The sequence below is a fragment of the Odocoileus virginianus genome, chromosome 20 (assembly GCF_023699985.2).
Source record: "Odocoileus virginianus isolate 20LAN1187 ecotype Illinois chromosome 20, Ovbor_1.2, whole genome shotgun sequence".
Lineage (NCBI taxonomy): Eukaryota > Metazoa > Chordata > Mammalia > Artiodactyla > Cervidae > Odocoileus > Odocoileus virginianus.
In genome coordinates, this window is record NC_069693.1 from 42,757,740 (window position 1) to 42,829,828 (window position 72,089).

Here is a 72,089-nt window from a genome sequence, read left to right on the forward strand (position 1 = left end):
TAAAAATCACCTTAAAAAAAACACCTAAACACTATTTATTGGATTTAAAATTTTACGTTAACCTACAAACTACACAGGTGAAACTATGGTTACAGAGCAAAATATAAATGTTATCCAACTTAAAAGTAAAGATACAGCATGTCTGAATGTGGGGAAAGTATTTGGAGGGCATTAAAAAGCAAACTATATTGTCTTTGATGAGTGAAAGAAATGGAAGTCTTAAAAAGTGGCTGAAGTCGCCTAGATGATGAGTAAGGAAAAATAGTGATGTAATTGTCTTTGGAGGAGAGAAGATAGAAACTGAAGGCTGATATAAGGGAGCTAAATTTTTCATCACAGAAGGAAGTTGAACGACAGTGTCCAGAATTGATCAACCAAAAACAACTGTATAATTGTATTATTTAGACATATGGAGGAAACTGTTAGAACTAAAAACAGAAACCATTACAGTGGTTGCTTCGATTGCCTATGGCCTTCCCATGTGGTGCGAGTGGTAAAGAACCTGTCTGCCAATGCAGACGGTGTAAAAGACATAGGTTCGATCCCTGGGTCGGGAAGATCCCCTGGAGGAGAGCACGGCAACTCCCTCCAGTATTCATGCCTGGAAAATCCCATGGACAGAGGCGCCTGGTGGGCTACAGTCCAGGGCTCGCACAGAGTCGGACACAACTGAAGCGATTTAGCATGCATGCATGCATATCCTATGGTTAAGAGAATGAGTAGCCTTGAATTGGGGGTGGAAGGTGGCTTCTGTGTGCTGGTCATGCTCCATTTCTTGATCTGGGTGCTTGTTACAAGACTGTCTTTATGAAAATAATCAGCCACACTTATGATATATATGATTTTTCCATTTGTAGGGTATATTTCAACTAAAATTTCATCATTAAAAGTGACTGCCTCTGGGGAGCAGGACTAGGAGAAATGAGGGGAGAGACAGGGTATTATTGTTTTCTCATGATCAGCTCAGCTGATTATTCAACCCAGTTCAATCACTTTTAGGCATGCCAGGTATTTACTTGCATGAAAATTGTTTTTATGCTGTTTTGTAGAGGACCCTCAGGTGACATGGAATGTGAGAAGTTCCATATTCTCTAAAGGTGACACTTCGTGATGTAAGTTCCTAGGGAATGGATACCAGCAGACTTGGGGGGAGTGCTTCCAGAGCCCCCAGCAATTTGGGTAGTGAGATGCTGTCCTTGGAGATGCTCAAGTCAGGATATGGAATGAGCTCTGCCTAGGGGCCCTTGGGGGTAGTCTGGTTCCTGCTGAAACTCTGGTGGCCACACATACTTGGGTCCAGGGTACTGCATTTTTTCTTTTTTTTTTTTCCTCCACCTTTGGTCCAGAAAGAAAACTCAAAAAGTCAAGAGTTCCAATGGAAAAATAGTCCTTACAAATTGGGATAAGATTAGAACTGGAAACAAGAGGGTCAAAGGAAGCCCTTTCATCCACTTTGAGGCTTGAGGCAGGAGGGTGGGGAGGATGGCTCTGGGGAAGAGAATATGCCAGCAGGACCAGCAAACTATGGATGCCTCACCAGCTGAGGACCAACATTTGCCCCTGCAACAGTTGCTGCCCTCCAAGCAGGGGTGAGGTGGATGACTGATGACATCAGGCATCCAAGGGCTGGGAATTTAGCATATCTTCTGCTCTGAGATCCCTACACCAGGGATCAGCAGATTGTGGTCCAGAAGCCAAATCTGGCCCACTGCCTATTTTTGAACAGTCTGTCAACTAGGAATGGCTTGACATATTTTCAAAAAAAAAATATTGTTATTTGTCATTTGGCTGTGCTGGTTGTTAGGGCAGCACTCAGGACCTTCAATCATCGTAGCAGCATGTGGGATCTAGTTCCCCAACCAGGGATAGAACCTGGGCCCTCTGCTTTGGGATTGAGGAGTTTAAGCCACTGGACCACAAGGGAAGGCCCAGCTTGACACTTTTAAATGACTGAAAAATATCAAAATAAAAATAAAATATGCCATGACACATGAAAATTAAACAAAATTTCAGTTTCAGTGTCTATAAATAAAGTTTTATTGAAATACAGTAGTGCTCATCATTTCATTTACACACAGTCTCTGGCTGTTTTTGCTACAACAGCAGGTTTGAGTGGTTTCAACACAAAGCCTGAAATATTTGTTATCAAGTCTCTTACAGGAAAATACCAAGTCCTGTTCTCCACCATGACTAGTCACATAGCATGTGTTCATCCAATACTTTTAACTCCCAAAGTACTTTCTCACTTTGTCATTATTTTCTTATTTAACATGCTGTAGAAGGAATTTGAGGGCTTCCCAGCTGGCACCCGTGGTTAAAGAACCTGCCTGCCACTGCAGGAGACTTACAGACATGGGTTTGATCCCTGGGTCAGGAGGATCCCCTGGAGAAGGGCACAGCAACCCACTCCAGTATTGTTGCCTGGAGAATCCCATGGACAGAGGAGCCCGGCAGGCTGCAGTCCATGGGGTCACAAAGAGTCAGACATGACTGAAGTGACTTAGCATACAGGCACACACGCAGGAGGAATTTATAATCATAGAATTGGAATCAAAGAATTTGCAATCAGGGAATATAACAGGCCCTCATTTGCAGACTGCCCCATCCTGAATCTCCAATTCTACACCTGAGAAAACTGGAGTGCCTCCTAAGAAAGCGCTCCCCTCTGCACTCAGTCTTGGGCTCATGCTCTGTGAAATCAAATCCCCCTCAAGCTCCCTTGCAGCATGAGGTTCAGAAGAGAAACTCAGGGACTCGGGACCAGAACTCAAGCACAAGAGCCTTGGTCCACGCCCCAGATAAGGCAGCTCATCAAACTGCCAATTTGCTGAGCTCATGGAGGTTTTGTTGATGGGAAATTATAATTTCCCCGAGTACTCCTGTTGTTTCCGACAGCAAGTGGGCTTTTCCTTAAGCATGCCCAGTCTTCCCTGCCTTTGCAGAAGAATGCCCCATTCTGATTTTTGGTGCAAAATGACCATAGAGAACTGCCCTGACTCAGTTACTGTAGGGTTTCACAGTCTCTGGGTACAAGGCAGGCTAGGACGAAATGTTGATGGATTCTTTAGTTATCGGGTGAAGTGATGATTGGCGTGTTGCTTGTTTGACAGATTGATTTTTAGTGAGCTGATTCTTGCTAGCTTCCAAACAAAGCTCAAATCTGAGGCTGGATGTTGGAGACCACTCATTTGGGGGATTTTCTATGGCAAATTAAAGCTGAGGAGGGAGACCAGGCCCCTGCAAAGGCCCCAGTCTCTCAGCTGCATCCAGCCAGGCTGCCTATGCTTAGCTCCCGGCTATGTGCCTGAACGTGGCCTCCCAGTAGGCAGGGCTCATCTCCACTCGGCCTGGTGGTTGTCTTGGAGACCAAGAGCTCCAGGGAGAAGAGAGGCCCGTGCAGTCTCCCTGGGCTTCTCTAGGGACAAAAGAAGATTCCCTAAGCAGTGGGCCTTTTTATCCCTTTTTCCTTGCACAAAGAACAGTATCCATCAGATAAATTCACTGAAGCTGGAGGACAGCTGGACCCCAGCTGATCCTGGCAAGCCCCATCTCTGCCACCCCTTACAGTGTGCAGGAAGCCAGCAGCTCTGCCCCCAGGGGCATCCACACCTCCACCTGCCGCCCCATCTGTTAATAGCCAAGTTCTGAAATCAATCTACCTGGATTCAAATCCTGGCTCCCCGTTCTAGGAGAGTCACCTGAATGAAAGAGTTTGCTCCTCTAAGCCTCAGTTTCTTACCTGTGAATCTGTGAAATAGGGGCTATTTTTCAAATGCACCTAAACTCAGAGAGTAGTGAAGTTTCATTGAGATAATGTATGGAAAGCATTTGAACGGTACCGGACCCACAGAAGCAGATACCATGCTGTTAATATTTCCTTTGGGGGGGAAAGCCCTGCCAAATGTGAACAGGAGTGCCTAAGGGAAGAGCTAGAGTCCTCTGGCCTGTCCATCACTGCAGCCTGGGAGGGTGGCAATGATGAGTCCCAGGGGTCTCTGGCTGGTTATTTGTTTCGCCAGTCCAAATGACTTATTATACCAGCCCCCAGCAAGGGAGTAGAGAGGAAGAAGATAAAAAAATCATAGCATCGATTTTTCCAGCATGTGAAACCAGCAATGTTATTTCCAGATCCATCCTTTCTGAAATTAAATAAAGTTTAGCTCAGTTTGTCAATTTGCTGAAAACCATCTTCATCCAATGTTCTGCATTGTAGTGAAGGGGCGCATGGATGATGTTTTTTCCAGGTAAGTGTTATTGCCTTAGAAGTGAGGGATTTTGATGATGGTTCAGAATTTTAAGTGCTTTTCAACCCAATGAGGTAGCAATTTGCAAGTGCCTCGTCCATAACCATTAGGTGGACGTTTTAACAAATGGGGGCTGTGGTGAGAGAGTCCTCCAGGAGTGAATTATAACCACAGAACTCCTCTCTCTTACTCAGCATACTGTCCCCAAGGTGAGTGAACACCCTCCCTGCTTTGAGATACACTTTTGAAAAACCAGAAGCATATTCTTTTTACTTCAATTATGAGATTTTTTGCTTTCCTTCAAAAACAATAAATGTGCTGGTTATTTCAGGTGAGAAAACATAATCTTGAGATTGCCTTAAGGAGAGGTGTTTTCCAAGCCCAAACTCACCCAGGTAAAGGGCTAATAAAAGCCTCCTGAGGTGCCAGGCAGGGGCAGGCAGGAGTAATAAGTGGCCTGTCAGTCATCGAAAACAGGCAGAACCAATCAGATGGGCTTGGAGGAGATCATACATGGTAAACAGACTGGAAGTGGGGAGGAGTTAATAAAAGCAGATTCTATATGCCTGACTCACTGTGAGAATGGTTCACTAATTAACCCCACATTGCCTGGGGCTTCAATCTGTCCCTGAGATCCCTGACCACTGAAAGGGCAGGACCATGGTTCCCAGGAAGAGTAAATAAAAATGGCCAAGAGAGTCAATCTTCTATCAAAAGTCATGGCCCAAGGACTTGAGCTCTCCTGGTGGTCTGAGTTGTTCAAGAGTTTGGTCCTAGGTCTAGGGGGATGTCCAGAGTGGCTTCAACAGGACCAAGAGCTGAATTCACTCTTTCAAAACTGGTTCCCACTCTTTATGTTAAACTCTGAGTTGTGGGTCCTCCTACCATCTGTGAGCTTCCCAGGTGGCGCTAGTGGTAAAGAACCCGCTTGCCAGTGCAGGAAATGTAAGAGAGGCTGGTTCGATCTCTGGGTTAGGAAGATCCCCTAGAAGAAGAAATATCAACCCACTCCAGTATTCTCTCCTGAAGAATTCTATGGACAGAGGAGCTTGGCAGGCTACTGTCCATGGGGCCACAAAGAGTTGGACAGGACTGAAATGACTTAGCATGCACGCACCATCTGTATGAAATCATCCTCAACCTTCTTGAGACAGGATTAGCCAGTGCTCTCTCCCTGCTCCCAGAACATTTCACACATACCCCAGTGAATAGCCTCCAGCACCCAGTACTGCAATGGTCTGCTTGGATGCCCATCTACAGTATCTACAACAGTGCCTGGCACAGAGGAGGGGGACTCAGGAAAGGTTGGCTGATTGCATAGGATCCCAGGGCAATCCCTCCATGACATAATTTCAATGGTTTGTCAGAAATTCTGGTTTGAGTTTCATTATGCTTTAGTTTGTAGTGGGGACATTTTGGAAAAATGCTAAAGCCCCGTTTAAGTAAATCATGGCATATTCAGGCAATAAGCTATTGTATAGCCGTTAACAATGATATAGCAGATTTGTATTTGCTGCTTTGAAAAGATGCTTGTGATGTGTTATTGAAGAGGAAAAAAGCAGACTACAGGATCCCACATTTTACTGAAGTTTATATCTGACACACACATATACTTTTGGGTTACATCAATAGAGGTGACCATAGGAGCTACATTGAAGTATCAGATTTCAGAGGAACATTGACAAGGTCATCTTCATCCAGAAGAGGGTGATTCAAATGGAGAAGAATCTAAAACCATATCATTTGAATAAGGATCAAAAGAACTGAGTGTTTTCCTAATTGGGATAAAAAGACTCAGAGTTGGGCTGAAGGATATGGGTCCAGTGAGATCCATATCACAGTGTGAGCTGAAAGCTCTTAAGAGACATGGGAGAGCTGGTAATACTGCAGAGAACGAGATCAAGTAAGTTCCCACGAACAAAGTGTCCTTTGAACTTGGCTCTGAACTCTAAGGGCTTCCTAGGTGGCTCAGTGGGTAAAGAATCCACCTGCAATGCAGGAGACACAGGAGATGTGGGTTCAGTCCCTGGGTTGGAAAGATCCCTTGGAGGAGGGCACGGCAACCTGCTCTGGTATTTTTGCCTGGAGAATCCCACGGACAGAGGAGCCTGGTAGGCTACAGTCCATAGGGTCGCAAAGAGTCAGAAACGACTGAAGCTGCTGAACACACATGCACTGAACTCTAAAGATGAGGCAGCCTTTTAGTTACTGGCATCCCAGTCTCACAATTCTGGCATTTCCTTGTACCACCTGCATGACTGTTTACTTATGTTCTTCTTTAAATTATCTTATTTTGAAATAAATTAGTTCCAAAAGGTAACTTTGTTTCACTAATGATGTGGGAAAACCAATATTGCCACCACAAAGAAAGCAATCATAAAAATGCATTTTTAAACACTCCAGAGTTGTTAAATCCCAGTTAAGTGATTGGTGCCTGAAAGCTCTGCCTCTAAGATCTGTTTCTTCTTAGTTATAGAGGAGAGTAACAAATATTATAAAGGCTTTAAAGTTATGCTCATCGCCACCACCTCCTCCCTCCAGGAACTCTGTCCTTGCCAGAGGAGCATGAGAAGTGACCCTCTCCTTCCCATCAGGGATCCGGTGTGATGGGACCCAGCATCCAGTAAGCAGGGAAGAGCAGGAAGACCTCCAAGACAGGGAAGAGCACAGCAAAGGTGGGGAGGTGCCACCAGCTCCCCCAACGAACAAGCACAGATTTCTCATTGTAATCTTGTTATACTGCTTTGATTGTTGTGCTGTGTGAATATATTAACCATTCAAGACAAAACAAAATATATATATGTGTCATATATATATGTGATTTTATTAATTAAGATGCACACTTATACACATACATATAATCCCTTGTACAGCAATATTCAAAACAAACGACTGGTCCAGATGTGCTACAGCAAAGGCTTTGGAGCTGAGCTGCCTGGAGTTGATTATAGCCCTTCCACTTAGCAACAGTGTGGTCTTGAGTAAATCCCTTAACCTTTCCAAACCTCATTGTCCTAATCTGTATAAAAGGGATGCAATCTCCACCTCTGGGTTATGGGACACATTAATAAGAGGATTAGTGTAAAGGCCTTTGCCCTTCACAAGCATCCAGTAAATTATTGTGTCACTACTTCCTCACCTGTCTCTGTGGTCTTTTGCTTATTTCAAGTGCATCGCTATATGTATCTTTTCCTATCTGTCTCTGTCACCCTCATTCCCTTCAGTTCTTTAAAATAAAACTGAAGCATACTCTATGTCACTTATTATGTGTAGTTAATAGACTGCTCTTTTCCTTGCTCTTAATTTTAATAAGCTAACAAGGAGAACATTCTGATTTCTAGAAGCAAACAAGCTGGCTGCATTAAATTGCTTTTTACTTCTTTGGGTTTCCAATTGATTTCAGGAGCGCAGGTCAGGGACTTTTAATAGCAAAACTGATCACCAGCTCTGGTGCAGAGACCAAGGCTCCCCGCCCCCACCACACACACACAAAAGATGTGTACTGGTAAGAATGGGCCTTTCCCATTAAGCATTCCCCAAACCACAATGGTGGATGAAGAGCCCCGGAGAGATTGAAATGTTTCTGTTGAGTTTCATTTCTTTGAGTATTTCTGCAGCAACTCTTAATAGAAGTCAGTAAATCTCGGTTTAACCGCCAATATTGAAAGGGGAGGACACAAGCAAAGGTGCGAAAGGGTTTTGGTGGCTTCTGAAGTGTCCATTACAGACGGCCTGAAAGACATGACGAATTTGTTTTCCAGTTTGCAGACGCAGGCACAACTTCATCACCCTCCATCTCTCCATCATCCAGGGCTGCTTTCTAAAGATAGACAGTTCCTGCAGGACACTCCTTTTTCACTCATTAACGGTGATCAGTAAACCCTGTGGTGTTCATTAAAATGTTTCTCTCCTACTCAGAAACAACATTTTTTTTTCTTTAAAAGGCAAATTTAGCTGCTGCGAGGTCAAAGAAATATATAACAATTATGAAGAAGGTAATCGCCACAGTACTTTGTTATTTTGAGTACGTCCTGGGGGCGGGCAAGCAGTTGTGATTTATTTCCACTCAGACCCTTGAGCCTCATTTGAATATTTACTGGGGTTGTGCTCAGCTCCAATGGGTCCAAGCAAATATGTGGCAGAGGACAGAGCCAAAAACTGACAGCCCTCCGCACAGAGGAGCCCGCGACTTCTGACCCTACCTGGGTTTGCTTTTATGACTTTCATATCCTTTAAGTTATTTAAAAGAAGATGAAATATGACAGGTGCTGGGGTTGGCAAAAGCCGCAAGTTGATTGCATTCCGGGCTGCCAGTGGGAACCCCCTCCCGGAATGCCGTCAGCACATTTAAAAGTGTGCACTTCATTGCTGTCCTCTGCACTTCTCTCCTGACCTGCAGAGCAAACCTGGCTCAGCGCGTAGACAGGTGGAGCTGGACATTTGTTTCCTGCTGGCCAGCGTTTCCTTTATGTATGTCTCCATCTCCCAACCTCTGTGCTTGGGGTTCAAGCGAGCTTGACTGCTCTGGGTTCCTCAGCATCCGTGGATAGGCATGTGACCAAGGTTAGCCAATCGGAGCATACCTCCCAGTCAGAGCGATTGGTTCAAGGGCAGTCATGTGACTTACTCTGGGCCAATGAAAGCCTTCCCTAGGGCTTTTGGATGACTCTGAGAAAGAGCTTGTCTCCTTCCACTGTGGTTAGCATCTGGCTTGAGTTAAACCTGGGGCCACCATATGGGGAGAGCCTGCGTTGTGGGAGGATCCAAAATTGTTAGTAATAGCTGAGACCAGAGACGCAAATGACTCTGAGGACATTCAGTCTTGCTTGAAGCCACTATTAGAATTTTTAAACAGGCAATAATTCCTTTGGATTAAGCCATACTCCATACTGACCTGGGTCTCTGACACAATCAAAAGATGCCCGACTAAAGGAGATGTGCTTTTACTACAAACCAGCAGAGCAGAATATTCTCTGCCTATAATGCTTTCCCCGCTGGTTCTTTAAAACCAAAGCATAGCCCAGAGATTGCCACTCCCTACTGCCCCTCCTGAGAGCAGGTCCTTAAAATATCATTACATAAAAATCCTCCTCTTAAGACTGCTTCTCAGGATCCCAAACTAGGAATATGAAGATCTGTAGAAAATATTTAACACAATGATTGACTCATGTGCTCGATAAATGTTGAACATTATTCTCATTCTTGCTACCATTGTTGTTATGTTGATAGAAGAGCTTGAATCAGGATCCAGTTTCCCACTGTACATTTTCAAGTATGCCAGGGTTTCCTAAAATGTCAAATATATTCCACAGTTGAGCCACAAAAATGATTTTAATTATTAGGCATTTTAGCAATTTTAAAGTTACATTGTTATGGCCAGTAAGTGTTGTTTTCTATTGATGATAGTGGTCATAAAGTCCCTTTATAAAAAATATGTCTCCAAGTAATAAATATAAGCCAATTTTTTAAGTAAGTAGAAGATATCCTTAAGTTTATGAAGATATTGCAAAAATTGTGGAGTTGGTCTACTCACAGAAAACTCTGAGCCACCCACACCACCCACCAGCCCAAACCTTCCCTGCAAATGGCTTTCTGGTCACAGCTAAGGTCTTGCTGAACCTGGCAGAAATGAGCAGTGAGCCAGAGCTCCCACTGTAGCCATTACTGTGCGCATGCTGACGCTGGACTCTGTAAGTCGCTGGAGCAGGGGAGAGGAGGATGAGCAATGGCCTGAGAAGAGAAATGTGGCATCTGTGGGAGCTGGAAAGAAATGTAATTTGGGTTCCTTGGCCTGAGAGAAAGATAAATAAGAACACAGTAAGTGTGAAGCGAAAGCCTAGAATTTGTTCCAGGTGAACAGAGATGCCCCAACATAAGACTGGCCCCAGAGAACCTCAACAAATGAGGCTACTCTTCCTACCCACCTTTTCCAGTCCCACTCCTTTGGATGCTGTGATGGTCCAGGTCCAGCAGCAGTCAAATTCCACCAACTAAATAACTATTTAACTTGAGCCCAGCTACATAACCTCTCTAACCCCTCTGAGCCTACTTGACCCCATCTGTAAAGTGTGAAAGGTGAACCTCATGCCAGACAAGACTGGCCAGCAGCACAGAAGTCACGTACAGAGCCTTTATCACAGACTGTGGTCCAGGATGGGCATCTTCAGGTGTGCGCTCGCTTCATTCCAGTCCTAACCAGGGCAGAAAGTCCAGTATCACCCCCTGCTCAATAACAGGTAGAGTCCAGGGATTAACTGGCCTCTTCAGCCAGGGTCTGGAGCATCTCCTCTGTATCTGCCTGGATCTTTGACCCAGCTTCAAGCTTCCCTCCAAGGAAACACACTGTGCCCTTTATATAAAGCACTCTTGGTGCACTACCCAAATCCCCATCACTGGGCAAGTTACAAACCATGTACACTGCATGTTTGGGCTGCTAAGGGCTCATAGCTGCACTTTCCCCCAGAGAACTGCCCTTGACCAATGGGAACCACCTCATCCAGAGAAGCCTGGGGGCCTGCAGACAATGACTGGCACAGCAATACAAAACCTAGTCACCTTGCTTCAAGACATTGCAACTCTGAAGCTAGTCATGCTTCAGGGCCTTCAGAGGGATCAGGCTGAGGCTAGATGTCAGCTGAAACCACATCTTTGCGTCTTTCCCTACACTATTCTTGCCTTCCTCACTCCATTACAAGTTTCTTCTCAGCATATTCCCTCAGTGGATTACCTACACAAAATTCCCCTTCCTGGCTCTGGTTGGAAGCTGATCAAAGATACCTTTGTACATCAGACAAGATGCTTGCAATAGAAGGAAAGATACACTAGCTCCTGCAGAAGCTAGTTCTGGCTGACATTTTCCCTAAATGAAGATAGTGTGACAGAGGCTGTTGAGAGGCAGGGGGCCTGGTTCACTCATTAGGCATTACTGAGAAGCCAAAGCTCCTGAAGGGTAAGAGCCTGGTCAGCTCCAGGCATCTAAGCAGTGTTGGCCGCCCTTCTCCATAAGGCCCTGGCCTTAACAGGACTTAGCTCCTCAATCTAGAGCATGTGTGATAAAACTCAAGCCCTTTGATATGGTGATCAAGTCCTTGGTGATTCAGCCCCTGTATACCTCTCCAGACTCACTTACCACTCCCCACCTTGCTCACCATCCTCCAGCCACAACAACTTTCCTTCTGGCCCTACACAATGCCAAATTTTTCCACTTTAGGGGACCTTCTGCTCTCCTTTTAGGAATCCCCTTTTCTGTCTCTTCCCATGAATAAGTTCTTACTCAGGACTCAGCTTCAATGACCCTTCTCAGAGAAGGCTTCCCTGATTACCTGGTCATTCTTTGTCATACTCCCCTGTTTTATTCCTTTATAGTGGTTATGATCTGACAACTATACTTATTTGTGTCCTTATAAATCTAGCTTTAAAAATCTGTGTTGACCCAGAAAAAAAAAAATGATCTAAATCCCCAGTACCTAGGACAATATCAGGCATTTAACAGATGCTCAGTAAAGTTTTACAAGTAAAGAAATGATCATTCTCAAGCTTCTGAGTCTCTGAACCGAGAGTTCTATTCCCAGAAGGACCTGATGGGCTCAACTTGGTCGCATATCTTCCTCCCCAGGCTAATTAGAGTCTAGTCATACAGACAAGCCCACTGGAGGCTGCCCTTTTGGGATGGGGCACCAGTTCTAGACAAGGAAGATCTTAATCTGTGGAGCCCCCCACTGATGTTTGCCATGCCCAGGAGCCATGGCTCAAATTTACAGCTGCTGCCACTTCCCAGTGCCATGCCTTGTGCCATAATCTCACTCCATGAGCACTGCTTCCTGCCTCTCTGGCTGGAATGTTATTGTCCCTTTGTGTTTTGTGTGCTGGAACCTCAACTTGAACTCTGCATCAAGGTTTACCCTCTGTGTCATTCATTCTCTCCATCTCCAGTGACAGAGGAAGCACTTAAACTCTCATCAGTTAACAGTAACCAGCTCAACACCAATGTTTATACTTCTCTTTCTTTCATAATCACGTCCATACACGTCATTTCATCCAGTCCTTAAAAACTCCCTGTGGGAGGAGAGAGTGAGATGTATGGAGAGAGTAACATGGAAATTTACATTACCATATGTAAAATAGATAGACAACAGGAATTTGCTGTATGGCTCAGGGATCTCAAACAGGAGCTCTGTATCAGCCTAGAGGAGTGGGATGGGGAGGGAGATGGGAGGGAGGCTCAAAAGGGAGGGGGAATATGTACACCTATGGCTGTATTCATGTTGATTTTTGACAGAAAACAATAAATTCTGTAAAGTAATTATCCTTCAATTAAAAAATAAATAATTAGAAAAAAAAAAAACCTCCCTGTAAGGTGGGAAGGACAAAAATACATCTCTTCTGGGGTGCTAAGCTGAGGATAGCCTCTTTGCTTCCCTAAAGTGGGAGGCTGCCTAAGATTGAAATCCAAACTGTTGGAAGCAGAGTAAAGTGATGAGGGGCAGGGGAACAGTGTTCTGAGGAATTGTGTGAAGCTCAGTTCTTAAGCCAATTCTAGCCATAGACTATTGAGATATATGATTGTAAAAATGCCAATGTAAGTTGAGTTTCTGTCACTTTCAGTTTGAAAAGCACAGACGATGAGGTCTTGTCAACATGACATTCTGGAGCCCTATTCCCAAAGACACTCAGAACTTTAGAAAGAGCTTTGTATTCTACCTTCTAAGTTCCAATTTGGAGACATTGTTTAAGTATGCTATATGCCAGAGTGGGAAAAGTAGTCAAACTCTGGAGTCAGGGTATCTGGGTTCAAGTCTGGTTCTTCCACTTACTAGCTGTGTGAAACTGAGAAACTGACTTAATCTCTCTGATTTCAGTTCCTCTGTCAGTTCTAATAGGATAGGTTACCCTATGATAGCAAACAATCCCAGAACTGCAGTGATTAAAAATAATAAATTTTATTTTGCACTTATACTCCACATCCATCACGTGTCATTGGGGCTTTCTGCTACATAGTTCTCATTCTGGGGCCCTGCTGACTGAGTACCTGACATGCAGAGCATTGCCAATCTCTGTGACAGAAGGAAAGAACCCAATCACCCACTGGCTCGTAAAGCTTGCACCTGCAAGAAATGCATGACATGTTGTTGTGGTTGCTGTTCAGTCATTAAGTCATGTCTGATTCTTCTTCTTTTTTTAATAGTTAATTAATTTATTTATTTATTTTACTTTACAATATTGTATTGGTCTTGCCATATATTGACTTGAATCCACCATGGGTGTACATGTGTTCCCCATTTTGAACCCACCTCCCACCTCCCTTCCCACCCCATCCCTCTGAGTTGAAGACACAGTTCTTTAAATTTATTTATTTATTTTACTTTACAACATTGTATTGGTTTTGCCATACATTTACTTGAATCTGCCATGGGTGTACATGTGTTCCCCATCCTGAACCCCCCTCCCACCTCCCTCCCCATCCCATCCCTCTGGGTCAGTGCACCAGCCCCAAGCATCCTGTCTCATGCATCGAACCTGGACTGGTGATTCATTTCACATATAATAATTTACATGTTTCAATGCCATTCTCCCATATTATCCCACCCTCGCCCTCTCCCACAGAGTCCAAAAGACTATTCAATACATCTGTTTCTGTTTTGCTGTCTTGCATACAGGGTTATCATTACCATCTTTCTAAATTCCATATATATGCGTTAGTATACTGTATTGGTGCTTTACTTTCTGACTTACTTCCCTCTGTATAGTAGGCTCCAGTTTCATCCACCTCATTAGAACTGATTCAAATGTATTCTTTTTAATGGATAAGTAATATTCCATTGTGTATATGTACCATAGCTTCCTTATCCATTTGTCTGCTAATGGGCATCTAGGTTGCTTCCATGTCCTGGCTATTAAAAACAGTGCTGCAATGAACATTGGGGTACATGTGTCTCTTTCAGATCTGGTTTCCTCAGTGTGTATGCCCAGGAATGGGATTGCTGGGTCATATGGCAGTTCTATTTCAGTTTTTTAAGGAATCTCCACACTGTTCTCCATAGTGGCTGTACTAGTTTGCATTCCCACCAACAGTATAAGAGGGTTCCCTTTTCTCCACACCCTCTCCAGCATTTATTGCTTGTAGACTTTTGGATAGCAGCCATCCTGACTGGCATGAAATGGTACCTCATTGTGGATTTGATTTGCATTTCTCTGATAATGAGTGATGTTGAGCATCTTCTTATGTGTTTGTTAGCCATCTGTATGTCTTCTTTGGAGAAATGTCTGTTTAGTTCTTTGGCCCATTTTTTGATTGAGTCATTACTTTTTTTGGAATTGATCTGCAGGAGTTGCTTGTATATTTTTGAGATTAGTCCTTTGTCTGTGGCTTTGTTTGCTATTATTTTCTCGCATCCCAATGTCTGTCTTTTCACCTTGTTTAGAGTTTCCTTTGTTGTGCAAAAGCTTTTAAGTTTCATTAGATCTCATTTGTTTATTTTTGCTTTTATTTCCAATATTCTGGGAGGTGGGTCATAGAGGATCCTGCCATGATTTATGCTGGAGAGTGTTTTGCCTATGTTCTCCTCTAGGAGTTTTATAGTTTCTGGTCTTACTTTCAGATCTTTAATCCATTTTGAGTTTATTTTTGTGTATGGTGTTAGAAAATGTTCTACTTTCATTCTTTTACAAGTGATTGACCAGTTTTCCCAGCACTACTTGTTAAAGAGGTTGTCTTTTTTCCATTGTATATCCTTGCCTCCTTTGTCGAAGGTAAGGTGTCCATAGGTATGTGAATTTATCTCTGGCCTTTCTATTTTGTTCCATTGATCTATATTTCTGTCTTTGTGCCAGTACCATACTGTCTTGATGACTGTGGCTTTGTAGTAGGGACTGAGTCAGGCAGGTTGATTCCTCCAGTTGCATTCTTCTTTCTCAAGATTGATTTCGCTATTTGAGTGTGTGTGTGTGTGTGTGTTTTTTATTTCCATACAAATTGTGAGGTTATTTGTTCTAGTTCTCTGAAAAATACTGTTGGTAGCTTGATAGGGATTGCATTGCATCTATAGATTGCTTTGGATAGTATATTCATTTTCACTATATTGATTCTTCCAGTCCATGAACACGGTATTTGTGTCCTCTATTTGTGTCCTCTTTGATTTCTTTCATTAGTGTTTTATAGTTTTCTATATATAGGTCTTTCATTTCTTTAGGTAGATATACTCCTAAGTATTTTATTCTTTTTGTTGCAATGGTGAATGGAATAGTTTCCTAAATTTCTCTTTCTGTTTTCTCATTGTTAGTGTATAGGAATGCAAGGGATTTCTGTGTGTTAATTTTATATCCTGCAACTTTACTATATTCATTAATTAGCTCTAGTAATTTTCTGGTAGAGTCTTTAAGGTTTTCTATGCAGGGGATCATGTCATCTGCAAACAGTGAGAGTTTTACTTCTTGTTTTCCAATCTGGATTCCTTTTGTTTCTTTTTCTGCTCTGATCGCTGTGGCCAACACTTCCAAAACTATGTTGAATAGTAGTAGTGAGAGTGGGCATCCTTGTCTTGTTCCTGACTTTAAGGGAAATGCTTTCAGTTTTTCACCATTGAGGATAATGTTTGCTGAGGGTTTGTCATATATAGCTTTTATTATGTTGAGGTATGTTCCTTCTATGTCTGCTTTCTGGAGGGTTTTTTTTTTTATCATAAATGGATGTTGAATTTTGTCAAAGGCTTTCTCTGCATCTATTGAGATAATCATGTGGTTTTTATTTTTCAATTGGTTAATGTGGTGTGTCACATTGATTGATTTGCCGATATTGAAGAATCCTTGCATCCCTGGGATGAAACCCACTTGGTCGTGATGTATGATCTTTTTAATGTGTTGTTGGATTTTGTTTGCGAATATTTTGAAGAAAACTTTTGCATCTATGTTCATCAATGATATTTGCCTGTAGTTTTCTTTTTTTGTGGCATCTTTGTCAGGTTTTGGTATTAAGGTGATGGTGGCCTCATGGGATGAGTTTGGAAGTTTACCTTTCTCTGCAATTTTCTGAAAGAGTTTGAATAGAGTTCTTCTCTAAATTTTTGGTAGAATTCAGCTGTGAAGACGTCTGGTCCTGGGCTTTTGTTTGTTGGAAGATTTCTGATTACAGTTTCAATTTCTGCTTTTGATGGGTCTGTTGAGATTTTCTATTTCCTCCTGGTTCAATTTTGGAACATTGTATTTTTCTAAGAATTTGTCCATTTCTTCCAAGTTGTCCATTTTATTTGCATATAGTTGCTGATAGTAGTCTCTTATGATCCTTTGTATTTCTGTGTTGTCTGTTGTGATCTCTCCATTTTCATTTCTAATTTTCTTGATTTGATTTTTCTCACTTTGTTTCTTGATGAGTCTGGCTAATGGTTTGTCAATTATATTTACCTTCTCAAAGAACGAGCTTTTGGTTTTGTTGATTTTTGCTATGGTCTCTTTTGCTTCTTTTGCATTTATTTCTGCCCTAATTTTTAAGATTTCTTTCCTTCTACTAACCCTGGGGTTCATAATTTCTTCCTTTTCAAGTTGCTTTAGGTGTAGAGTTAGGTTATTTATTTGACTTTTTTCTTGTTCCTTGAGGTAAGCCTGTATTGCTATGAACCTTCCCTTTAGCACTGCTTTTACAGTGTCCCATAGGTTTTGGGTTGTTGTGTTTTCATTTTCATTCATTTCTATGCATATTTTGATTTTTTTTTATTTCTTCTGTGATTTGTTGGTTATTCAGTAGCGTGTTGTTCAGCCTCCATATGTTGGAATTTTTAATAGCTTTTCTCCTGTAATTGACATCTAATCTTACTGCATTGTGGTCAGAAAAGATGCTTGGAATGATTTCAATTTTTTTTTAATTTACCAAGGCTAGATTTATGGCCCAGGATGTGATCTACCCTGGAAAATGTTCCATGTGCACTTGAGAAAAAGGTAAAATTCCATTGTTTTGGGGTGAAATGTCCTATAGATATCAATTAGGTCTAACTGGTCTATTGTATCATTTTAAATTTGTGTTTCCTTGTTAATTTTCTGTTTAGTTGATCTATCCATAGGTGTGAGTGGGGTATTAAAGTCTCCCACTAATATTGTGTTATTGTTAATTTCTCTTTTCATACTTTTTAGCATTTATCTTACATATTGTGGTGCTCCTATGTTGGGTGCATATATATTTATGATTGTTATATCTTCTTCTTGGATTGATCCTTTGATCATTATGTAGTGTCCATCTTTGTCTCTTTTCACAGCCTTTGTTTTAAAGTCTATTTTATCTGATGTGAGTATTGCTACTCCTGCTTACTTTTGGTCTCTATTTGGATGGAATATCTTTTTCCAGCCCTTCATTTCAGTCTGTATGTGTCCCTTGTTTCGAGGTGGGTCTCTTGTAGACAGCATATATAGGGGTCTTGTTTTTGTATCCATTCAGCCAGTCTTTGTCTTTTGATTGGGGTATTCAATCCATTTACATTAAGGTAATTATTGTTAAGTATGTTCCCGTTGCCACTTACGTTATTGTTTTGGGTTCTAGTTTATACACCCTGTGTTTCCTGTCTAGAGAAGATCCTTTAGCATTTGTTGGAGGGCTGTCTTGGTGTTGCTGAATTCTCTCAGCTTTTGCTTGTCTGTAAAGCTTTTGATTTCTCCTTCATATTTGAATGAAATCCTTGCTGGGTACAGTAATCTGGGCTGTAGGTTATTTTCTTTCATCACTTTAAGTATGCCCTGCCATTCCCTCCTGGCCTGAAGAGTTTCTATTGAAAGATCAGCTGTTATCCTTATGGGAATCCCCTTGTGTGTTATTTGTTGTTTTTCCCTTGCTGCTTTTAATATTTGTTCTTTGTATTTGATCTTTGTTAATTTGATTAATATGTGTCTTGGGGTGTTTCACCTTGGGTTTATCCTGTTTGGGACTCTCTGGGTTTCTTGGACTTGGGTAATTATTTCCTTCCCCATTTTAGGGAAGTTTTCAACTATTATCTCCTCGAGTATTTTCTCATGGTCTTTCTTTTTGTCTTCTTCTGGGATTCATATGGTTCGAATGTTGGGGCATTTAACATTGTCCCAGAGGTCTCTGAGGTTGTCCTCATTTCTTTTAATTCTTTTTTCTTTTTTCCTCTCTGTTTCACTTATTTCTACCATTCTATCTTTGACCTCACTTATCCTATCTTCTGCCTCCATTATTCTACTGCTGGTTCCCTCCGGAGTGTTTTTGATCTCATTTATTGCATTATTCATTATATATTGACTCTTTTTTATTTCTTTCTAGGTCCTTGTTAAACCTTTCTTGCATCTTCTTGATCCTTGTCTCCAGGCTATTTATCTGTAGCTCCAATTTACTCTCAAGATTTTGGATCATTTTCACTATCATTATTCAGAATTCTTTATCAGGTAGATTCCCTATCTCTTCCTCTTTTGTTTCATTTGGTGGGCATTTATCTTGTTCCTTTACATGCTGGGTATTTCTCTGCCATTTCATCTTGTTTATATTGCTGTGTTTGGGGTGGTCTTTCTGTATTCTAGGCTTCCCTGGTGGCTCAGACGGTAAAGCGTCTGTCTGTAATGTTGGAGACCCAGGTTTGATCCCTGGGTCAGGAAGATCCCCTGGAGAAGGAAGTGGCAACCCACTCCAGTACTCTTGCCTGGAAAATCCCATGGACAGAGCAGCCTGGTAGGCTATAGTCCGTGTGGTCACAAAGAGTCAGACACAACTGAGCGACTTTACTTTACTTCTGTATTCTGCCAGTTGGTGGTTCCTCTTTATTCTGGAGGTTCCTTGCTGTGGGTGGGGTTGGACAGGTGGCTTGTCAAGCTTTTCTGGTTCGGGAAGCTTGTGTCGGTGTTCTGGTGGGTGGAGCTGAATTTCTTCTCTCTGTAGTGCAATGAAGTGTCCAGTAATGAGTTTTGAGATGTCAATGGGTTTGGTGTGACTTTGGGCACCCTGTATGTTGGAGCTCAGGGCTATGTTCCTGTGTTGCTGGAGAATTTGCATGGTATATCTTGCTCTGGAGCTTGTTGGCCCTTGGGTGGTGCTTGGAATCAGTGTAGGTATGGAGGCATTTGATGAGCTCCTATTGATTAATGTTCCCTGGATTCAGGAGTTCTCTGGTGTTCTCAGGATTTGGATTTAAGCCTCCTGCCTCTGGTTTTCAGTCTTATTCTTACAGTAGCTTCAAGACTTCTCCATCTATACAGCACTGATGATAAAACATCTAGGTTAATGTTGAAAAGTTTCTCCACAGTGAGAGGTACACCCAGAGAGGTACACAGAGCTACATGTCAAAGAGAAGAGGGAGGAGGGAGATAGAGGTGACCAGGAGGAGAAGAGGGGGATCAAAAGGGGAGAGAGCAAGCTAGCCAGTAATCACTTCCCTATGTGCTCTCCACAGTCTGGACCCCTCAGAGATGTTCACAGAATTACACAGAGAAGAGAAGAGGGAGGAAGGAGACAGAGGTGGCCAGGAGGATAAAAGGGGGAATCAAAAGGAGAGAGACAGATCCAGCCAGTAATCAGTTCCCTAAGTATTCTCCACAGCCCAGGACACACAAAGAGATTCACCAAGTTAGGTAGAGAAGAAAAGGGGGAGGGGGAAGATAGAGGTGACCTGGTGGGGAAAAAAGAGAATCAAAAGGAGGAGAGAGCAATCAGGCCAGTGATCTTGCTCCCAAGTAAAAATGGGTATGGAAGATTGGGTTTTTAAATGTATAAAGTTGATAACAAATACCAAAAAGCAAAGATTAAAAATCTTGAGTAGAGGTTAGATTCTCAAAAATACAATATTCAAAAAAATGAACAAAAAAAAAAAAAAAAAACAAAGTCACAGAAATTATAATATATATATATGAATTTTACTTTAAAAATAGTGTTTTCTTTTTATTTTTTTCCCAATGTAATAGTTGGTTATAAAAATGAAAATTAAAGAAGTAATAGGGACTTAAAACTAAAAAAAATTAAATTAAAAAAATTTTAATTCAAAAAATGATAATAGCAAAAATATATCTAAGACTTTCTCTGGAGCTGTTGTGGACAGTGTGGGGTCAGTTCATTTCTTCAGATAGTTCCTTGGTCTGGCTTGTACTTCTCAAGGTCTATAGGCCTCTTCCTATGTAGTCGGTGCTAAGTACAGGGTTTTAATGTATTGCACCTGTCACTTCCAGAGTGGTTCCCTCTGTTTATTTTAGCTTCTGTTTGCTGGTCTCTTCAGTGTCTAATTTCCGCCCTGCCACAAGGGGCGTGGTGGTGGTCACTTTTTTTTTTAGGCTCACTTGTTCAGTCATGCTTTGGGGAGGGAGGAACACTGCGAACAAATATCAGTGGCATGTGCTCACAGTGAGTCAGCCACGCTGGGTTTGCCCCCCTCCTGGCGTGTGTGCTTTCCCTGTCTACACTGCTCAGACTCTAGGTTGCTCTGCCGGGAACTGTCTGAGGCGGGCCCTGGTTTACATGCCCTACCCAGGTCTAAGCCGCTCAGGTCCAGGTTCTCGGGTACTCCACAAAGGCGCAGACTTGGTTGGGCCTGCGTTTTGCGCCCGTCCCAGGTCCGAGCGGCTCAGGTGACCAGGTGCTTGGCGCGCGGAGTCGCCCCCAATTGAATGCTGGGTCTTATCCCCTCCCCCATCCCAGCCGTTCGGTTTTCTGGGTGTACAACAGGCGCGCCTTCTCAGATGTGCTGTGTGTCTATTCTGGGGAGCTGATCTCTGTCTGCAACCCTCCCGGTGGATGTCGACTGCCCATAATCCCAAGAAGTCTTGGTTAGCAGAGAAGTCTGCTTGCAGTTTGGTATCAGATGCCTCTCTGGGGCCGATTGCCCCCTTCCGGCTCTGGCTGACCTCCCCTGTCTCCGGCGGGGGATGGGCCGGTCCGCAGCGGGCTAGCTCTGCTCAGTCCTTTGTTCTGTGAGCGGGCCTGGCGGTGTCCTAGGTTAGGGCTTTTCGCAGGATCGCGGGATAGCTATCCCACAGTCTGAGTTGCTATCTCAAGCTAGTTCCCTCAGATTGCCCTCGGAGCATTCAGGCCCTAATGCTTACTTAAGCAGTGCAGCCCGCTCCTCTCTGTCCCTCCCTCGCTTTCCAGTGGGGGATGCGAGCGTCTGGGCTGCTGCTCCACTGGGAGTTGCTCTTAGGCACGTAATCTGTGGGTTTTAATTATTTATTTATTTTTCCTTCCTGTTATTTTGCCCTCTGAGATTCCAAGGCTTGCCACAGACCCACCAGAGAGATTGTTTCCTGGTGTTTGGAAACTTCTCTCTCTTTTTAAAGACTCCCTTCCCGGAACGGATCTCCATCCCTACCTCTTTTGTCTCTCTTTTTATCTTTTATACTTTGTCCTACCTCCTTTCGAAGATAATGGGCTGCCTTTCTGGGTGCCTGATGTCCCCTGCTTTTTAGAATCTTGATGAAAGTGAAAGAGGAGAGTGAAAAAGTTGGCTTAAAGATTAACATTCAGAAAACTAAGATCATGGCATCTGGTCCCATCACCTCATGAGAAATAGATGGGGAGACAGTGGAAACAGTGTCAGACTTTATTTTTGGGGGGCTCCAAAATCACTGCAGATGGTGACTGCAGCCATGAAATTAAAAGACGCTTACTCCTTGGAAGGAAGGTTATGACCAACCTAGATAGCATATTAAAAAGCAGAGACATTACTTTGCCAACAAAGGTCCATCTGGTCAAGGCTATGGTTTTCCCAGTGGTCATGTATGGATGTGAGAGTTGGACTGTGAAGAAAGCTGAGGACAGAAGAACTGATGCTTTTGAACTGTGGTATTGGAGAAGACTCTTGAGAGTCCCTTGGACTGCAAGGAGATCCAGCCAGTCCATCCTAAAGGAGATCAGTCCTGGGTGTTCATTGGAAGGACTGATGCTGAAGCTGAAACTCCTATACTTCGGCCACCTCACACGAAGAGTTGACTCATTAGAAAAGATCCTGATGCTGGGAGGGATTGGGGGCAGGAGGGGAAGGGGACAACAGAGACATCCAGATGGCTGGATGGCATCACTGACTTGATGGGCATGAGTCTGAGCAAACTCTGGGACTTGGTGATGGACAGGGAGGCCTGGCATGCTGCGATTCATGGGGTCGCAAAGAGTCGGACACGACTGAGCGACTGAACTGAACTGAACTGAACTGATGTCCTCTGCCAGCATTCAGAAGTTGTTTTGTGGAATTTGCTCAGCGTTCAAATGTTCTTTTGATGAATTTGTGGGGGAGAAAGTGGTCTCCCCGTCCTATTCCTCTGCCATCTTAGGACCGCCCCCCTGACACAGATGTATTGAACAGTCTTTGGACTCTGTGGGAGAGGGCGAGGGTGGGGTGATATGGGACAATGGCATTGAAACATGTAAATTATCATGTCTGATTCTTCTGTGACCCCACGGATGATAGCCCACCAGGCTCCTCTGTCCATGGGATTTCCCAGGCAAGAATACTGGAGTGGACTGCCATTTCCTTCTCCAGGGGATCTTCCAGGCCCAGGGATTGAACCCACATATCCTGCACTGGCAGGCAAATTCTTTACCACTGAGCCACCAGGGAAGCCAGCATGACACTTATGCTCACATTATTTTAATCAAAACAACTCACATGGCTATCTCTAACTTCCAAGTGGGTAGGAATATGCAAACTCATCACATATTTAGAAGAAAAAGCAAAAAACAGTCTGCCGAACAGCACTACTAATGAGCACAGTTCCCTCCTATGTAGATGTGGATAATAATTATACCTACTCTACATGTTTGTCCTAAGCATTAAGTGTGTTAACTCACATAAAGCACTTAAAACAACATCTGGCACATATTAAGTATTCAATAAATATTATCTATAGCTGTTGATATTACCATGCCCCTGGCCCTGGATATCACCCTACATGCAAAGACACTTGCATTGCTGAGTGACCTGCGTACCAGAGAACTAGAAAAAGCATGTCCAGATCACAGCTTACTGCCAGACAGCAGCAAGAGGCATAGAGGCCAATGAGTGACTTGATTTCAAATTAAATGGTAGGTTTGTCATCAGGCATCACTAACCCTTTAAATCCTTCCAAGTTGAAAGAAGCAGAGAATGACTTGCTACTTAAGAATGGGCAATTCTTTGGACTGTCCACACTCTGTCTGTTTTTGAATCTCCCATGAAATATGGGGATAGGACTCAGCAAGCATTTTCTCACAACACAGATATAATCAGAATTTGTGGGGTACCTTCCCCACCCCATTCACCCTCTACCCCCACTCCACCAACAGTGACATTTTCATGGTCACCAGCAAAATACTTCCTCATCTTGAGGGTAAACACTGAAGCATGTGATAAGGAAAACTTATTTTTTAAGTAACTTCAAAATATCTCTAGGATTTATCCCAAGGATATGCTGCTCTCCAAACTATATGTTCAAAGTGCTCATTGTTTGTGCCCCCCAAACTTGAACAGTCATCAAGTGTTGTGTGGTTACATAAGGCATGGTGAGTCCATTAAAAAAAAAAGAACTAAATGAAAAATGTAAGAATTGGAAATAAGTAGTAGCCTTTAATGGATAGGGGAGCCTGGCATGCTGCAATTCATGGGGTTGCAAAGACTCGGACACGACTGAATTGACTGACTGACTGACTGAGTAGCCTTTAAAAGAATTAGAATTGATAGTATGTCCATTGTGTGTGTGTTACTTGCTCAGTTGTGTCTGATTCTTTGTGACCCTGTGGACTGTAGCCAGCCAGGCTCCTCTGTCCATGGAATTCTCAAGGGAAGAATACTGGAATAGTGGGTTGCCATTCTTTTCTCCAGAGGATCTTCCAGACCCAGGAATTGAACCTGGGACTCCTGCATTGCAGGCAGATTCTTTACCATCTGAGCTACCAGGGAAGCCCAGTATGTCCATTATAATAGATCAAATAGATTTATAATACTGATATGTAGACTCCAAGAAATATTATTAAGTCGAAGGGCAAGATGCAGAGCTGTACCTATAGTATAACCCATTTCTATATATTTTAAGTATGTACACCTATGTAGGCTGGTATGGGTCATTATGCTGTGTGCTTAGTCATTTCAGTTGCATTCAATTCTTAGTGACCCCATGGACTGTAGCCCACCAGGCTTTTCTGTCCATGGTATTCTCCAGGCAAGAATACTGGAGTGGATTGCCATTTCCTCCTTCAGGGGATCTTCCTGACCCAAGGATTGAACCCAGGTCTTTTATGTCTCCTGAATTGGCAGGCAGGTTTTTGACCACTAGTACCACCACAGGAAATTATTGCCTGGGAAACAAAATCCTGAAGGGGTGGATATATGTGGTTAGAAGCGAGAGAAGAGAGGTGTATAGTTTTCATGATTTACCTTGTGTTAGCTACATTTTTATCACTACTGAATTATATTTATATTTAGAATTTATCTTAAAATTGTAAGGAGTAATAATTATTTGCCCACACAGGAACAACAGTTGACATCTTTGGAGAGTGTAGGTGATATTTATTGGAGTCAGGGAACTGGAACTCTTTTTATTTTTTTAATTGAAGTAAGGTTGATAATGTTGATAAATTGATCATTGATAAATATCAACATTGGTAATGTTGATAAAATTGATGATGTGCTAGTTTCTGGTGTATATCAAAAGGATACAGTTGTATATATATATATTTCTGTTTCATATTCTTTCCCATTAGAGTTTACTACAAGATACTGAATAAAGTTCCCTGAACTATAGGAAAGAACCATGCTGTTTATCTATTTTGTATAAAGTGGTTTATATCTGCTAATCCCATACTCTGGATTTACCCCCTTCCAGTCTTTCCTCTTTGATAACCATAAGTTTGTTTTCTATGTCTGCGAGTCTGTTTCTGTTTTGTAAATAAGTTCATTTGTATCCTATTTTAGATTCCACATATAAATGATATCTTTCTCTGTGTGACTGACTTCATTTTAGTGTGATAATCTCTAGGTTCATCCATGTTGCTGCAAATGGCATTATTTCATTCTTTTTATGGCTGAGTAGTGTTCCATTGTATATATGTACCACATCTTTCTCCGTTCACCTGTCAACAGACATTTAGGTTGCTTCTATATCTTGGCTAATGCAAATGGTGCTGCTATGAACACTGAGGTGCGTGTATCTTTTCGAATTAGAGTTTTCTACATATATATGCCCAGGAGTGCATATATATGTCCAGGGATTGCTGGATCATAAGGTAACTCTTTGTTTTTTAAGAAAACTCCATATGTTTTTCCATAGTGGCTGTATTGATTTTCAGCCCCAACAACAGCACAGGAGGAGGGAACTGGAACTCTTAGACATCTTTCTGGGATGGGGAGAGGGGGTAGGCTTGCCCCAGGAAATACCCTTCACTCTGCCAAGTCTGACTTCACCCTGGGGTGCAAGGGGGGCCCCCAGTGATGAAGGGCAGTCAGAAGCAGTGTGTGAGTACGTAAGGAGGTCTTTATCTGGGCCATGGTGGTGTGGCATTGTGTGAGCAACTTTAGTTGCCAATGAAAGAGGCACTAGCTGACAGGACATCTAGGCACCAGGGGTGGGAATTGGAAGCATCAGTCCCTGGGGTTGGGATAAATTTCATCACCACAAGCACCCAGTGGGCATACATTTCCAAGTGGCCACCTTGCATGAATGTTTTACGGGCTGAATGAGGTGATGTGCATGAACGTGGATTGGAAAGGACATAGAAGACATGTGCTGCTACCATCAACCTATTTTCCCAGATAAGGAGACAGGAAATATAAGGGAAATGCACCCCCATTCTCACAGCCTGTGAGTGTGGGAGCCAGGTTTCAAGTATAGGCTGACTGCTCCCCAGGCTGGACTCTGAAGCCATACAATTTACTGCATTTCTAAGATGCCCTACAGAACTCTACCCCTGTGTGGGGAGGATCACCTGCCACATTCACTGCTGTGTCCCTGGTGTGCATGAAACACTGGCCAGTGAACCAGGGTCAAGTTGCTCTCTGACTTCCCCTGCTGTGGTCCCAGGTCCTTGGAGATCTCCTTCAGGGATGACGGGCAGCCTACTCTCGGTACCCAGGCCTGGAGGGACCAGAGCTTGTTCTTCTTGGGTCCTATGAAATGATGGGCTTCCCTGGTCCCTTCCAGCTGGTCTGCCAGAGGCCAGCAGACACCTTGATCTCCCATGGAGGAAGCCCTGTTCTTTGACTCAGACCCTCCAGGGCACAGCCCAGCATCCCAGGTCCTCTTTGGCCCTAAATCCTGACCCTTTCGGCAGAGTTCTCAAGCCTATGTCTCAGAAAGGGTGGGTCAGTGGACAGTCTGGGGGTCAGGGTGCCTGACTTCTTGTCGTGGCCTTGCTCACATGATTCTTAAATAAATGCATTCTCTTCCTTTGTGAACTGGAAAAATCTCATAGGTGCTCCATGCCTCAGTTTCCTCCACCGATAAAATGAGTCCCATTCAACGTGCCCTAACTCACAGCTTGGCTGCCAGGCACGTGTGTTTTCTGGTAGGTGTACTAGATGCTGTGATGCACTCCCCAGATTCTTCTTTCAGGACCAAAAACACCTTCCCTCATTTGTGGACACTGGCTGCTGATGGCTCAGAGCTGAGTTCCCCTCCACCCTCCCCCAACCAGGAGCTACCTTCAGCTGAGTGAAGCTCCCTTCCCAAGGGTACACCTTCTCCCACTTCCCGTCCTTGTGCGGGCACAGAGGCTGGTCCCCTTATCCCACTTCAGGGCATCTGAAGTCCATCCCAGCCGCAGAGGTCCCCACCAGCTTAGCTGAGAACTTTTCTGCAACTGCCCTGCAGCCCAGCCTCTCTTTCTGTGCACTTCCGCGGTCCTCACCCCACACAGATCTTGGTCCTGGAGGCTCTTCCGTGAAAACTTCTGCAGGCAAATTTCTCTCTCAAAGTCTGATTTACAGAGAAACTGACCTAAGACAATTAATGTTTTGATTAAAAAACCAGTGTTATCACATTATGAAATATTTGGGGGGAACAGAATCAGAAAATGGAAATACAGATCACATCTCACTCTAATAACTTAAAGCACATTCAATCACTTATTATTACATTTGTGAGAAAACAGTGACAAGCTCTTATGCAGCAATTTGTTCTGTTTCTTTCCCTCTTTTTCTATAATGTGTATTTTTATAAAATTATAATCAAACAACATTACGTATGCCATTTTCATCCTGCTATTTTTTGTTCAGTACATTGTATTATCCATGTATTTGAATCTCTTGAAACGTTTTTTATAGCATAATAACCCGTTGAGTAATGACTTATTGGCAGACCATTTTCCTAATGGCACACATCTAGCCTGACTTAGGGTTTAAAATTATGAATTATACTGGTGAACATACTAGGGATGTAATTTTTTCCATATTTAGAATGGCTTCCTTGGGCTGGTTATCCAGAAGTAGAATGATTGTATGCAAACCTATAAAAGCACATTTAAAACGGTTTTCTCAATGGATAATGTAAAATCAGGAGAATGGGATTGGCCCAATCTCTTGCTGTTTTAGCTCTGTGACCTGGGGCAACTTACTCAACTTCTCTGAGCCCCACAGTGGAAAGTGTGGAAGGGGAGGGAAGGAGCAAGAGCTCTGACACCATATCCCCTCAGCGGACTATGTGCCAGGACTCTGCTCTGAGATGAACTTTGGAGAGATGGCCCCTAGAGCCTCAACTGCTGGCCTGTGAGAGGAAGGATGTGGTGCTTAGAGACGGGCTGTGATGAATTCTCCTCTCTCCTTTCAAGTCGTCTGAAGGTTTATGGTTGGATTAATAGTGTTATGAATTGAGTTAAACAAGGCTCTCCTTCCCCCAGGACCTCAAATAGCAGAAATCAGATGAAGCAGTAATCCTCTTCCACATGCAGCAAGTTTATTAAAATCTGTCTTAGTGTAAAGAGAGGCGCGGGGCTGGGGAGGTGGGGGCCTGAGACAAGGGCGGCAGTGGGCTGGGAAGTGCTTCCGGGGTCCTGAGCAGGACACGTGAAGCTGGGGCATCAGGTATTTATACTTGCCTAATTAACATTTTTTGAGTGAGAACATTCAGATAAAGTTAGTCCTCCTTGTCATCCTCCCCAATCTAGCTCCCACTCTTCATGGAAGTGATCAAGGACTTGGGATTGGATAGCACAGTGCCCAAAGGGACTTGATCCATAATATTCGGATGCTCTTAAGCTTTTAATTTGATGTATTGTTCTGGACCTGCCTTATCCATCACCAGAATACAAATATAGATGGAGGATTGGTTGATCGATCGATCGATTGATTGAGATACTTCACAGAATATGTATAAAATTATTTTATGTGAATTTCTTGGCATAAATGAGATCCTGATGTATATATTGGATAGCAGTTCGCCACCATCTATGTTGACACACAGAGATCTAGGTCAGTCCTTGTAACTGACTGGTAGTATTCCATCATTTGAATACAGCATGTTTTATTTAGCTGTTCCCCTATTCTTGGACCCTGGAATTGTCTGCTGTGCATTGCTAGTAAATTCCATGGTGCAAATAGCACCCTGGAGCCTGGATCTCTGCACACAGACAATGCATCTCTACAGTGAGCACGGAGCAGTGGAGTTGCTGGTTTCTAAGGGCTGGCATCTCCCCAACCTTCTGGGGGTTCTGGGAGCAAACCAAACAACCAAAAATACCAAATCCATGGTCTAAAGTTTCCATCACCCTTCTAGCCTCCTGCACGTGAGCAGGGAGAATAGATGATTCCATTTTACAGATGGGGTCCAGAGAGGTAAATTTGTAGAGGTTATAAGAGCGGAAAGGAAGATAAACCAGAAAGTGGCACAGTCAGAGGAGGTCAGGGGAGGAATTAGGATGGGAGTGAGGTGATTGCAAGGCAAGGGAAATGAAGGACCTCCTCCGCAGAGGTGTCCTGGACTCAGCAGCACCTGTGTTGTCTAAACACACTCAGAACCCCCGGCAGAAAGAACTGCAACAAGCCCTCGCTAATTGCTATCATCTAAATGAAGTGATTCATACTCCTTTGCCCGTGCATAATTAGCTAATAAATTACGAATGAGTAATCGTCTCTCATGAGGCAGCAGGAAGGAGAGGAGCCGTCACACACAGACCCTAATTTTCCTTTGGGACTATCACTAAATCATGACTCCCTTTGGAATCGCAAGCAATTTTTTCCCTTTATTATTACAAGGCTATTCTTGGCTTTGACAAATCAGGGCTTCTAAAATCACCAAGCCAAGCACTCGTTCCCCCAAACTACCTCTTTTATCAGGGAAGAACTCTCTATTACAACACACATTCAGTTTGCCAAGTGACCTTCAACAGCCCTTCCAGAAGGAAAAGAGGAGGAAATGCAATGGAAATAGTATATCAGATGCTCTCAGAAGCAGCGTTTCTGCTGGCCTGGGAAGTCTGCAAGGAGGAACAAGCAGTGCCTGCCCCAAAACAAATAGTTAGTTCCACCTCTAAATTTGGGAATTATCAGGACCTAAGGCATGTCCTCCTGAAGAATCTCCCATCCCGAGGGAAGAGGCAAGGCCCTGACACTGATATTTTGAACAAGTGATTGGAGTCAGTGGACTAAGAGGATGAGCATTTGTTTTTGTTAGACAAAAAATTGTTCTCCAGGGCAGCAAGGTGGCAGAGGTCTATGTGTGTGACCTCACACATCAAGGTACCCTGGGTTATCATTTTCCTCCTTCTAAAAAGTGTCTTCTCTAACTTCTCAGGTGCATTATCCCTCCAACTCAGAAATCCTAGGGCTCTGATTTCTCTGGTGGTCCGGTGGTTAAGAATCCATCTGCCAATGCTGGGACATGGGTTCATTTCCTGCTACAGGGAAGATTTCACATTCTGTGAGCCACAACTACTGAAGCCCATGTTCCCTGGAGCCCATGCTCCACAACTAGACAGTAGCCCCCACTCACCACAACTAGAGAAAGCCTGCACACGCAACAAAGACCCAGTGCAGCCAAAAATAAATAAATAATTTAAAAAAAAAGAAATCCTAGGACAATGCTTTTTCCTACAACAACAAAATCCACCCACTGCTATAGAATGTGCTGACATGTTGATGCCCCAGGGAACTGGGGTGCATTTCACTGGGGTTGTATAAATTAGGGCTCTTTCATTGGAAGTCAGAGTGCTATGTTGCTTCAGTCATGTCTGACTCTGCGATCCTATGGACTGTAGCCCGCCAGGCTCCTCTGTCTATGGGATTCTCCAGGCAAGAATACTGGAGTGGGTTGCCATTTCCTTCTCCAGCAAGTCATAGTGACCAATCCCAATTGTTTAAACTGTTTGCAGGATGAAAGAGTTCTGGAGATGGGTGCACAACCATGTGAATATTCTTATCTCTATTGAAATGTACACTTAAAACTGGCTGAGGTGAGGCAACGACGTGGAGACACTGGAACCCTTACTCACTGTTGGTGGGAATGTAAAATGGTATAGCTATTGTGGAAAGCAATATGGAGGGTCCTCCAAAAATTTAAAAATAGAACTACCATATGATTCCACAATTCCACTTCTGGGTATGTATGCAGAAGAATTGAAAGAAGGATCTCAAAGAGATATTTGCATCCTCATGTTTACTGAAGTATTATTTATAAAAACCAAGATGTGACAGCAACTTAAATATTCACTGATGGATGAATGAATAAAGAAAATTTGATATATCTACAATGGGATATTATTCAGCTTTAAAAAAGAAGGAAATTTTGTCATATGCTACATTACATATGGATGAAACTTAAGGACATTATGCTAAATGAAATATGTCAGTCATAAGAAGACAAATCTTACATGATTCCATAGGTGAGGTATCTAAAATAGTCAAATTCATAGTGCAGAAAGTAGACTTGTAGTTGCCAGCATCTGGGAGAGAGAAAGATAGGAGGTGTTCTTCAGTGGGCGTGGGGTTTCCATCATGCAGAATAGGAAAATGTTCTGGGGATCTGTTATGGAAAGTCTAAAGAGATCAACAATGGCAATCGTTGACAATATTGTATTGTATAGCTGGAAATTGTTGGGTGGGTCAATTTTATGTTTTGTGTTTTATTGCCACAATTTTTGAAAAAAGAATATATTCTACAAATATTCCCTTGTCAATAAAAATTGCATCATCCCCCCAAATGATGAAGCTTAGTAAATTTTATGTTAAGATTATTTTACTACAGTTAGACATTTTTATTTTTATTTAGCCAACAGGGGAATTTGAAATCTTATATAGTTAAAGGGAATCATCTTGGGTGATAGCTTTGAGAACTGATTATATAAAACATCAACTGCCAGGAAATTATTTGATGGTTAGAAGAAGCCAGAAACATAAAACCACAGATCACCACACTGTCCTGCAAGGAAATTCCAAGGGGGACCTGGAGGAGACTCAGGAACAAAAGGTGGTGCTTCTCCAGGGAGCTGTGCTGGACCCCTGGCTTCCCCATCCACCTTTGGACTTGGGGGTGGCCCCTTCATCTCCCTATCAGTTTCTATCTCTGGGCCTTGGGGGCTAGAGCAGTTTGTTGATCTTTATTCCTCTTTCAATCATTAACCTTGTATGACCCTATCTCTAAAGTTTTCTTTTCCTTTCTCCTTTTTCCTTTTTTACTTCTTTTGTTTTGGTAGTCTCAAAAAGAAAGAAAGAAAGAAAACCCACACACTTTCCATATGGTGTCCTTCCTGGAGACTGGCCAACTCCCCAGTTCCCCAGGGCTGGTCCATGCATATGCATGGGCCAAGAAGGCTGTCCAGCCACCCGCAGTGTGATCACAGCCACCAAATGTGCCCGTGCCAGCCGGTCCAGCACCGCCCTCCCTGCCTGTCAGTCCTCAGGTCTCCACTGTCCTGTCAGACCTCTGAAATAGTGGCAGTAAAGGCGATTCCACAAGCCCAGCGAGCGCACCGCTGATCATGGTGGGTGTGGATGGAAGAAAGGGGAGGTGGGGGTGGCTACAGATTCACAAAAGGCCTCAAACTCAGACTTCCCATTTGCACCAGAGGACATTATACCTAAAGTCACAGGGACACACAAAAGGACGGAAATAAGACCCTCATCCTCCAGCTTCCAACATGGGTCCCCTCGCCCGACCCCACCACCTGGCATGCACTGTGAATTAAGTTCTTAAAAATAAATCCCGTAATTATCTTGTGAATAGCAAATTACATTGTAGGACATTGCCACCTGTGGTAGAACACTGAAAGCAGAATTAAGTCGGGGGATTATGAGTGACGCATAGCTATCATTCAGATTGTAATTGGTATAACACTGTCTGTTGTATCAAAAGTTCTGAAGTGTCATTATTTTGCCATAAATGTTCTGCTATTTTGCATTAATCAAAATTATTTAGACATGTGTTTTATGGGAACAGGGTAGTAAATTATTGTATTACACTTGCTTAGAGTTAAAGCACTAATTTGTTCAAAGAAAACATTTAAAATATACAATTTGTGTTGCCCTGATTTGGCATTTCTTCATTTCTTTAATATAGAGGAAGAATCAAATATAGAAGCTACCCAGGTCTAACTCCTGAGCATCTTATGAGCACCTACTGTGTGCAAGATACTATCAGGGAATCTGGGATGAATGACACACAACTCTCCCCTGGAGGAACTCATGGGATAAGAAGGAGACAAAATGTGTAACCTAATAGCCAAGACTGAAGGCAAAATCAGAGCCGTGCAGGTGGAGGACATGCCAGAGGGCTGCTTGGAGGAGGTGGCACTTCAACTGATCCCTGAAAAGCTTAATATTTAGGAGCTAGAAGAAGCAATGGAGTCTACTCTAACCCTCTCTTTTTGCATAAACTGAGACACAGAAAGAGGATAGTAATATATTGTCTCCAAGTAAAATATTGACATCAAATTGACAGCTAACTCGACATGAGCGGGCAGGAGGTGAAGGGTAGGGAAGCCAAGTGGGAAGGAGGGGCAACAGCTCCAGGTGGAAGAAATAGCATCAGCAAAGGCTGAACAGCTGGGAAGTTCAGATGTCTGCAGTGGCCCTTTAATGGATGTTAGCTTTGTCCCCCTTCCTGGGCCCCACGCTGAATCCATGGGGTTTACATGGTGCTGACCCAACTCCAGGGTGGGCACATGCCTTGTTGTGACCAATCAGCTTGTTGCCCACTCCAGGCTTTCCTGACTGGCTCAGAGACAGGCATGTAGCCTGGGTGGGTCCAGGGAGACTCAGTGTCCAGAAGTCCACCAGAGCAACCAAAAGAAAGATGTAAATCATGGGCTGCTGGTGGCCCCACTGGGGACCAGCTTGCTTGAGATGAGTGAGCCCAGAGGAAAAGAACAGTGATAGGTGGAAAGAAACCAAGTTCCAAAATAAACACTCGAGTCTTGAATTCTGCTGCCTGAATCCACAGTTGCTTATCAACTGTTGAGACCAATTCATTCTCCCTTCGGTCAAATCAATCTAACTTGGGCTTCTATCATTTTCCCTGGAAGAATCCTGATTGCCTCACTCCAAGGAAAGGGTAGTCCAGTTCTAGAAAGAGAAGGAGACCTCCTCAGCCTCCTGCGTTGGAACATCTGCAGAAGCTAGTTCAACAGGTAAGCTGCCTGAGCCCTGGGAAATCCCCTGGAAAGATGCACAAGGCAGTGAAACCTCTGTGAAGAAGGTTGACTTGCTCTCCAAATCAGCCTTCCTCCTGGGGTTCACCTGGGGCAGAGGAAGCTGGTTGATCTGAGTCTACAGGCAGCGTGTGAGCTGCTGGGTAGGATGAGAACCTCCTCCAGGCGGACTGTCTGTAGATCCCTCTGTCGGTGCTTCTCGAAGTCTCCTCTGTTCCTCCTAATCCTTGTTGTCTCCAATTTCCAAAGCCCCACAGCACTGTTAACTTCTGCCCAAGTTTGATCAAAAGCAGGTGAAAAATACAAAGCCTGACAGACAGTTGAAGACCAACCTTCAAGATCGACTTCCAAACAGCCTACAGTCCCACAGATTCAGTGTCACAAGAGATCATCTCTGCAAAAGCCTGAGTCAGCCTGAACTAGTAGCAGGCAGGGAACAGTCTCATTAATTACAGCGCTCGAAGCTGCCAGCCAGGAGGCAGGGCTAGAAGTTCGTATGTTACGAGGCTGCTGAACAAAGTTTGGCAGGGTGCTATGTGCTGAGAGGTGACAGTATTTTCAGTGACACCTCCCAGGACTATTTCCATTCAAGGTGCCAGGGCCCCAGGGCTTAGCTGGTGCAGGAAGAGATGAGGTAAGCCTGAGCATGCAGGAGAGTTAACGAGAACTGTAAGGCCAGGAGCTCTGCAGGGCCACGGAGGACATTGGACAGCACCCGGCCTCCCCACAGCAAATAACCATGCACAGTGAGGGGAGCAGGGAACAGGGAGAAGGATGAGATGGAGGAGGCTTGGGGCCATCTGTTTATAGAACGGCACAGCCCTGGCAGCGGGTGGAGAGTTCTGAAATGCCTCCCAACCCCAGAAGCCTGGGGAGTGGGCCTCCTTTGCCATCTGCCCTGAGATCAGCATTGCTGACTGACGCAGCTCCTCCTTGGGTGGAGGGCCCAGTGCCCAGAGTGAGAGGAAGGGCCAGAGGTCTGTCTCCCTTGCCTCTCCTGCCTGTCTCCCGGAGGACTATGCCACCCAAGAGCACTAGCTTTCAGCCTGGACTCAGGACCTGGCCCCCTTAGGCCCCAGCTCAGGCGCAACCTGACCACTGCCTCACCTGGCTTTGCCTCAGGAGACACACTCTCTGCCTACCAAGTCTAAGGAAAGTGAGGAGTCCCAGGGATCCATAAGGCTATACCAAGAGGAGTCCCTGGCCTTGGGTTATAAACATGATGGGTAAGGTGACTGCACATTCTGGTGCCCACTCCATCACCTGGCGTGGTCCTCCAGCACCCAGAGCAGTCATGCATCCCCCGGGCAGTCGTCCACCAAGTCAGTCCTCTGTGGTGTGAAGGAATGCCTCAGAGCAGGCTTGTTACCCACCATGGGTCTATCTGATTCAAGCCTGCTTCTCCAGCCCCAGGGTGAGGGCCTTAGGTGAGAGATGCTCACAAATGATGTGTTCAATCAGTGGCCAGAACTAAGAGTCAGGAAGAAGTACCTACTCCCCTTCAGAGCATCAAGGGGCAAGACAACCATGGCAGGCATCTGGAGTTTGGAGCGAGTTGGTGATAAATGTGGGCTTTGGAATCAGACTCAAGTTCTGTCAGACTTGGGCCAAGCCCCACGCAGCCACTCATGAGCTACACAACTTTCTTTTTTTTTTTTTAATTAATTTTTATTTATTTATTTATTTATTTTTCCATTTATTTTTATTAGTTGGGGGCTAATTACTTTACATCATTACAGTAGTTTTTGTCATACATTGAAATGAATTAGCCATGGATTTACATGTATTCCCCATCCCGGTCCCCCCTCCCACCTCCCTCTCCACCCCATCCCTCTGGGTCTTCCAAGTTTCAATGTAAGCTCTTCAGACTCCGTGTCCTCACATGTCAAGTGAGGATCCTGGGAAGATAGTCGTACATACCTTGGAGCCTTAAACATCAAGAGCTCAGCTTGTTGTCAGATGTTTGATGCTTCAGCGTCTTTTATTTCTGTGCACGCACGCTGCTAAGTTGCTTCAGTTGTGTCCTACTCTTTGTGATTCCATGGACTGTAGCCCACCAGGCTCCTCTGTCCATGGGATTCTCCAGGCAAGAATACTGGAGTGGGTTGCCATGTCCTCCTCCAGGGGATCTTCCTGACCCAGGGATCAAACCTGCATCTCTTAGGTCTACTGCATTGGAAGGCAGGTTCTCTACCTCTAACACCACTTGGGAAGCACCCTTTATTTCCAGGACAGCCCTTTAAAGCAGGTCTTAATATTTGTCTTCATATTGCAGATGAGAACACCGAGGCTTAGAGTGATGAAATCACTTGTTCATGCTGAAACGTGGCAGAGTCATGATTTGAAGCAACGTCTGTCTGGCTATCTAATCCCTGCCCTTCCTAGGATCTTCCATGGCTGTGCCTGGCATGTGGCTGGGCCTCAGAGAAGGTTGCTAACCTGTCTTGAGGATAAGTGCAAGGCACTGGGAGACCAAGGGTTGAGAAGGCCTGTGGTGAAAATTCTAACACCTGCAGAGGGAGTTTAAGAAGATGGAGGCAGACCACACTGTGGTCCAGAGTTGGCAGTGTCTGCGATGCCCGCAGCTCCGTGGCCAAGCCAATGGGCTGACCGGCCACCTGGGGTGAAATTAATGGCTTGGGGTGCTGTTGGAATTGATAGATAGCTTCATTTATTTATTGATTCACTCAACACATACTTACACAGTGTGCCGGGTACAAGGCAGTGGTTTTGTGAAGCTAATGGAACAGTGATATGACAGTGAATATGGGACCCCCAAGGAGGCCCAGGCTTTCCCCTCACTGCAGGAGAGAGAGAAAGAGAAATCACCCCCCACCCACAAAGGGCTCCCAGAGCCCCTCCCTGAGGCCTGTTAGGGCTCTCCTCTCCCTCCCCCAGCCCCCTCACTGGGGCACAGCCTTAGAGCATGCGAGACCACTCAGGACTTTCAAAACCACCCATGTGTAGGCAGACCAAACCGGAAATGAGCTCCCCACTCCAATTTTGGCAGGTGCCCACAGCCCTTTGGCAGAATTGCCAAGCTGGCTGGCCACCTTTGCCAGCACTGATGGTATAGAAGGGAGACTGGGAGCTGAAGTGTGGCCCTCATCTCCTCATTGAACTGGTATTTATCAAACACTACTCTGTGCCTGACGGGGGAGCCGAGGAGGGATCGGAGTGAAGCAGTGATACAAAGGCAGGGCTGTGGGGAGCCTCAGCAGACTAGCCTCCTTCTCACTGAAGGGGTGGAGAGAACAGAGACCCGCCCTGGAGAAAGGACTACTGAGTTTGGTCCCCTGGGGCCTCGGTGCCTCCTTTGACTCCCCAGGCTCCTCACTGAAAGCCTGGGGGGGGAGGGGAGGAGCAGAGGGTACCCCACACCTTCAGAAGCATCCTCCTGTAGGGACGTTCCTGAGTCCCAGGTGAGGCAGGTGCCCTCCCACATGTCTGCAAATGCCTGTAGCGCCCCCATCTCAGTTTGTGTGCTGGCTCCTGCCTAGACTGGCCCTGGAGATACAGGTTTTATTATTATTATTATTATTACCAACACGGTTTGACAGCCCACACCTCATTGCTGATACTAGCAGCCTGCCCAGACCACCGGGCCACTGCCCTAACCCCTGTCCTCATGAGCACTCTTCTCTCCGGGGTGCTCCTCTGGTCATGGAATGATGAGGGGCCGGGCTTGAAGGCCCTGCTTTGTTGAATGGGCTCTTCTCATTGCTCCAAGAGGCATTATGACCAGCGGTGATCCTTGGGCAGTAAATGGGCAGGGGTGGGGGGCCGGGGGGGTCTTGTTGAACTCTGTCATTTGACAGATGGAAAAACGGAGGTCCAGACTCCTAACCTGCCCTTCAGTCCCCCGTCCCTACATCCAGCATCCCAAATGGGTCTCCTACAAACCTTCACCCTGTCTGCATCCTCTGATGCCACAGTCTTCTTGAAAGGAAGCAGGGACACCTCTTGAAGAGGTCAACGCTGCTGCTGTGGACAAGGAAATGCAACCCAGCTGAGTGGTATCTCGGGACCACCTTTACAGACAGCATCTGAAACGCTGACTCCGCACCTGCCCCCTCTCCCATCCCCAGCCTCTAAACCCAGGTGGCAAATTGAGACTTAATCCTGGCAGGCCAAGTGAACCCCACAAATTAGCCCTCCTGGATGGAGGGACCCAGCCAGGAGGCACAAGAGGCTAGGCCAGACAGCGGCTCCCAGGTACAGAGGAGCGCCTACAGGGCTTGCTCATATTTAAAACTTCCTTTCATATATTTTTAATAAAACAACTGATACAAATTCAAAACCAACTTCATAAATCAAACATTATTCAATGCTGGCGGCTTCAAGGTTTCCCAGTGCTTGGCTGGGAGTGCGCCTCTCCTCCAGACGGGTTTCGTACTCCAGTGCTGGAGGTTTTGTGAAAGGTTTATTGGATTTCATAGTCCCTTAAGGGGAAACCCTTTAAATGTCTTTGCAATTATAAGTCTAATAACACTTTCAGCCCTTGGACACAGCCTTGACTTGACAGAGATAAGGAACTAGAAGTTGCTCAGTCAATACCAAGCTATTAATCTCTGTCACCTCGCTGTCACCGCAGCTCAGGAAAACAATGTCGTTTCTTGACCTAGGTGAAGGCACGGAGTGATTTTATTCAGAATGTCAGCATTCATCAACCCAGATTTTGTCACCCCCTCCCAAACTGGAGTTCTTCAGTTCTTCATCCTACCTCTGTTGACACCCTTCCAGGGAAAAGAGTTTCTTTCAGTCTTTGGCCTATTATTATTATTTAGCACTTATTCAAGTGTAAAAAGCCTTTAAGAATAAAGCTTTTGCTCCCTTGAAGAGACCTGGCAGATGAATCACTTTGGGCTGCTCCTCAGTGACCCAAGCCAAGGACGTCTGGAAGTTACCAAGACAGTGTTTGTTTACATATTTAAATGAAGGTCAACTTTTATCCTGTCTCTGCTCAGATTTGATTAGGGTGGGGCTCTCCCCCCTCCCTCAGTGGCCTTCTTCTCCTCGACCTTGAAAGAAACCCAAGAAATTGTTTAAAAGAAAAGCCAGTGAACATCCTGATGAGAAACTAACAAGAATGAAATCAGATGGTTCCTAGCTGAGCAGTCAGCCATTCCCCCACCACAGGCAAAGGGACCAGGGAATGCCCACTTTTGCCCACCTGGGACCTGGGCTCTGGTATGGGTATGCAGGAAGCAGTGCTGGTGGGCACTTACTCTAAAGTTCAGGGTGCCCCTCCAGGCCAAGGAAGTGCCAGTCAGACTTCCAAAGGCCTGCGTCTGTCCTCGGGCAGGACGGAAATCACTCCAGAGATTTTGTGGCTCCATGGGAAACTTCGGGCTATGGGGGCAGCCGGAGAGGAGCAAGCAGGCCTCCAGGCCCTTAAACCATAGGTTGTACCTGTTCTATAAGGTGCACCCCTGCTTCAGAATTTGTTGGGATTATATTTGAACCCTCAGACATCTTCAAACATGGACCACCTTAGCTCAGCCACTTTCTGGGGTCACTTTCCTGACTTGTGCTTAACCAGACGCCTTGGCTTTTCAGAAGGGTTGGTACAATGGGCAGCTAAAAAAATATGCTTCTACCTTCACCAGTAAAAGCCTTCACATACCTTTAAGCACTAAGCACCTTCCCTGAGTAAATAGTTCCTATCTAGGAATCCTTCTGTTGTCGTTGTTCAGTCACTCAGTTGTGCCTGACTCTTTGCAACCCCATGGGCTGCAGTATGCCAGGCTTCCCATCCTTCACTATCTCCTGGAGCTTGCTCAAACTCATGTCCATTGAATCAGTGATGCCATCAAACCATCTCATCCTCTGTTGTCCCCTTATCCTCTTGCCTTCAATCTCTCTCAGCATCAGGGTCTTTTCTAATGAGTCAGCTCTTCACATCAGGTGGCCAAAGTATTGGAGCTTCAGCTTCAGCATCAGTCCTTCCAATGAATATTCAGGATTGATTTCCTTTAGGATTGACTGGGTTAATCTCCGTGTTGTCCAAAGGACTCTCAAGAGTCTTCTCCAGCACCACAGTCTGAAAGTACACTTCTTCAGCGCTCAGCCAGATTGTAATTCAGCTATAAACAATGACAACCCTGTCTCCTTAGACAAAACTCTAAGGGTTTTCCTTTTTTACTGTGGGTTCCAGGAAGCTCAAGGGAAAATCATCTACTAGAACTCATATATATATATATATATATATATATATATATATATATATGAGACAAACATATGACAATGCTATATATGTCTGTCTGTCTCTAGGACAAAGCTAACTCTGATTAGCTGATCTTCCTCCAGTTACCCTCATTGCCCACACTAAGCAGATGCAGATTAAAAGCAGGACACTGGAGCCAGACTTCCCCAGGGTATTGAATGACCAGATCAGCCTGGCTTACCTGGCAGTGTCCTGGTTTCAGCACTGAAAAGTCCCCTGTCCCAGGCAAACCCCCAGTCCCAGGGAAATCGGGAAGACTGGTCACCCTACAGGTTCACCTGCTGGCTTGCCATTCACTGTCTATGTCACCTTGGGCAAGTTAATTAAGTTACTAGTGTCTCAGCTTCCTCAGTCCTCAGAACAGGATTATAAATAGAGCTGCCTCCTGGCATTATTATAAATTGGAGATACACTCATATTTGTAAAGCACATACAACAGTTTTGGCACGTAGAAAACACTGTGAGTGTTTATTAAATAAATGCTATAGCCATTTGCTTCCTGCACAAGTTAGAGAAATTTTTCACAATAATTGTTAACCAAAAAAAAAAAAAAAAAAAAAACTATTGACTCTGACATTCATGGAGCAAGAGATGTTGTCCTGAGAGTGGAGACTGTCTCTGAGCTCTTCTGGGTAGAAGCAGAGGGAAGCACAGCTCGCAGGGGCCTTCGGGGCAGAGCGTGACTCAGGAAAACCATTTATTCCAGACAGAGGGACAGAACCCACAGGCCCTGCCCAGAGAGGCCAGCAAGCCCCTGGCCTCAATGTTTTCTCAGTGATGATAGCCATCAGGGAAGACGGCTAGAATGTGGCCCTGGTGTCCGCCAGAGAGTTCAGTCAGACTCTCTTTCCTTCCAGAAAGAGTCACAGAAAGGAACTGAGTTTGGATGTCACTGGTTACTCCTTGTGAGAACGCGAACTGGTGCTGCTGGGTAGGCTGGAGCTGGGAGCCCTGGGCTTTCTCTGGGGATTAGACAATATCTCTGCGGGGCTATGTGTCCTCTCCTGAGATAGGACCAGGCTCGACTCCACGGAGTTCCTCCCTTCCATCAAACCCAGCTGCCTGGATGGCTGAGGGGCCCTTAACTAAAGATGGTGCCCCTCTTAGCACACTGGTCCCTATTAGGCAATCACTGTGCACTCAGCCCGCGCTGAGCCAACCCCTGCCCTCCGGGAACTTACTCTCTGCTTGGCAGACAAGACTAACAGCACCTGCAGTTTCTTCTCCCAACACTGGCTCCCACCTTATTGTCCCATCTCCCTCTCTCCTCCCAGGTAAGAAATGAAACTTTTCCAAGGCACGGAGGAGGCACTCAGCCCGCTCTTCCCCTGAAAGGCCTGGCTTGGGGGCCAGCACCTTGGAGGCCCTCACGGAATTCCTCGTGGGCAAATACTAACTCCACAAAATAAAAGAGAGTCTGTCAAGAACCGTGCTGTTCAGTATGATAGCCCCAGTCACGGTGTGGCTATTTAAATGTATTAAAATTAAATTAAAAATTCAGGAGGAAGAGGCAGAAGAACGGAAACCCATAAGGAGGACCGATACAGATGAGTTCCCCATATTCCTTCCCAACTGCAAATTTTGCCTCCTGTCCTGGGAGCTTGGGGCATAGTACCGTCGCCAGCATCCTCCAACACTGAAGATTCAGAACTTCCCAGCCTGAGGGCTCTTTAGGTCTCTCCCTGAGCCCAGCATCATTTAGTCAGCAAGTAAATAGCAAAGTAGAGTCTAGATATCAGTTGGAAGAAAAGCCAGGAGATCGTACAAGGGAAACAAAATAGGAAGCTAACCACTTCCTAATCTTGCAACAGCCAAGACTCTGACTCTGATCGCTAAGTGAGGGGTTCCTAAAGTGAAAGTGAAAGTTGCTCAATCATGTCTGACTCTGTGACCCCATGGACTTTATACAGTCCATGGGATTCTCCAGGCCAGAATACGGGAGTGGGTTGCCATTCCCTTCTCCAGGGAATCTTCCCAACCCAGGGATCAAACCCAGGTCGCCCACATTGCAGGTGGATTCTTTACCAGTTAAGCCACCAGGAAAGCCCAGGGAGTTCCTATAAGCCCCCCAGTTATGCTGAAGTCATCAAATCAAGAACCATCCCAGACTCACCTACTGCTGAATCTGTTTAGGGGAAGCATCCAGGTAAGGGAGAAGGCTCAGTCTGTCTTTGTCACCCAAAGCTGCCAGTCACAGGAGGAAAGTCCACAAGATCCTGTGTGAAGTTAGGCAGAGGGCTACAGGAGGTCTGTGCATGTCTCTGTTCAGCAACAGATCTACCTTGAAAATAACTGCAGACTTTATTTTTTAAATTATGGCAGTTCCCAGCCTTTATTCAGGGATTTGACTTTTACTGGAAACTTCTACATGTAGTGTTTTGTTTTTTTTTTTTCTTCCTTTCTAGAGTCCTGGAGTGCTAAGTCACTTTAGTCGTGTCTGACTCTTTGTGACCCCCATAGACCGTAGCCCACCAGGCTCCTCTGTCCATAGAATTCTTCGGGCAAGAGTACTGGAGTGGGTTGCAATTTCCTTCTCCAGGTGATCTTCCCAACCCAGAGAGCAAACCCAGGTCTCCTGCATTGTAGGCAGTTTCTTTACTGTCTGAGCCACAAGGGAAGCCCTGGAAGGAAGTGACTATTCCCATTTCATAAAATATGAGGATCCGTTTGAGTTAAATATCTGTCCTAAATCACGTCGGTAGAAATTCAGCTTGCCCACAGATTGCAATTTGACAGAGGAAATTTAACTCTGAAAGACAATCATATTTTTAAACAATACTATTAATAGGTAGGGCTTCCCAGGTGGCGGGTGGTAAAGAACGTGCCTGCCAGTTCAGGGGAGGTAAAAGACTCAGATTTGATCCTCGAGTCAGGAAGATCCTCTGAAGAAGGGGATGGCAGCCCACTCTGGTATTCTTGCCTAGAAAATCTCATGGACAGAGGAGCCTGGTGGGCTAGAATAGTTCATGGGATCATAAAGAGTCGGACACGACTAAACAACTTAGCACTCACACACATTAATAGGTAACATCTCTTGAACATTCATCAATACCTAGTATAGAGCTAAGCAATCCACATGCATTAGCCCATTGAATCCGCACCACCAACAGCCATCCTGTTCTATAGATATTGGAATTAAGTCTTGGAAAAGCCCAACAACTTGCCCAGCCACACACCAGGAAAGATAAAGATTTGGTCCAATTGGTAGTTATAATGTGGGTTTATAGGCCACATTATAGGGTCATAATCTTTTCAAGTTTGAATGAGGGAACTAAAAATTCAATAGAAAATGTCAAAGAAGAAATTAGCTTCTATAATAACTTCTAAATGGCCCAACGGAGCAGCTCTCTGAAAGCTCAGATGATTAAAGACGTGGTCGGGTGTTTCCTTTGGCAGGAGGAAATTGCCTTTGTCTTGAGAAACATTTTCTCTCCCGTGTGTTCACTGAGGTGAGACCAGGGTTAGCAGCCTGGAGGGAGGGACTGCAACTCGGGCACAGGATGGGAGCAGATGAAGTGTCTTTGACCGGGAAACGTGTGAGCACCTAAGGCACCTCCCCACGTGGCAGCCCACAGGGAGTCAGGCCAGACAGTGTTAAGTTCTGCCAGCTGCAGGTGTGGGCAGGGGCATCGGCCTGGCTCCTGGGGCACAGAGCCCATAAATCAGCCCCCAAGCCTGCTGCACAATTGCCATGCATCTCTTTCAAGCAGCTCTGAGAAAAAAAAATGGCTCCATCTGCTCACTGCTAGGTAATAAATAAAATGGAATTGGAGCAAAATGGATGGAAAGCAATTTTTGGAAGATGAATTTCTGAAAGAATCGGCCACCATTTGTGCAACTTTCCTGGTGCCGGAAATGGCTGCCTGAGACCCAATGGCTGGAGGAGGCACTCATGGGCAAAAAAAGAGAGAAGAATGGTCCTTCCTGGTGACAGACTGGTCAGGAAAGAGTTCTTTACAAAGAACTTCCCGTTCCTGACCCCTCCCCCTTCTCTTTGTCCATCTCTTTCATCTTCTCCATCATCATCTCCATCATTATCACCATCACCATCATCACTATCACCACCATCTTCATCATCACCAGCCTTATCACTACCATCATCATTGTCATGCTTATTTGACTAATTGGCTTATTGACACCCTGCTGTATACCAGCATGCTGCCGAAATCTCAGATATCTTTATGAGAATTACCTCCTTTCAAGTCTCATTGAGACCTGCCCTGCCCACACTACATAAAACTGCAAACCCCCTCCCCATTGCATGCACAGATGCTCTTTTTTTCCAGTTTTACTGAGGCATAATTGACATGTATCACAGTATGAGTTTCAGGTGTCCGGCATAAAGATTTGAATTACAGATATTGTGAAATGATTACCAGGATAAATTTAGTAAACACCCATCATCTCATATAAATACAATAAAAGGAAATTAAAAATAAAGAGAAAAAAATGCCACCTTATAATGAGAACTCTTGAGATTTATCCTCTTAACAACTTTCATATATAGCATACGGCAGTGGTAACTAGTCATGTTGTATGTTGGCTCTCTAGTAGCATAGATGATCTTAAGGGGATTTGTCTGATTATCTGCCACTGTATCCTCAGTGCTAAGAATAACTCCTGACCTATGGAAAGTGAAAGAAAGAAAGTGAAGTCGCTTAGTCATGTCCAACTCTTTGCGATCCCGTGGTCTGTAGCCTACCAGGGTTCTCCGTCCATGGGAATTTCCAAGCAAGAGTACTGGAGTGGGTTGCCATTTCCTTCTCCAGAGGATCTTCCCAACCTAGGAATCGAACCCAGGTCTCCTGCGTTGTAGGCGGACGCCACCATCTGAGCCACTAGGGAAAGCCCTCAATAATTGTACTGGATAAGTGAGGGAGTGAATGATTCCCTGGAATCCTCACAACCCTGTAAGACATATCTGGCCTATGCCTATCTCTTCGCATTCATCTCTTGCTCCTGGCCCCACTACATCTCGTATACACTGTGACATATAGTTGCAGTCCCTCTAACACTGTAGCTCATAACCTCCTCCTTGGTGCATGCCCTTCCCCTTCCCCGACAGCACTCTGCACACACCTTCAGGCAGCTTCAGCTCTTCCTCCAGCTCTGCTCTGACCACCCGAGTCACCCATGATGTTCTTCCTTGTCAGCTCTTACAAAGGATGTGCTGATTTGTTTACTTGCAGGAGTGGACATCTGCCTGGATTCAGTCCACAGGGGCAGTAGATTTCTCTAGATCACCAGAACTCAGCATGTAGCCTGGCATAGAGCAGGTACTCCAAGAAATATTTTTAACCCATTTATAGATGAGGAAATTGGAACGAGGAGCTGGGACTTGATATTAGGTCTAAATCCAAAGTCCATAAACTTGGACACTACCGTATGTGGTTCTCTGAGTTTGTTTGGTTCTTGTTAAGTTCAGCCGCATCCATGGCCATGTCCAGTATCTGCCCTGCTTCCCAGGTGACCTCCCTCAGCTCCTTTATAAGGCAATCACATCCTTGTTCGTACTTTCATTGAATGTGTATCAGGCACCTCTGGGCCAGATGCTGTTCTAGAAGATGTGGTCAGTGTGGACTAGAACCCTGCTCTCATGGAGCATACACTTTAGTGAGACAATAACTAGTAAGAAAAGGAAGGAGAAATTTCAGAGCAGGACAAATGTAGTGAAGACAATAGAAATGACAGTGATGTGGCAGAGAGTGGTAAGGAGGTGAGCAGTTACTCTAAATAAGGTGTTTGCATGTCATTCTCCTATTTTTGCTTTCCAAGCAATCAGAAAAACCCTCTTAACCACTTCTCCTACTCCACAGGCAGCTTTTTAGCCACTGTCTCTGCTTAGTCTGACCCTCTGCATCAGCCCAATATATGAGACTGTACCATCAGAGCAGAGGACAGAGTGAAAAAAATAGAATCCCTCCTGGCCCTAGGCGAAAACTCCGGTCAAGCCTTATGATACATGAACCTGAAATTCCTAGTGTATTTGACATACCTGGGGTGGAGACCAGCATAGAACATGTACCCACCCAGCAGGTCTGGAGACTCAGACTGTGTGCCCATTCTTTCTCTGGGTCACATGTGGATAATTTAGAGCTAACTGTGGTTTTACCTATAATTTCAAAGACCTACATCAGAAATGAGATTTTTACCCTCCCAAGAAGAGTAGAAGGGGCTTAATATGCATCTGTGTGTGGTTAAATAATCAGTTTTCTCATGAAGCATAATGATGCTGAAGCTGAAGCTCCAATACGTTGGCCACCTGATGCAAAAAACTGAAAGACCCTGATTCTGGGAAAGATTGAAAGCAGGAGGAGATGGGGACAACAGAGGATGAGATCATTGGATGGCATCACCGACTTGATGGACATGAGTTTGAGCAAGCTCCAGGAGTTGGTGATGGACAGGGAAACCTGGCGTGCTGCAGTCCATGGGGTCGCAAAGAGTTGGACATGACTGAGCAACTGAACTGAACTGAAGACATGGCATAAGGCAACACAACTTAAAGGCAAGGGAAATCCCCATAATTTCCTCCAGAAAAAGCTGGTCAACTGCCTGCCCCAGGCTCTTCCCCATCCTAAACTCACCCACCCAGATGGAGGAAGTGGAACACTGCAGACCTGGCTTCTGAGCTGACTCCACCACTCACTTGCTTTGTGACCCTGACACATCCTTATCCTTCCTTAACCTCACCTTTTCTATGTATACAAGGGGAAAACTAGCTTTATCTTACCTTCCTCACAGGCCAGCTGTGAGGCTGTGAATACTGACCTCATGTGACTTCTCCAAACCTTCGTCTACGCTAACTCACCCCAAAGATCAAAGAGCTCAGTGTGTATGTGTGCATGCATGCTCAGTCACTCAGTTGTGTCTGACTCTTTGTCACCCTGTGAACTATAGCCTCCCAGGCTTCTCCGTCCATGGATTCTCCAGGCAAGAATCCTGGAGTGGGTTGCCATACCCTCCTCCAGGGGATCTTCCTGACCCAGGGATCGAACCCAAGTCTCCTGCATCTTCTGCATTGCAGCAGATTCTTTACTGCTGAACCACCAGGGAAGCCTAAAAAGACCTCAGTAACTACCATCAAATGCATTGGATGGATGGATTGATGGATGGATGGAACCCAATTAGCTCAAATGTCTTAGGGCAGCTTCCTAAGGGTAGAAAAATTGAAGGGAAGTTGGCTTAAGAGTGACCATGAGAAGCTAGGGATGCCCTACTTAGGCCAAGAGGTTGATGAAGGTCACCTCTCTTCCTCATGTTGTCTTTTATTTGTGAAAAGTGCACAGGGTTGACTGAGGAGGAATCTTTGACAGCAGAGTAAAGGATTGTAAAACTGAGTAGGAACTGTGGCTCCTCTTGTTTCCTGGGGTGAGGGATGGGGAAGAGTGCAAGACACTGAAAGCTTCAAATGGCTTTAAGAGGTGTGGAGACCTCTATACTTCAACAGCGTCTCTCACTATGTCTTTCTGTCTCTGTCCCTTTCTCCCATTGGGCTGGGCCTGGAATCTCTCAGGATGGCCTTTTGAACTGAAAGCTCCATAAATATCAGGGCTTCCCAGGTGACGCTAGTGATAAAGAACTCCCCTGCCAATGCAGCAGATGTAAGAGACATGGGTCAGAAAGATCCCCTGGAGGAGGGCACAGCAACCCACCCCAGTATTCTTGCTGGAGAATCTCATAGAGAGAGGAACCTGGCAGGCTACAGTCCATAGGTTGCAAAGACGACTGAAGTTGGACATGACTGAAGCAACTTAGCATAAATATCAAGCATCTTGGTGACAGCACAGTCCGTTGTTCACTAGCCCAACTTCATTCTGTATAGCAGGAAAGGATGAAGCACAAGGAAGAAACGAGGTCAGTAGAAACAAAGCCAGAATGGAAATTGCTACAAAAATATAAGATGTTTATTTCAAAGCTAATGAGGCAAACCACACTTCAGGAAAATGGCAATTATAACTTGATGGTAATAGATTGGAGGCGCTGTTGCTGCTGCTGCTGCACACTCCCCTTCCAAGCAGTGTTGCTTTCGGGGCCTCCCTCCTCCAGGATCCAGCAGCTCATAGGAGCCCAGACTCAGGCAACAGGTGGACATCCTTGAGGGGAGGGGGTCCCAGTCACTCCTAGGGGTCCAGGCCCTGCCCAGAGCCCTTACTAGCTCTGCCATGTCCATCAATGCCACCGCTTTCCTCCCCACAACTCTTCACTTGCTCCTCTCTAGGACCTGGGGTTTCCCAAATGTCACTCACTTGCACAGCATCTTCACAGCTTTTGCCATATCTGCTTATCATCTGTCCCTTCTTTTTTTAAATTATTTTTCCTTTGATTTATTTACTTTTTTATTGGGGTATAGTTGCTTTACAAAATTGTGTTGGTTTCTGTTGTCCAATGAAGCTAATTAGCCATATATGTATATATACTTATCCCTTCCCTGTTAGATCTCCCTCCCATTTCACCCCCATCCCATTCCTCTAGGTCACCACAGAGCACCAAGCTGAGCTCCCTATGTTGTACCACAGGTTCCCACTAGCTGTCTGTTTTACACATGGTGATGAATGTACATCTATCTCAGTCTCCCAGTTCATCCCACCTCCCCACCCTCCCTGTCCACACATCCATTCCCTACAGCTACCTCTCTATTCCTGCCCTGCGAATAGGTTCATATGTACCATTTTTCTAGATTCCACATACATGCACTAATATATGATATTTATTTACTTTCAAGGTGTAACATTATAATATAATTGCTACTGATGAAAAACTGGATCACCTGTCATAATTAATTAAGCATGTAATTCTTAAACACATTCTTCCTTGTGTCACCTAAAATCTTGCATACAAGGTAGAAGTGATCCCCCTTGAGAATTAAAATCAATCCTAATCTGAATTCACCTCACTATGACTTTCAAGTCCTGAGATCCTTTTGGAACTAAGAAGATCGTCCCGTATCAAAAATTCATCACAGTGTATTGCTATTCATTCACTCACTCATTCATTCATTCATTCAATTCATTCCATAGTTAAGTATCAAGCTAACATGTGCCAGGCACTGTTTTGAACACTTGACTTACAACGATTAGTAAAACAGACCAAAATATGTCAACTAGACAGTAGGGTAGCCTCATGGAGAAAGTAAACTGGGAAGGAAGGGAGAGAGGCAGCCACGTGGCATCTGGTAGAAGAGGATTCCCAGCCGGGGACCAGCCATTGTCAAGGCCCTTGATGAAGGAGCAACCAGGAGGCTGGTATAAGTGATGCTGAGAATAGTAGGGAAAGATGTGACAGAAGTGGCAGGGACCAGACCGCATGGGCCTTCTGGGCCAGTGGAAGACTCTGGGTTTTATTTTGTGGGAAATTTGGAGCCATTGAAGGATTTCTAGCAGAAGCAAGGAATGATCTAACTTGTATTTTTAAAGAACTACTATGGCTATTCAATTCAGACTAGGCTATTGGAGAGTGGGGATTGGGAGAAGGTCAATAATAGAAGCAAGGAGGCCTGATGTTAAAAGACCATCAAAATCATCCAATAATGAGATGTTAGTGGGTGGATAGAGTGGTTGATGTCAAGAAGTTAGATTCTGGATATATTGTTAAGATGCAATTTGAAGGATTAACTATGGGATATGAAACAGAAAAATCAAGAATGACACCAAAATTTCTGACCTGAGCAACTGGAAGTACTGAATCAACATTGACTGAGAGGGAGATGATTGAGAAGAGTAGGTTTGTAGGGGAAGGAGCTCAGTTTGGAATTAGAAAGGTTGAAGATGTCTATTGGACATCTCTGATAAACTGTGCAATTGCCACAAATGTTTGCTATATTTTCCCCACTTCATTGTTGTCAAGATTGTCCATAGGACTTGATTTGGCCAATGAAATGTGAGCAGAAGTTTCAAGAACAAGTTTATGGTTTGCCATGTTTTCTATTTTCCCTAAAATTGTGATCCCCAATGTTCCAGGTGGGAGCTGCTGCATCAGCCTAAGTCCTGAGTGATGACATAGTGCATAGCATGAGTAAGAAATGAACTTTTTTGTTACATGACACTGAGACTCAAGGTCATCACTAGCAAAGCATAATGTAGTCTTTCCCATCTGGTACAGCGTCCTGGTGGGAATGTCAAGTAGGCAGTGGGGACACTTGTCTTGAGTGAAAGAGAGAGGTCCAGGCTGGAGAAATAAATTGGGAATCCACTGACATAAGGGTGGTATTTGAAGCCTTAAGACCTGGTGAAGCCAAGGAAAGACACACAAGGAAAGAGGGCCAAGAACTGAGTCTTGGAACCTCCAACATTCAGAGGTGAGAGGAGGAGGAGGAGGAGGATTGTTGGACTGATGCTCCTCAAGAGTCAAGAAGGAGCAGAACTTAGTGCACAACTGGAAGGATCGGTTTCATACTGGGGCCCAGACGATTCCTCTGTGGTAACAGGCAGGAAATGTTTCCAAGGTGGCTCAGTGGTAAAGAATCTGCCTGCCAATGCAGGAGATGTGGGTTCAATCCCTGGGTCAAGAAGATCCCCTGGAGAAGGAAATGGCAATCCATTCCAGTATGGGAATTTCTTGCCTGGGAAATTCCATGGACAGAGGAGCCCAGTGGGCTACAGTCCATGGAGTCACAAAGAGTAGGACACAACTGGGCAAATAAACAATAACAACAAGCAGGAAAGCAGAGTATTAGACATCGAGCCTTTCACATTCTAAATGCAGAGAGTCACTCGTGATGCCTTGGTTCATCTCCATAACTTTGCTGCCACTTCCAGTTATTCAAATGGTACTATAGACTCATTCCTGTAATTTTTTTCCCCTTTAACCTCTAGCTTTGATTCAAAGCCCCTCTTCTTCACTCCCCCAGCCAGACTTGAGCTGCTTAGAGGTGAAAAAGGAGTATAAGGTCCAGATCTGAGGTTTGCTGTCTTCTTCCCTTTTTCACCTTTTTTAGCTTGGGGGACAAAGAAGAAAGACAGTAGGTATTTTCTCCCTCCCAGGTCTGCTGATATGTTAGGGAGGAGTCCGGCCTGGGCCAGTTCTATCTGAAGCTGTGGATTCCATGTGACTGTTCACAGAGCCAGATGCAGCTTCACCCCAGCCTCTGGACAGCAGAGGATCTCCCTTGATAAAGCAATGACATCTCCCTCTGGTCCAGTCAGTAGAGCCACCCTTCTCTGGGTCTGACATTTCATTTTTTGGCCCAACATTTGCCAGGGCACTCAGGGTTCTTTCCTTTCTACAAATGCCATGTCCTGCCAGGGTATTTGTCCACAACTCCCAGAACTAGGGAGCCCTGGACTCACTCTCTTCCTCTACCTTATTTTTGTGTATAAACAAGTGATGCCATCTGACTGTATTTTGTTTACCGTCTGACTCCCCAACTAGATTGTAAAATCCATGAGAGCAGGGGTGTTTGTCTTGTTCACTGTGAAATCCCTGTGCCCATGAGTACCTGACATCTGGTTGATACCTAATAAATATCTATTTTAAATGAATGAATGAATGAAGTAGGAATCACACCCACTTCTTCCTGAACACATTGTGGTAGATATTACAGTAAAATAACCTGTGAAATTTATCTTTCTGTATCCTCAGCCCTGTATAGGCCTCTCCTACATTGAATCTGGGCTTGGCCATGTAGCTTGCCTTGGCTAATGGGACATTAGCAAGAATGACCCAAGCATATTCTTGTACAAGGGGGCTCATTTTTTTCTTGCTACTTTTGGAACAGCCACCACATTTAAAAGGCCAGAATAACTTGCTGGGAAAGTGTAACTCAGCTAACAGCCAGCACCAATCACCAAATACGTGATAAAGCCATCTTAGACCACCCAGCCCCAGCCAAGCCACTACTTGACTGCAGCACAGGGGAGACCCTTATCAAACTGCTAACCTCTAGAATCATGATGAAATAAGTGACTATAATTCTTAGCCACTAAGTTTTCAAATAGTTTCTTATGCAGGGGTAGACAACTGTTATAACACATAACACTTTGGTCCCTTCCCTCCTGCACAAAATAGTCTCCCCTAAACAATATCCCTCTCGTCTTCTCAGCAGTATTCAAGCCCAGAAGTCCAGAGGATTTGACAAAGCCCGGATTCCTCTTGGTGAGTCCTCAACCCCGTAAGTTGTTAGGGCAGCTGAAACCACAACAGTAACCTAATCTGACTTTTGGAAAACAACCAGTGTAGTTTCAGCTCTCATTCTGCCTGCCCAGGCACAGGAATGATGGAGGGAGAGTTCACCTTGACTCTTATAGGAGCCCCTGGCCAGAGAATCCATAGTCTTTCCCAAGAGAGAGTGAAGGAGGCTGGGGCAGGTAGCTGCAGCAGCATGAGCCCTGACCAGTACGCTCCAGAACTCACTCAAAGTCCCCTGTGACTTCGGAAGCCCACACCCAGAGGGCACTGCAGGGTTTTGTTGAGACCTGCAATGCCTTTCCCCCTCAGTCTCCCAGGTCCTGCTGCTCCCTCCCTCTAAGCAGAGATCTGCCAGTGGTACTCACTAGGGAAATCATATTCCAGCCTTCTGACTCCATGGAATTAAAAACCTGGCCTGCCATATTAGCAAGGGTGAATAAACAGGACTAGAGACACTACCTTAAACACACAATTCTGGCTCCACCAGCCTCAGGAAAGGTGTAATTAAGGTGCATGGGAACAGATGTGGCCTCATTGTGCACTGGCCACGGATCCCAGAGCCTTTGAAGCCAGGCATCCGGGGCCCCAACAGGGACTGCTTCCCATTCCTGAGAACAGTTCACATCTAATGCAAGCACCCAAGGTTTCAACCCCAATCATATGTACTGAGTGAGATACGTCTGCAGGTGGCAGATGTCCACACAGGGAAACATTGTGTCCCTCCCAGGCCCTACCCACCTTTAACCCCAAGAGCTCCCCAGCTCTACAAGATGACTCTGGACCCATCCAGAACACCTCAGTCTTTCCCCTGCCCCCAGGACCACCCAAGATGAAAGCTAGTCCTCTAGATCAGAGGTCAACCCAGAGGCATTCAGAGGCCTTATGAATTAGCTAATGGCATGGTGGTTTAAGAACCAGAAGTGCTATGTAAAACTTGAAATGCCTAGAGTCTCTTGAGCTTGGCAACAATATGCCTGCTTGTACAAGTCAGATGGAGTTGAGTGGTGGCTATTCCCCAGGTAGAATCCTCATGGACAGAGAAGCCTGGCAAGCTACAATCCATAGGGTCACAAAGAGTCAGACACAACTGAAGTGACTGAGCACAGACACACGCATATCGCAGGTCACCACAGTCCCCGCTACTCCCTATTGTATCACACTCAGCCCATGTTGTATCACATTCAGCCCACCTTGCTCATTGGCATTACCTGCCTGGAGCCCATAGGCGTTTTCCCTTGGGTCCTGAAGTATATGTGGAGATGTGCCACCCAGATGGCCCTGCAAAGATGGGTTTGCATCCCAACTGCAGAGAGTATGGCCCACAGTTGGCCTCACCCTGTCACTCCTTCAGGCTCCACTGCAGCGGCAGGGAGCTGCCTCATCCTTGGTCACACTGTGCCCAGGGCTGCCAGTGTCACATCCAATGGCTGAAGGAGGTGGGAGCATACAGACTCTGCCAGGCAAGTCTCCCAAGCAGCCTGTGCCTCTTGGGTGGGGCTGGTCAATGCTCAGTCAGGTCCCCAATGCAGTTTCCCTTCTTCATCTGCTCCTGCTTTCTCCCCACTTATTTCTCAGAAATTGGGACCTAATAAATACTTTGTGCCCCAGACTCAGATTCTGGAAAGCCTAAGCTGCAACACAGAACTAAATGAGGCTCAGACAGGTGCAGATTTTTCCAAGGTCTCCTAAACAAAGAGGGACTGAGCCATGGTCTCCTGACTCAGAAAGAAGCCCTGCTGGAAAATTTCTTCTTGCAAATCACTCAGACCCATCCTCCCTCCTCCCCTACAATAGAAAAAAGAGGTGTATTAGATTGGTCACCCTCAATAGTAGAGTCTAAGACAAGGATGTTACGCAGGTCATTAATTCGGAAGAGTGAAGGAACAAAGAGAGTGGCCCAGCAAAGGAGGAAAAGTCATTCAAGTGGTGTATTGTTACAACTGCTGCAATGGACAGCCAGGGCTCGAGTCCACTAGGATCTCTGAGTCTCCATACCACCTCCCAGAACTGTCCACCTAAGGGTTGCCCCAGACAATAATCACCCATTTCTGAGCTCTGCTAGAGCATGAGCCAAGCTGATTCCCACACTGCTGAACGAAAGCCCCAGAGACAGGAAGTGGAAAGTCGTGCCCTGCACAGAGAAGCTGGCAATAGGCCATTACAATGAGTGTAACCTACAATAGTAAAAGAATTTACAATATTCAGAAGTAGCATAGAACAGAGTTCCTAAGTCTGTTTGTTGGGAAGAAGAAAGAAAGCTACGCAAAGGAGACTATCTGGGAGCAGTGTTTTGAAGGATGAATAGGAGTTTACGACATCAGTAAGGCAGAAGGCTCAGCCAGGAGGCAAGACTGCATAGTTCATTTGGAGTGTTGTGAGTATTTTGATATTTCTAGTGATAAACATCCAGAGAAAGACCGAAGGCAGAACTGGTAAAGAAGGCAGGAACTAGACCTGAGATGCTTTAAAAATCATTTAAAATAATTTGAATTTTTTCCCCAAAGGGTCTTTTAATTTTATTTTTTTACTATCATATAGTAAAATTGACTTCTTTTCTTTTCTCGTTACAATTCTGTGAATTTTAATATATGTATAGATTCATGTAATCACCACATGAGTTGAGGGCCCTCCTACCATCTGTGGGCTCCTGAGGTGTCTCTAGAGGTAAAGAACCCTCCTGCCAATGAAGGAGACATAAGAGATGCTGGTTCAATCCCTGAATTGGGAAGATCCCCTGGAGGAGGAAATGGCAACCCACTCCAGTATTCTTGCCTGGAGAATCCCATGGATGGAGGAGCCTGGAAGCTCATAGGGCCTCAAAGAGACGGACATGACTGAAGCTATTTAGCATGCATTCACATAGGGAAGAGATACCCTGGAGTAGAACCCGCAGAACTCGGGATTGAGAAAGGAGTCTAGGATGACTTATCAAGAGTAGAGGGGAAGCTGGAATTTCACTGTGAAGAGCGGGCAGGATTGGATCGAGGGAGTGAACCAGACTCCCTCCCCTGCTATCTGTGAAGCTCTGTGCAGATGAGAGCACCAAATAGCTTGACTCCATTGACTCAGGAAAATTTATGTCCTACTCCATGGCAGGGGGTTGGGGGGGGAGTTGTGTTTATCTGCCAGGTTGAGTTGGTAGAATTATAAACCCTCCTGCATCCTGGGAACGACCTATGCTGGTTGTAAACATGGATGCATATGTCCTGATAATGAATCAGACAAAGAGCTCCAAATGTGAAGCTTCTGCGGAAGGAATCAAACAAACAAACAAACCTCACTACTCCAGGGAAGAATTCCTGCAGCATTCTCCAGTAAGTCCCCTTCCTCCCATCAGTAGGACCCATCCTTCTCTGAGAGCCTCCAATATTGTGCCTTACTACAGAATTCTGAAAGTCTCTTCTTATCCTTGCTTTCCTCTGAACTTCATAGTAACTCTAGTATTATTATCCCACTTTCCACTGAAGGTTCAGAGAGAGTAAATGTCCTATCTAAGGTCAGGCATCAGGTCAGTGGAGACTTGGGATCAGGATCCAGTCTTTGGACTCCACACCCAGAACAACCTTCCAGCAGGCTATATCACTACCTTTTACTTGGGAAGTGCCTTCAAATCCAAAGTAAATTGGGTGTGGGAACCTCTCTATGCATCACAGCCTGATTAATCTGTGTACTGGACTGACAACCTCCACCCCTCAGCCACTGTCACCACCTGACCCCAATTTTCTGGAAACTGTTCCTCCTGCCTTTTCCCCTATGGTTAGAGCAGCCATGTTTTCATATTAGCATACACACACTTCACCTCACAGCTGATTGGCCCACAGGAGACACCTGACCCAAGGAGAGCCAATCAGAGTCTCTCCCCTTGGAATCTAAGGCTGTGATTGAGAGAGAAAGAACATGGGACTTCGGGTCACATCTTCCACTACACAGCATGGGAAACAGAACTGACAGGAGCAGAGAAGGTGGCAAAGGATATACAGAGCAGATCAAAGGAACAGTTAATGGGGATAAGTTGTTAGAAACCTTCCAGAACGGGGGCCCCATAGAAGCTGGCTGTGGGGTCCCAGAGCTAATCTGGTTCTTAGATTTCCTGGGGCTTGGGGCACAGATCTTCCTCAGACTTTGTGAGAATCTCAAATCCTGTCAATAAACAACTGCCCTTGCCTTTTTCCCCTTAAACTTGTCAGTGCTGGTTCATAAACCTTGGGAAGTAAAAAGAAAAGACTGATGAACACAGATCCTCTCGCTTTTCTTTACGTAACAGATCACTATCTGAAATTTTCTCACATACCTGTTTCCTGTCTCCTTCTTTCACTGGAACATGAGCTCCCCTTAGAGCAGAGAGATTGTTTCTCCAAGCTATGTCCCCACTGCCTAGCTCTGTGTCTGGCACAAAGTGTGCTCTCAAGACACAGTCACTGAGCAAATCAATAAAGGAACGAGTTAGCTATAGAGCACCAAAGAATTGATGCTTTTGAAGTGTGGTGTTGGAGAAGACTTTTGAGAATCCCTTGGACTTCAAGGAGATCAACCCAGTCCATTTTAAAGGAAATCAGTCCTGAATATTCATTGGAAGGACTGATGCTGAAGTTGAAACTCCAATACTTTGGCCACCTGATATGAAAAACTGACTCACTGGAAAACACCCTGATGCTGAGAAAGATTGAAGGCAGGAGGAGAAGGGGACAACAGAGGATGAGACGGTTGGATGGCATCACCGACTCAATGGATATGAATTTGAGCAAACTCCAGGAGTTGGCAATAGATAGGGAAGCCTGGCATGCTGCAGTCCATGAGGTCACGAAGAGTCAGACACAACTGAGCAACTGAACTGAACTTAGCTAGAGAAGCACTTAGAAATCATTCAGTTCTAGTTTTGTAAAGAACAGAGTGAGAGCTGAAGGAGGAAATTATTGACACAGGGTCCTCAGTACGTTTATAGATGATCTGGGCCTAGAACATAGGCCTTCTGAGTCTGTCCAGTGCTAAGGGAATAAGCTGCCCAGAACAATTGCAGGAATAGCCCCAGATGCCCACCAGTCCCTGAGGGCCTGCCACTGTGCTAAGAGATTTTTAGTGTTGGCTCATGTAAGCCTTACACACACCTGGAGGAGCAGTCTCCTGACTCCCATTTTGCAGATGAGGAAACAGAGGCCTGGAGGCATCGCACAGCTTTCTCAACACCCACATGAGGAGTCAATGCACATCTTTCCCTTGTCTATTTGCCCATAATCTTTACCATTTTTGCTTTGAAATCTTGAATGTACCAGTGTCCTTGTGCTGACTTTAGCAACCCAGGACCACCACTCCATCAGGACCATTTCTTCCTTGGTCACAGACCCAGTTATGTCATCTGTCTGACCTGTCAAGATGTATCTGTCCCACATCCCGTATCCATGGGTCCTTGTAGCCTGTGACTCCATCTAAAAAGTGAATCTACCTGGGCACATTCCCTAGGGCTATAGTGACTGGGAGAGGTTGATGGCAACTCTTTTAATAGGTCTTTTCACTTTGACACAGGACTTAAAGATCCAACCCTTCCTTCAATCATAAGAATCATTCTCTAAGATGGGATCTGGTCCTGTGTCAAATCAGTGGGAGTAAGACTTTGAAGTTGGAGTCCTTTGGACCCATTATGTCATGGCCTTCCAGTGACTATTTTATTCCAGCCTTGCAGACAGTCAGTTTTAGTCACTGGGACATAAGAAAGGGCTTGAAATGGAGAGAGAGGGGGGAAAAAAAACGCTGAACCTGGGGTCAGAAGGCCTGAGTTCAATGCCAAAATCCACCCTCTGCTAACTTTGTGACTGGATTAGTTATAGGCTTCTGTGAATGCCATGTAGCTTTTGTAAAATTGTTGAGGCAAGAAAAGATTATATTAATATGCTTTCCAGAAGGATGATCTAGAATAATTCTCATAATAAAAGGTAAATGGGGGGACTTCCCTGGTGGTCCAGTTCAGTTCAGTTCAGTTCAGTCACTCAGTCGTGTCCAACTCTTTGCTACCCCATGAACCGCAGAACACCAGGCCTCCCTGTCCATCACCAACTCCCGGAATTTACCCAAACTCATGTCCATTGGTGATGCCATCCAACCATCTCATCTTCTGTTGTCCCCTTCTCCTCCTGCCTTCAATCTTTCCCAACAACAGAGTCTTTTCAAATGACTCAGCTCTTCGCATCAGGTGGCCAAAGTATTGGAGTTTCAGCTTCAACATCAGTCCTTCCAATGAACACCCAGGACTGACTTCCTTTAAGATGGACTGGTTGGATCTCCTTGCAGTCCAAGGGACTCTCAAGAGTCTTCTCCAACACCACAGTTCAAAAGCATCAATTCTTCTGCACTCAGCTTTCTTTATAGTCCAGCTCTCACATCCATACATGACTACTGGAAAAACCATAGCCTTGACTAGGGAGACCTTTGTTGACAAAGTAATGTCTCTGCTCTTTAATATGCTGTCTAGGTTGGTCATAACTTTTCTTCCAAGGAGTAAGCATCTTTTGATTTCATGGCTTCAGTCACCATCTGCAGTGATTTTGGAGCCCAAAAAATAAAGTCAGCCACTGTTTCCCCATCTATTTGCCACGAAATGATGGGACCAGATGCCATGATCTTAGTTTTCTGAATGTTGAGCTTTAAACCAACTTTTTCACTCTCCTCTTTCACTTTCATCAAGAGGCTATTTAGTTCTTCTTCACTTTCTGCCATAAAGATGGTGTCATCTGCATATCTGAGGTTATTGACATTTCTCCCGGCAATCTTGATTCCAGTTTGTGCTTCATCCATCCCAGTGTCTCTCACGATGTACTCTGCATATAAGTTAAATAAGCAGGGTGACAACATACAGCCTTGATGTACTCCTTTTCCTATTTGGAACAAGTCCACTGTTGCATGTCCAGTTCATGTCCAGTTGGATGTCCAGTTAGACAGTTGCGTGTCTAACTGTTGCTTCCTGACCTGCATACAGGTTTCTCAAGAGGCAGGTCAGGTGGTCTGGTATTCCCTTGTCTTTCAGATTTTTCCACAGTTTATTGTGATCCATACAGTCAAAGGCTTTGGCATAGTCAACAAAGCAGAAATAGATATTTTTCTGGAACTCTCTTGCTTTTTTGATGATCCAGCAGATGTTGGCTATTTGGTCTCTGGTTCCTCTGCCTTTTCTAAAACCAGCTTGAACATCTGGAAGTTCACAGTTCATGTATTGCTGAAGCCTGGCTTGGAGAATTTTGAGCATTAATTTACTAGCATGTGAGATGAGCGCAATTGTGTGGTAGTTTGAGCTTTCTTTGGCATTGCCTTTCTTTGGGATTGGAATGAAAACTGACCTTTTCCAGTCCTGTGGCCACTGCTGAGTTTTCCAAATTTGCTGACATATTGAGTGCAGCACTTTCACAGCATCATCTTTTAGGATTTGAAATAGCTCAATGGGAATTCCATCACCTCCACTAACTTTGTTCATAGTGGTCCAGTGGTTAAGAATCCACCTGCCAATGCAGGGAACATGGGTTCCATACCTGATCTGAGAAGATCCCACGTGCTGCAGAGCAGCTAAGCCCGTGAAGCCCATGCACTCTAGAGCCTGTTCATCACAAGAGAAGCCAGCTCAATGAGAAGCCCATGTGCCACCACTAGAGAAAGTGCATGTGCAGCAACAAAGACCAGTACAATCAAAATTAAATAAATAAATATAAAAAATAAAAGGGAAATAATTGCTATAGACTCTTTGGGCCCTTATTCACAGCACTTACTGTGAGCTCTTACTATGAACCAGGCCTGTGCCAAGTACAGAAACCAACCCAGAGCCACTGACTTTTCTGACTTTGAGCTGGAGAAAGCAGAGACTGAAGCTTTCCTGATGACTGCCACTGGACTCCAAGAATTAAGGGCCATCCTAGCAAAGGCTAATTGGTTAAATTTATCAGCTGCTAGAAGAGGAATTTCCACTTGGCAATTAAGTTTGCAAATATTGTACAACCTTATAGAGTGTATTTCTCCAAATTGATGTGTTCTTTTTCATGTAATAATCAATTAGTGGGTGTTTCAGTTGCTTAATTAGCTCTGCATGTAAATTAATCTCTGCATATTGAAATTGCAAACCCAGCCTTGTAACATTGGCTTGTTTCTGAGATAAATCAAATTACTGCAGCCCCAGCAAAGGTTCTTGGTTTTAAGAGTCACCAAAAGCCAGCAGGTTCCCTTTGCCACCTGAGCGTAGGGGCTTAGGGAGGATTTGGAGCATAATAGCCAGGCTAATTATATTTACCCATAGAGAGGACTCTGCGTCAGTTCTTATTTCTGCTCTTAGGCAAAGCCGCTTGTTGAATGATTAAATTCACTGAGCCATTCAGGTCTCATGCCCAAGTCTTGATATTACTGAGGAGTAAAAGCTATGTTTCCCATTCCCCAGGCAGAGGTGAGAGCTAGCAGGTAAAACCCACCCCCTGATACATTAAGGAGATAGAAAGTAAAAATAAAGGTAAATTCATGACTAATTCTGACTCAATACAAAGGAAATTCCAAACCCTCCGGCCACATGTCGTGACAGCGAACTCTCCCTGCGTCTAAGGAGGCCGCCCCTCAGCTCTCACAGGTTACACGCTGTGGTGCGGCCTCATGATGCAGATGTGTGATCTGGAACATAACAGATACCAGCTCAAATTCTGACTCTGCCGTCTGTCTCTGCTGACTGTGGACAATTCCAGCACTCTTTTCAGGTGTAAAATGAAAGTAATAACATCTCACCTCCTCACACAGTCCAGGTGAGGAGCAGACGAGAAGAGCCATGTAAAAACTGTCTGTAAATGATATACAAGGGTTGGTTATTTGGGGTTTCATGTTTTTTTTCTGTGCTCAATTGCCCAGTCAAGTCTGACTCTTTGTGACCCTATAGATTATAGCCCACCAGTTTTCTCTGTCCATGGGATTTCCCAGGTAAGAATACTGGAGTGGGTTGCCATTTCCTCCTCCAGGGGATCTTCCTGACCTAAGGATCGAACCCACATCTCCTGCATGGCAGGCAGATTCTTTACCTCTGAGCCACCACGAAAGCTCCATGTTTTTTCCTGGCATTTTTCAAAAGCACGAACTGAGTTGTCTCTTCCCTCTTGGGTCCCACATGATTCCCACCATGGGGCTGCATGCTCAACAGGGCTTAGGAAGACAGGACATCTGACCTTGGGCAACTTTTCTGGGAATTTTGTTGCCTGGTTCCTGAACCCCTACTTGGCTTGGTTTCCTAAGGTATTTTGAGACATAAAGAAATAAAATCTGGGAAGTGGGATGGATTGGGAGATTGGGACTGACATATATACATGTATATACTATGTATAAAATATGTATATACTATGTATTTATATATACATTTATATACTATGTATAAAATAGGTAACTAATGAGAACTGATTGTATAGCACAGGGAACTCTACTGAATGCTCTGTGGTGACCTAAATGGGAAGGAAATCCCAAAAAAGAGGGGATATGTGTGTACATGTGGCTGATTCACTTTGCAGAAAGTAACACAACATTGTAAAGCAACTATACTCCAATCAAAAAAAGAAAAAGAATCCTATCTCTGGACCTCTAGATGCTTGAGGTTGTGTAGACAAGCAAGAAAGAACTGGGTGGCCCATATAATCAGATCCTATGGGCCTCTGTCACTGCCTTGTAAACCTGGCCAACCATACCAAGAAACGGGGACCTGGCTTTCCATTGTCTCAACCCAGGGAAAATCTATTTTGGGGCCAGAACCATCTTATTGGCCACCCACAGGGGTCCAGGCCCTAGAGGCATCACCAAAAGGCCATGGACTCTACTGAACCTCTCAGTGACTCTAAGCACCCAGGAGTTCTTCACAAAGATGCAGTGAAACAGGGATCATCCAAGGCTTGCCACGGTGACTCAGCCCAACAGGCCTTGGATTATGGACTATGGGGGAAGGATCAGCCACTCCAGTGGGAAGGAAGGCTCCCTGAGGCAGGGATCCCTTCTGGCCCAGAAAACTCAGTACATCTCTGACAACATAGTAAGTGTTCAGTAAAAACATGAGAATGGGGGTTGGGGAGGGAAATAAGCACTGACAAAGGAGTAAGTGAACCCATGAATACATAAGAATAAAGGAATTCATGAGAAAACCAGTGAACGGCTAGACATGAAAGAATGCATAAAAGAATGAAGAAAGGAATGGATTTTAATAAGCAAACAAATACATGAGGAGCTGATCCCAGTCAAGAATGGAGACCCCAGTCTTCCTGCCCACACCCTGCCTTGCACACCAAACATTCTCCCTCATCTCGTGGGTGCCCCGAGAGCCACACAGACATGGGATCACTCTCTGTTACATCAAGAAATCCCCCTCACCCTTCAGGACCCAGGATGTGCCTTCAAGTCCTTGAGAAATTCATTTTCACACTTCATTATCTGTTGCCTGAGAACATGGAGTGTTTCTGCAGCCAAGGGTTACAAGCCCCTAGAATTTGCACCCAGTCATGTAGCCCTCACTCGCCGGTGCCACGGCACTGAACTTCCCTAAGGGACCACGGGTACCCGAAATGACATCTGAGTGTCTACAAATGCTCTGATGACCCAAAGTGACATTTGTTGGGGACAGATAACTGAGGACTGGAGCTCTTCACTTGAAACACAGGGAAAATGAACACTCTGCCTCCCTAGTTGCCACTTCCTCTCTCTCATCTTGGGACTAAAGTCTCCCCGGCGCTGGGTCCCCAAAGCCTGGGGTTTGGCTGCACTGTATGTTCCCACAGGTTCCTGAGAAGTTCTGCTAAGGGAAGTGGGGCAGAGCTGGCCTAGCTTAGGGGCTGGTCTGCTGGAAGGACCCAGCCGACATGACCTGAGCACCCGCCACATCCGTTGTACAAGCTTTCCACAGAAACATACACAATTAAAATTGTCTTCTTTAATGTCTTTTTCTATTCTTCTCAAGGACAAGGTGCACAGCCTGGCCTCTTTTCTAGCTGCTAACTAATCAGTTTACCACCTCCCCTACACACACACACACACACACACACCTGACAAATGCAAACGAGATTCACTGTTTCTAAACTCACTGCAGATTTTTTCTCTTCCTCCTCTCTCCTCTCTTGTAAATTCTATTTTTTTTCTTTTTGGCAAAAGTCCAGATTGCCTCCCCTTCTCAGCTAGGATAACCATTGATTTCATTTTGCCTGAGCCTGGGGGGATCCCTAGGATGCTGGACTTTCAGTTTTAGAATAAGACAGTCCCAGACAAACTAAGACAAATTTGTCACCTTATCACTTGCAAATGAGAATGTTTGTGTGCAGAATAACTGTCTCTAAGTTACTCTTTGAAACTAGTTAAACTACTTAAACTAACTACCCTTGAAATACACACACTCCATGAAGCACTCAAAAATATTACTATTATAAATTTAATATTATAATTGCTATTATAATTTCATATTATAAATTAATATGATAATCTTTGTTGTTATTATGTCCTGGTTGCTCATGTGCAATGTCATCCCTACTCTAAAAATATTTCTCCCCCATCCTCATGCTCACAATTCAGCAATTTGCCCCACAGTGTTTGTGATGAGGCAACACCACCGTTTTGTTTATTTTTTTAATAATTTTTGAACATTTATTCTTTTGGCTGCATCAGGTCTTAACTGTGGCATGCAGGCTCAGTAGCTGCAGGGCAAAGGCTCGGTTGCCCCAGGGCATATGGGATCTTAGCTCTCTGACCAGAGATCAAACCACATCCCCTGCGTTGGAAGGCAGATTCTCAACCACTGGATGACCAGGGAAGTCCCAATGACACCATTTTAATTTAACAAAACTTAGAGGGTTCCGCTGTGTCCCAAGCACTGTGCTAGACTGAGATTCAAAAGTAAACTCCAGACACAATCTGTGAGGCTTACTTGAGTGAGGGAGATACACAGTGGATGAATGGACCCCACGTTAATGTCTATTGAGCAAGTAGTCAGAGCCAAGTGGGAGATGGGCAAGGCACTGTGAGGACGCACAGCCCGAACTGGGGTTGGGACTCAAGGCAGGCCTTTCTGAGGGAGTCACATTTAAGTTAAAACCCAAGTGTGGTGGGACTTAGGTAGGCACAAAGAGGTAAATTGCCCATTTGGGGAGATACATGCAGCCCTTTGAGTCTGGGTTTTTCCTTGAGATCTTAGGATTAATGAACCAGAAAGTCTAGTTATTATAAATGAAGCCAGTGGTGAAAACTGTACAGTTAAAGACTTCTCTGTATCATACGTAAGTTTTCCATATTCGACTGCTTCATGAGAATTGTTGTTTATATATGGACCACAGTCTGAGCCACTGTGATGCATGCAAGTCTACTTTGACAGCAGAACTGGCTATAAAAAGGTCTCTTGGCTACTAAAGGCACTCCACCCCTATCCCAGAGGCTTCTGAGTGACTCAGGATCGTGTGGGCGGAGAAAAGAGCATGAGAATTGCATTCAGAAGCCCTGGGGTCCAGACCTCATCTCACCCCCCCCAACAAGGTACCCTATGCTGCCCATTATCCCCCTGGGCTTCCCTTTCCCAGCCTGTAAATCAGTACAAGGATGATCCTGCCCCACCCCAGCTGATCTGCAGGGTTTATATGAGGAACCAAGAGTAAAGCCCTGGAAAACATTTGCTGTCCTGTCTAGCTCTCCCTCTAAGTCGTGAGCTGCATCAGAAGGGGCCCAGGTGTTCCTGGGACACAGCAGGAGAATGCAGGGGGTGGGGAGGCTCTCTGAGAAACAGTTGGAAGGAGTCATGCGGTGTTAAGAGACATGAGCCAATACACAGGTGGAGCTGAGATTCAGAAAAACGTAGGCTTGACTCCAAGCCCCACTCCCCTTCTAGTTGCGTGACCTTAACCTGGTGGCAGATGGCTCTCAGCCTCAGTTTCCCGCAACAATGGGATAATAATGCCCACTTTTCAAGGCTGAGTTGGGAAATACAGACAGGGGAGATAAAGGGACGAGCCTTCAGTCACAGCTCAAAATAATCCAAGCCCTTTCCCGCCGAAGAGCCTTTGCTCCCTTGGCCTGCCATGCTGCTCTTTGGCGCTCTGTACATCTGGTCCTGCGTATCCTTCAATCTCCACCTCAAACGCAGTGTCCTCGGAGGGGCCTTTCCCAGCCGCCCCACTTCCATAGGCCTTCCTCTATCAATCTCTTCAAAAACTTCTTGGATAGCACTGTTGTACAAAAACACAACCAACATCCAATATCTCACTGTGTCTGTGGGCCAGGGGTCTGGCTGCGCTCAGGTGGGTCTCTGGCTCAGGGTCCCTGAGAGGCTGGAATCAAGGTGTTGACTGAGGCTGCAGTCACCTCAAGGGCAAACCTGAGAAGAAGCCGCCTCCAGGCTCACTCACAAGGCCATTGACAGGGCTCGGGCACTGAAGCCACAGCCTCTGGTAGGGCTACCCATAGGCAGCTGCCTTCCATCAGAGGGAGGGGTGGGAGAGAGAGACTGGTGGCAAGCACAACAGAAGTCACTTATTTTAATCATCTTCCCAGTGACACCCCATCACTTTTGCCACCTTCTACTCCTCAGAGGTGTCACTAGGCCCAGACCACCCTGGAGGGGACAACTTTACAACAGGGCCGGACTATTAGCACATGGGATCACTGGGTATCATTTTGAGGTTGCCTCCCAGAGTAACCTTTGTAACACTTTCTCAACCCATTATTTCTCATTTATTTCTTTCACTTTTTTATCATGCCTTGTCTTCTACAAGACAGCCAGCTCCATGAAGACAGGAACTGCCATCCCAGTGCCAGGCTAATAGGAGGCACTTAAAAAAGAATAAATTCACAAATTGACAAAAGCCAGCACTGGGCTGTGGGTTGGTGGAGAACGAGATGCAGGCTTGCTCACAGGTGCGTGCGCCAGACAAGGAAACGGACAGGCACAGCAGGCCACGTCTTCGCTGTTGTTTTTTAAACCTCACAAGGGAACACGGCTCTTGCCTTGCAAAATAACAGAAAAAGTTCCCAGTTTCTGCAGAAGGATTTGTTTTGCCGTCTGGGTCCCTGTCATAATTTCCGATATTGTGCCAACTCCTCCCTCTGTGTTGGGTGGGGGTGTGGGGGTGGCAGGGGAGACACAGACAAACTGTGGAAGGAGAGAAGTTCTACAGGGCACAGTAATCCATTGAAAGGTTTTGACGAGCCGGCCGGCCAGGGGCCCTAGAGCTGACTGCCGGCTGCCTGCTGCCCTGCTTGACGAATCGCTTGCCAGAGAGCCTGGCCAGCGGGAGCTCTGACCTTGGAGAGAGAGCGATCTGTCTTCATGGAAACACACTGTCATAAGCACATGTCTCAATTTTGCTTGGGCAGGCACTGGGGCTGCATGAGAAGAGAGCCTTGGACATGGCTAAGGAGGAAAAATGTGTGGCCCATCCAGGGGCAGGGAAGCAGCTAAAATTAACCCAGAGTGACCCTGGAGAGCAGGGCTGGAAATCAGCATGTTTCCCTCCAGTGGCGGCGCGTTCCCAGCAAGGCCAGCAGTGCAACCACTCCTTCCTCGGGGAGCTAAAGGGGCCTCACCTCCCATCGTCAGGATCAGGCTTTCCACTTGTCACCCAGGACAAGCCGGGAGGGCATTTCTGGAGGCAGTGCCTTTGGTGTCTCAGTTCCTGGCAGCAAAAACCATACACTGGCCCTGCTTCATCCTGAAGGTCAAGGAGGAGACGCCCTAAAGGACGGGGGGGTGATAAATCTGGTGTCTCTACAGTCGCTTCTCTGAGGACCCAGTTGAGCCATTCCCCTCTGTCTGTGTTGACAGCTCTGGGGGAGATTTATCTGCCAGGATCTGGGGCCGCTGCAGAGCAGCCAACTCATGAATCTGGAGGAGAGGCATTGACTGAAGCCCAGGGTGTGCTTATTAGAGAAGAGAAAGGACAGGAAGAAGGGCTCAGAGCTCCTGCCGGGCCCCCACTTTGAGTGACACAGGATAGTGGTATTATGGGATGGCTGAGCCGGGCTATTTTGGGATGAATTGGACAAATAGATAATGTTCGTGGGGAGAAAATAAAGCCAGAGGTGCTCTGAGAAGCTAATTGTTGGCAACCGATAGAGACATTTGTCAGGGACGGGAGACACAGGTGAGGAGCTTCCGAGGGCCTGATGCTGAGGCTCACAGCCCCACAGCAAACCCCAGGGATTTGCTGTCAGAATAATGGGTTATCCCTCCCATAACCTGCAGAGGGTCATGGGGTCCAAGACGTAGAGAAGAGGGAAGTTTTCTATCATCCTAAGGTGGAGCCAGGGTCAATCTGCCTGGAGGCACAGGGCTGGACAAGATGACCTCCAAAGAGATTCTTCCAGGAAAACTGTGAGTTATCTCCCAATTTTTGGTGGATATTGTCTTTTCTTGTCTTCCATGTGCACATTTGATTGTTTGCCAGTGCTGTTTTTGAGAACTAAATGTCAGGGAGTCGAAGATCCAGTCCAGAGATTTCAAAAGGGTGATGTTCTGTGTATTTATTGCCATTCTATCTTCACATTCCACAAGGCAGGAGCAGACACTACAACCAATAAGCCTTGCCTCAGTGCAAGCCAATTGTTGGGCCCTGACCCCAGAGATATGAAAGTGAAAGTCATTCAGTCGTGTCCGATTCTTTATGACCCCATGGACTATACAGTCCTTGGAATTCTCTAGGCCAAAATACTGGAGTGAGTAGCCTTTCCCTTCTTCAGGGGGTCTTCCCAACTCAGGGATTGAACCCAGGTCTCCTGCCTTGCAGGCAGATTCTTTACCAGCTGAGCCATAAGGGAACCCCAAGAATACTGGAGTGGGCAGGTTATCCCTTCTCCAGTGGATCTTCCTGACCCAGGAATTGAACCAGGGTCTCCTGCATTGCAAGTGGATTGCAAGCTCATTACCAACTGAGCTATCAGAGAAGCCCAATCGAAGACATGATGGAGCTCAGATCAGCTCACAAAGATGTCCTCAGCCCTAGTGGCCCAAGTAGGGAAGAGGGAATCCCAGGATTAGACCATCGGGATTTGTTAAGTAGAACATTCCAAAACTCACCATGAACGGCATAGCAAGCAACTATCAAGTGTCACTCAATAGCTTTACCCAATAGCTGACAATTACTAAATATTACCCAATATCAACAGGCTTTTCAGGTGGCTCAGTGGGTAAAGAATCTGCCTGCAATGGAGGAGTTAGAGGTTTGATCACCAGGTTGGGGAGATACCCTGGAGGAGGGAATGGCAACCCACTCCAGTATTATTGCCTGGAGAATCCCTTGGACAGAGGAATCTGGTGGGCTATAGTCCATAGGGTCACAAAGAGTCAGACACGACTGAAGTGACTGAGCACGCATGTTCGCAATGTCACCAGCAGGGCCAAAGCACCATCAGACTGACCCAGAGAATCTTGACTGACCATTTATGTCTGTTCCACACCATGTATGCATATTAAGTTGCTTCAGTCATGTCCAACTCTGCAACCCCATGGACTGGAGCCCACCAGGCTCCTCTGTCTAAGGGACTCTCCAGGCAAGAATACTGGAGTGGGTTGCCAAGCCCTCCTCCAGGGATCTTCCCAACCCAGGGATCAAACCTGCATCACTTTACATCTCCTGCATTGGCAGGCAGGTTCTTTACCACTAGTGCCACCTGGGAAGCCCTCATTTTCAGTTTAATCTTACCGTCTATGATGGTTAATTTTGTGTGTCAATTTGACCAGGATTCGAGATGCCTAGATATTTGGCTAGACATTATTCTAGACATGTCTATGAGAGTATTTCCAGATGAGATTAGCATTTGAATTGATAGGCTAAGTAAACCTGATGACTCTCCATAGCTAATCTACTGAGGGCCTACTATAACCATATTCACCCTCTACCTGGCTACCTGAGCTTTGATCCCCTCCTGCGCTTGATCTCAGACATACACTGTAAGCATCTCTGGTTCTCAGGCCCTCTGAGCTCACACTGAAACTGTACCAACAGGTTTCCTGGGCCTCCAACTTGCAGGTGGCAGAGCAGGGGACTTTTCTGCTTGCATAACCACATGGGCCAATTCCTGATAACAAATCTGTGTGTGTGTGTGTGTGTGTGTGTGTGTGTGTGTGTGTGTGTGTATTCTGTTGGTTTTATTTCTCTGGAGAACCCTGACACTCTCCATCCCCTCTCAGGGTGATATTGACCTACTGCAGCCTGTAAAATATTTTTATTCTTTGAATAAGGGTACTTTTATCTCCTATAAAGGTTTAAAATTAGATCTCTTAACAATGGTTAACTAGCTATTACTATTTCGAAAGCAAATAACACTTGGACGGCAACCACCTCTAGGGACAGTATCACATGAATTCCACTTACATTTATGGCAAAACCCACCAAAATCCTCTTCTGTCCTCCTTTTGAGTTTAGGGTGTGGTATATGCATGTATGAATATGAGAGTTGGACTGTGAAGAAGGCTGAGAGCTGAAGCATTGATGCTTTTGAACTGTGGTGTTGGAGAAGACTCTTTGAGAGTGCCTTGGACTGCAAGGAGATCCAACCAGTCCATCCTAAGGGAGATCAGTCCTGGGTGTTCACTGGAAGGACTGATGCTGAAGCTGAAACTCCAGTACTTTGGCCACCTCATGCGAAGAGTTGACTCGTTGGAAAAGACCCTGATGCTGGGAGGGGTTGGGGGCAGGAGGAGAAGGGGACGACAGAGGATGAGGTGGCTGGATGGCATCACCGACTCGATGGACATGAGTTTGTGTAGGCTCCGGGAGTTGGTGATGGACAGGGAGGCCTGGCGTGCTGTGATTCATGGCATCTCAAAGAGTTGGACACGACTGAGCAATGGAACTGAATTGAACTAATATGCTAGTTAATCAGTTTTAGAAGGTTGCATACATTGGCAATGTTCAAAGAACTAGAGAAAGATAAAATACTCTCAAGTTTCATCATTGGACAGTTGATACTCCATGGGCTTGAATAGCCAGATCTTCTATTTCAGAAGAGTTCATACCATTAGATTTTTATGTGATTAATCAATTTTAAAATGTAATCAACCAAATTTGATGTTTTCAGCTACCAAGGAAATGATTTGATCACCATGAAGAAATAAACCGTGACTGAGTGGCAGATTCTGCCCATTGACAAATGTCTGCTATACCTGATTTGGGGTTCTGCTCTTTCTGGATGTGTGTTGTGCTTAGTCACACAGTCGTGTCCTATTCTTTGCAACCTACGGACTGTAGCCCAACAGGCTCCTCTGTCCATGAGAATTCTCCAGGCAAGAGTCTTGGAGTGGGTTGCCATGCCCTCCTCCAGTGGATCTTCCCAACACACCAATCGAACCCAGGTCTCCTGCACTGCAGGTGGATTCTTTACCATCTGAGCCACCAGGGAAGCCCATTTCTGGGTAAATGATGGTAACTTTATTTTCTGTTTTCTTTCTTTTATTTGATTCTGAATTTATTTTAACTGACATCAAAGGGTCATGGGGAGATAGTAGAAGAGATAGAGGGGAAGAAAGCAGTGTAACCCTGGGCAAGTTCCTTCTTCTGTAAAAGTGCTGTGTTCTGAGATGCCATAAAAGGGCATGATTCAAAGTATGAGGGTCCAGTGGCAGTAGATTGAGAGGGAGGATCAGGGAGAACATTGAAGTCTTTCCAGGTTAGACCAGGGCTGCCTGGCCTCCTAACACCCCCAGAAACCCTCTTTGGAGTGAAAGTTGCTCCTGTAAAAGTTCCTCTTCTACTGGCTGGCCATGAACAGTCACTGACCTGCTGAAAGGAAAGTCTTCAGGTCACTCTAATCTATGTTCTACACAATGATCAATAACTCAAGGAGAGTCACGCCCTCACCCAGAAATGTGTAACTCAATCAACACTGTGAAGGTGGGAGCAGAATTTGCCCCTGTAAGCCTGCTGTGAACAGCAGAAAGTGTGGGTGATTTTATTATCTGAGATTGCTTTGTCATATTTCTGCTGAACCGAAGGATAACGGAAATGAGCATTAATAATTCAGGACCATGGCCAGGGTTGCGGAACTTCTGGGCCCTGCCCTTCCCAACCTTGGGCTCCTCCTGGGTTTGGCTCTAGAAACTCCCTGGACCCCATGGCCAAGAGGAGCCCCGGAGGCCAGGTCTATGCCCTTTCTCAAGGTTAGTCAAATCCTGGTCCTCAAAGGAGACCGAGTCCTTATGGAACAGAGATGAGTTCATCCCCAGACCCAGCCTGTGGTCAGTTTTCCTGAGCAGTGGAGATCTCCCCCAGGCCAGAGTTTTCTTCTTTCCTCTGATGCTGTTTCCCTCAAAGGTAGCCATGTTCCTGTTTTGGTTTGTTTCTGGTTTTGTTTTTTGACCGAAGGAACATGTTGGGATCAGTCTTGATCTAGGTGACCTCTCTCCACTTCACTGTTCTCCTCCTCCCTCACCTTCTCCTGTTTCTCCTCTCTCTATTCCCCTCCCTCAGCCCTTTTTCTTCTTTTTCACTCCATTTATTTTCCCTCTTGCTTTAATAGAATTCTAGCATGACAAAGCCAAAATGCTCCCAGAGGAGTCAGGTCCAGAGGTAACAAACTCAGATGTCCTTGGGGGCCAGCATTTCACATAAGCATGTAAAACAAGCGTTAAGTGCTGGGGCAAGCCTCTCCTGTGGACAGCTGGGCAGTGCGTGTGCCCTGCCTAAAGACATGCAAGTTTCATATTTTTTGAAATCCAGTGCTGGCCAAAAAAAAAAAAAAAAAGTTCAGGACCTGAAGGGGTAATCGAGTCTAGGCTGGCTCCCCTCTCTGCAGAGGATAAAACTAAGGATCAGAGGAAGGGAAGTGATTGGCCCAGGGTCACATGGGAGAGAGGGATTCTCAGCTTCCACACTAGTGCCCTTTCCAGAATATTTGAATTTTCTCCTCTGCACTCTTCTGTGCATTCATTCATGAGTTTATTTCCTCATTTAGCACTGACTTACCCCCAGGCCCTGGCACCAAGGACACAGATGGATCAGCCATACTCTGCCCTCCCAGGACCCTC